We start from the raw sequence: 72,089 nt of genomic DNA, 5'->3' as shown, positions 1-72,089 counted from the left end.
GAAAAGGGAACGTCACCATCTAAAAGCGGATAATTTACAATATGAAATGAAAAGTCGTCTCATATATCATACCTTTTGATTTTAAGCTTCCCGTTAAAGATAAACATGTATACATCAATACCAACTGTTGTTAATCACGGAACAAAGGCGTTCACGACTACAACCATTACTGTTTAAATGAGTTTGTTCTGCTTAAAAACATGATAGTTCTGGGAATTATTTAAAGCCACTTACACCCCTTTTGAAATTATAGATTTATTCTCAGATGTATTTTATGCAATCTTATACTCTATTACGTAATGTATAAGAGAATTTTGATCAGTTTGTAAACGTCATATGTGTTCACGATTTGTAATAATATAGTTAAAATTGCTTCTAATGTTGAAAAAAAACCTTGCGCGTGTTATCAGTTCAACCAACAATACAGGTTTTGAAAAAAAAAATCAAGACTACATGTATTTATTAAACAAATTAATTCAAAGAAAGAAAGCGTAAATATATTACCATTTGACTCTACTTTAATATTTTTCAACTTGTTCGAATCGCTGGTGTATGTAACAACGCAAGAGAGTCAAATGGTAATATATTTACTTCTTGTCCATTCATTTTTGATGCGTTTTGTTATTTGATTTTGCCATGTGATTATGGACTTTCCGAATTGATTTTCCTCTGAGTTCAGTATTTTTGTGATTTTACTTTTTACTACAACCAAGTCGATGTCAAGTTTCTTCACAGAAGAAACTTTACTGCTGGTGGATTATTCCCCGACGGCATCATTTACTTGGTAGCTTTATGCATGATGAATACAAATAATACGAAGAACAAACCGGCTAGGACGTCGTCCGGGTTACCAAGGTCCTCTTTTGCTGCACGGAACACTGTAGCATTTGATTTGTGTGTTCCACGAAATATCCTCCGGGATACCCCTGATTTGACATATGTTCAGCCAGAAGGTAATTACTATTTCAAAAATTCAGATACCTTTCATAAATTAAAGCCATGTTGTGTCAATATTTTTGACTGTTTAAAGACACCTGCTACAAGTGAATTAACACCTATTATTTCTTCTTGTAAACATAAAAAAGGAAAAAGGAGCACATGTAAGACATGTGATATGTTAATCACGACTCCTGATTTCACTAGTAATTTAACATCTAAAACATATTATACTAAATCTTTCGAACCTCTGGACTGTTCCACGGACAATGTCGTGTACGGAATCGAATGTACTTTGTGTGGACTACTTTATGTTGGTAAAACTCGTCAAACTTTGCGTAAAAGAATGAATCAACACCGGTCTGATAATAAAGATCCTCAATTTCGAGTTCTTTATAACCATTTTAATCAACCGGACCATGATCCTTCTTTATCTATGAAAGTACGCATCATTGAGAAAATTTATCACCACACAAATAGCCCTGTACTAAGTACTCCTTTCCGCAAAGATAGAGAAAATTTCTGGATAAGGGAGTTAGGGACTGCAATGCCATATGGTTGCAATGACAATATTAAAGGAGTAGGAAATTTGTCAAGTCCTGCCTGCAGTGATATTAATGTAATGAGTTTATTTAATACAACCTTACGACAACAACGTAGTCATGGGCAAAAACATTACCATCGGCCTAATGTAAAAAAGTCTTCCAAATCTAGATCACTCTCTGGGAGCTTTGATGGCCTTCTTTCACATCTTCATCATCCACTAGGGTTACATTACATAAGAACTATTCTCTTTTCACTGCCAGTTAATTTTCTAAACCGTTTGAGAGATTATGAACTTGACAAAGGAGGCACCAATACATTTTCTGCAATATACAGACTAGTCAGTATTATTTGTGATGTAGCTCTTTTCCGTCTTTTCAAACCAGTAAGATCGGAACCTTTACATGAGGAAAAGAGGAAATTCCTTCCTGTTGATTTTGCCAATAGAGGAATTGATGCAATCAATATCGGCAACGTTCTACATCACAAGGAGGTAACATCTAAAATTCCTATTTATTTTCAAAATCAATCTGTTCCTATTGTATCCTACAGTTACACCAAAACCATTGCACCTAAAATATTTAACTATAAACAAGCATTGCAGGACCTTGACTTAGAACAATACTTACAAAACCCTCCGACATGTGACTGTTCCCACTCGCCTTATAATTACAGCCACCCTGGTCATGTTATAACTGGAGATCTAAACATAATTCAACATGAAAATCTCCGAAAGGTGATTTCTCATGGTCCTAAGTTTAGAGAACCCCAACACATCAATTGGAACCATAACTTCAAAATAATTATGGATTCCATTGAGGACTACGCCAGAGCATGGGCTAAGCGAGAAGAAGTTGAACTGGACACTTTGTCAGAATGGGTTAAAACTAACAGGTCGCTGATAAAACGTCGCATTCACAAGTTGAAAAACTGTGTGAACGATCGACCAAAGTCCGTTTTCAGAGACAAAGAGGCCATGAAATGTCTATCATCTCTTCATGATAAGTATGTTGTTGTTCCTGCGGACAAAGCTTCAAATAATATTGTCTTTGTATGTAAATCGTATTACTTCGAATGTCTTGTAAAAGAATTGGGTATAAATGAGCACTCAGGTAATCCCACATACAAAGACATATCATTTGACAAGGATGAGATTTTAGCAAATCATAAGTCCTTCATGGCTTCAATAAACATTACATTGAACACCAAATCGGAGGACTTACCTTGTTTGTATTGGATACCAAAGCTTCATAAAATTCCGTACAAACAACGGTATATTGCTGGCTCATCTTCATGTTCCACTAAAGAATTGTCCATTAGATTGACTAAAATTTTATCCGCAGTGAAAGAGGGTCTTCAGAAATACTGTGAAACTGTTTACTCGCGTAGTGGTATTAACCATATGTGGATTCTGAAAAATTCTAAAGAACTTCTAGACAATTTTAAATCTCGGTCTATTTCTGAAATTAGTTCTATCAAAACTTTTGATTTTTCAACCCTGTATACCACCATTCCCCATGTGAAATTGAAAAATCGCCTAAAAGAAATTATCCACAATGCCTTTCAACATAAAAATGGTAGCATACGCTATAAATTTATTACTTTGGGATTTCATAAGGCATATTTCGTTAATAGTGACAAACTAAAAGGTAAAACATGCTACACAAAAGAACAAGTGGTCAGTATGCTGGAGTTTCTTATCGACAACATATTTGTTGAGTTTGGAGGTAGACTTTTTCAACAAATTGTCGGCATTCCTATGGGAACGAACTGCGCGCCTCTCCTTGCTGACCTCTTCTTGTTTTCATATGAACCTATGTTCCTTCAGACACTTGTCAAAAACAAGAAGATCAAAGAAGCCAGGTTATTTAATTTCACTTTCAGATATATTGATGATGTTCTTTCCATTTACAATCCGAACTTTTCTGATTGGGTTCCATTAATATATCCACCAGAACTAGAAATTAAAGAGACAACAGACACGGCTTTCTCCGCCTCATTTTTAGACTTATACTTCGAATTTGACATACACAGTCATCTTAGTACCAGAGTCTATGACAAACGAGACGATTTTGATTTTGAAATTATCAATTTCCCCCACCTTAGTTCCAATATACCAACTTCACCTGCATATGGAATATACATTTCCCAACTTATTCGGTATTCTAGAGCTTGCAGCTCCTACTCAGACTTTGTAAAACGTCACCAGTGTCTGAGCAGAAAGTTGATGAACCAGGGGTATGTCAAAGAACGTCTCGTCCTTTTTCTAAAAAAGTTCATCGGAAGGTACCCAGAACTTGTTGATAAATATTCCGTATCAACTTCACAAATAATACACGATGGTCTTGAAGTATAGATTTTGCGTACTGACGTTGTTTATCATCTTAATAACGTGTTATATTATTCTTTTATTTGTCTTTATTAATATAACTTTTACTGTTAAGTCTGTTTTTTTAGACATCCTTTTGACGTAACTCTGTGCTGATGTATCCCATCATACTTTGAACGACAAAATTATTTCATGATGTGACTCTGTACCTATGTATCTTGTCATACCTTGAATGACAAAATTATTTTATTTATTAATATTACTTTTACTGTTAACCCACTGTTTTTGTAGTATACATTTGACGTGCCTCTGTACTTATGTATCCCGTCATACTTTGAACCGCACTTTTATTTTGTAATTTTGTAATTGGTACCGTTAATTTAATTAACTATACTTTCTAAGTGGAGAATAAGGTGTACAAATTACAGGTATATCAATTATTAAAATTGACCAAACTTTGAACTTGAGATATTGATAAAAAAAAAAAAAAGCCAACAAACACCATGGTAGCATTTATGTCTTTGGTTTTTGGGTCATCTTACAATTGAGTCTCATCCTATTGGTTCTTTTGCTTCAATAGACATAAGACGTTTAAAATGTGTTTCTTGCAAAAAGCGTCAATGATATATTTCGGAGATGGCAAACGCGCCGGTAATTCACTACGTATGTACCAATATTGGTCTTTCCATTAAGTATAAGCGTTGTTTCATTGAAATAGGATTATGACAAACTGCTTTACTAACAAAAGGATAAATCACAAAAATACTGAAGTAGGAGTAAAATACAAACGGAAAGTCCCTAATCAAATGGCAAAATCAAAAGTTCAAACACAAGCGAAAAGGACAACACCTGCCATATTCCTGACTTAGTAGAAATTGTAGATGAACAAAGGGATAACTAGTATACTGCTGTTCAAAAGTCATACATCGATTGAGAGATAAAAAGGCAAATAACGAAACTATAGAAAAGAGAGAGAGTTCTTAATCATGGTTGACTAAAGGAAAAAATGTATTCCTGTATTCTAATTCCGCACTTAACTTGTGTATCCTAAACAGTTTCTTCTTCACTAAAAAGTAAAATCACAAAAATACTGAACTCAGAGGAAAATCAATTCGGAAAGTCCATAATCACATGGCAAAATCAAATAACAAAACGCATCAAAAATGAATGGACAAGAACTGTCATATTCCTGACTTGGTACAGGCATTTTCAAATGTAGAAAATGGTGGATTGAACCTGGTTTTATAGCTAGCTAAACCTCTCACTTGTATGACAGTCGCATCAAATTCCATTATATTGTAACCGATGCGTGAACAAAACAAACAGACACAATAGGTAAATAGGTAAAAATGTCAAAAATAGGGGTACAGCAGTCAACATTGTGTTATCATCTTAATCACTATAAAAACAACAAATGTAACGAAGAAGCACAAAAAGGCATACATCAAATTAACATCCTCATTTTGATTATATTATACGATTTTATTTGTCTATGTAAAATGCACCCATCAAGGAAGGAGGGTTTTGAGTACTGGTGAAAATTGCGCGTTTGAAATTCGCACAGGTAGACATGAAATAATGTTGTCGTTCAAAGTATGACGGGATGCATAAATACAGTCACGCAAAATAGATATAACAAAAACTGGCTTAACAGTTAAAGTAATAATAATAAATAAAATAATAGTGCGGTTCAAATTATGACGGGATACATAAGTACAGAGGCACGTCAAATGTATACTACAAAAACAGTGGGTTAACAGTAAAAGTAATATTAATAAATAAAATAATTTTGTCATTCAAGGTATGACAAGATACATAGGTACAGAGTCACATCATGAAATAATTTTGTCGTTCAAAGTATGATGGGATACATCAGCACAGAGTTACGTCAAAAGGATATCTAAAAAAACAGACTTAACAGTAAAAGTTATATTAATAAAGACAAATAAAAGAATAATATAACACGTTATTAAGATGACAAACAACGTCAGTACGCAAAATCTATACTTCAAGACCATCGTGTATTATTTGTGAAGTTGATACGGAATATTTATCAACAAGTTCTGGGTACCTTCCGATGAACTTTTTTAGAAAAAGGACGAGACGTTCTTTGACATACCCCTGGTTCATCAACTTTCTGCTCAGACACTGGTGACGTTTTACAAAGTCTGAGTAGGAGCTGCAAGCTCTAGAATACCGAATAAGTTGGGAAATGTATATTCCATATGCAGGTGAAGTTGGTATATTGGAACTAAGGTGGGGGAAATTGATAATTTCAAAATCAAAATCGTCTCGTTTGTCATAGACTCTGGTACTAAGATGACTGTGTATGTCAAATTCGAGGTATAAGTCTAAAAATGAGGCGGAGGAAGCCGTGTCTGTTGTCTCTTTAATTTCTAGTTCTGGTGGATATATTAATGGAACCCAATCAGAAAAGTTCGGATTGTTAATGGAAAGAACATCATCAATATATCTGAAAGTGAAATTAAATAACCTGGCTTCTTTGATCTTCTTGTTTTTGACAAGTGTCTGAAGGAACATAGGTTCATATGAAAACAAGAAGAGGTCAGCAAGGAGAGGCGCGCAGTTCGTTCCCATAGGAATGCCGACAATTTGTTGAAAAAGTCTACCTCCAAACTCAACAAATATGTTGTCGATAAGAAACTCCAGCATACTGACCACTTGTTCTTTTGTGTAGCATGTTTTACCTTTTAGTTTGTCACTATTAACGAAATATGCCTTATGAAATCCCAAAGTAATAAATTTATAGCGTATGGTACCATTTTTATGTTGAAAGGCATTGTGGATAATTTCTTTTAGGCGATTTTTCAATTTCACATGGGGAATGGTGGTATACAGGGTTGAAAAATCAAAAGTTTTGATAGAACTAATTTCAGAAATAGACCGAGATTTAAAATTGTCTAGAAGTTCTTTAGAATTTTTCAGAATCCACATATGGTTAATACCACTACGCGAGTAAACAGTTTCACAGTATTTCTGAAGACCCTCTTTCACTGCGGATAAAATTTTAGTCAATCTAATGGACAATTCTTTAGTGGAACATGAAGATGAGCCAGCAATATACCGTTGTTTGTACGGAATTTTATGAAGCTTTGGTATCCAATACAAACAAGGTAAGTCCTCCGATTTGGTGTTCAATGTAATGTTTATTGAAGCCATGAAGGACTTATGATTTGCTAAAATCTCATCCTTGTCAAATGATATGTCTTTGTATGTGGGATTACCTGAGTGCTCATTTATACCCAATTCTTTTACAAGACATTCGAAGTAATACGATTTACATACAAAGACAATATTATTTGAAGCTTTGTCCGCAGGAACAACAACATACTTATCATGAAGAGATGATAGACATTTCATGGCCTCTTTGTCTCTGAAAACGGACTTTGGTCGATCGTTCACACAGTTTTTCAACTTGTGAATGCGACGTTTTATCAGCGACCTGATAGTTTTAACCCATTCTGACAAAGTGTCCAGTTCAACTTCCTCTCGCTTAGCCCATGCTCTGGCGTAGTCCTCAATGGAATCCATAATTATTTTGAAGTTATGGTTCCAATTGATGTGTTGGGGTTCTCTAAACTTAGGACCATGAGAAATCACCTTTCGGAGATTTTCATGTTGAATTATGTTTAGATCTCCAGTTATAACATGACCAGGGTGGCTGTAATTATAAGGCGAGTGGGAACAGTCACATGTCGGAGGGTTTTGTAAGTATTGTTCTAAGTCAAGGTCCTGCAATGCTTGTTTATAGTTAAATATTTTAGGTGCAATGGTTTTGGTGTAACTGTAGGATACAATAGGAACAGATTGATTTTGAAAATAAATAGGAATTTTAGATGTTACCTCCTTGTGATGTAGAACGTTGCCGATATTGATTGCATCAATTCCTCTATTGGCAAAATCAACAGGAAGGAATTTCCTCTTTTCCTCATGTAAAGGTTCCGATCTTACTGGTTTGAAAAGACGGAAAAGAGCTACATCACAAATAATACTGACTAGTCTGTATATTGCAGAAAATGTATTGGTGCCTCCTTTGTCAAGTGCATAATCTCTCAAACGGTTTAGAAAATTAACTGGCAGTGAAAAGAGAATAGTTCTTATGTAATGTAACCCTAGTGGATGATGAAGATGTGAAAGAAGGTCATCAAAGCTCCCAGAGAGTGATCTAGATTTGGAAGACTTTTTTACATTAGGCCGATGGTAATGTTTTTGCCCATGACTACGTTGTTGTCGTAAGGTTGTATTAAATAAACTCATTACATTAATATCACTGCAGGCAGGACTTGACAAATTTCCTACTCCTTTAATATTGTCATTGCAACCATATGGCATTGCAGTCCCTAACTCCCTTATCCAGAAATTTTCTCTATCTTTGCGGAAAGGAGTACTTAGTACAGGGCTATTTGTGTGGTGATAAATTTTCTCAATGATGCGTACTTTCATAGATAAAGAAGGATCATGGTCCGGTTGATTAAAATGGTTATAAAGAACTCGAAATTGAGGATCTTTATTATCAGACCGGTGTTGATTCATTCTTTTACGCAAAGTTTGACGAGTTTTACCAACATAAAGTAGTCCACACAAAGTACATTCGATTCCGTACACGACATTGTCCGTGGAACAGTCCAGAGGTTCGAAAGATTTAGTATAATATGTTTTAGATGTTAAATTACTAGTGAAATCAGGAGTCGTGATTAACATATCACATGTCTTACATGTGCTCCTTTTTCCTTTTTTATGTTTACAAGAAGAAATAATAGGTGTTAATTCACTTGTAGCAGGTGTCTTTAAACAGTCAAAAATATTGACACAACATGGCTTTAATTTATGAAAGGTATCTGAATTTTTGAAATAGTAATTACCTTCTGGCTGAACATATGTCAAATCAGGGGTATCCCGGAGGATATTTCGTGGAACACACAAATCAAATGCTACAGTGTTCCGTGCAGCAAAAGAGGACCTTGGTAACCCGGACGACGTCCTAGCCGGTTTGTTCTTCGTATTATTTGTATTCATCATGCATAAAGCTACCAAGTAAATGATGCCCTCGGGGAATAATCCACCAGCAGTAAAGTTTCTTCTGTGAAGAAACTTGACATCGACTTGGTTGTAGTAAAAAGTAAAATCACAAAAATACTGAACTCAGAGGAAAATCAATTCGGAAAGTCCATAATCACATGGCAAAATCAAATAACAAAACGCATCAAAAATGAATGGACAAGAAGTAAATATATTACCATTTGACTCTCTTGCGTTGTTACATACACCAGCGATTCGAACAAGTTGAAAAATATTAAAGTAGAGTCAAATGGTAATATATTTACGCTTTCTTTCTTTGAATTAATTTGTTTAATAAATACATGTAGTCTTGATTTTTTTTTCAAAACCTGTATTGTTGGTTGAACTGATAACACACGCAAGGTTTTTTTTTCAACATTAGAAGCAATTTTAACTATATTATTACAAATCGTGAACACATATGACGTTTACAAACTGATCAAAATTCTCTTACACATTACGTAATAGAGTATAAGATTGCATAAAATACATCTGAGAATAAATCTGTAATTTCAAAAGGGGTGTAAGTGGCTTTAAATAATTCCCAGAACTATCATGTTTTAAGCAGAACAAACTCATTTAAACAGTAATGGTTGTAGTCGTGAACGCCTTTGTTCCGTGATTAACAACAGTTGGTATTGATGTATACATGTTTATCTTTAACGGGAAGCTTAAAATCAAAAGGTATGATATATGAGACGACTTTTCATTTCATATTGTAAATTATCCGCTTTTAGATGGTGACGTTCCCTTTTCACAATATTATGGTGTTAATATTTTTCAACTTGTTCGAATCGCTGGTGTATGTAACAACGCAAGAGATTTAAACGAAAGGAATTTCTGTAGTAATGAAAAATTATTACACAAGTGTTTTCGATATCAAAGACTAGTCAAAACATTTACTAAATTTTATCATTGGTGCAAGGATGTCGTTCTTAATTATAAATCAACATGCAGACGTCTCGTACGATCAGATATTTTACATCAAATCTATTATCATGGTAAAAAATACAAAGCACAAATGTGTCGACGTTTACCTCAAAAGCTAATCAAACTTTTAAACAGACTTATTCAGAATGGATATAGTTACGATACTGATACATATATATTCTAAAACCAGTTGTTGGCATGATACGGGCAATGTTCGTCTCATTCAATTGTTGATGGTCTGATACTCTTATGGGAGAGATTGTCTAGATTTTCATATTATGAAGACTTAATCTTTTCACGAATATGACCTACCAAATAAGACTATTTACCGGATTTGTAAAAACACAAGCAACATGACGGGTGCCATATGTATAGCAGGATCTACTTACGCTTCCGGAGCACATGAGATCACCCGAGTTCTAGTTGGTTCGTGTTGCTTAGTCTTAAGTGTTCTATGTTGTGTCTTCTGTACTATTATTTGTCTGTTTGTCTTTTACAGTTTTAGCCATGGCGTTGTAAATAAACATAGGAAGATGTGGTGTGAGTGCCAATGAAACAACTCTCCATCCAAATAACAATTTAAAAAAGTTTATTTTCAATCTATAAGTTTGACTCTCCCTCTGGTATCTTTCGTCCCTCTTTTTCAATAAACCCGATTGCGTTTCTTTTTTAGCCTGATCTGAAATTTTACTCGAACGTTTTTTAAACTGAGATTTAACTGTGCGTATTGATGTGTGTTTCTTTGTTTTACATTGGCGAGAGGTCTTCGGTAGGATTGAAGTATATTTTTGAGAAATGTATAACTAACCGTTACTGACAACAAAAGTTGCTGCTGCCGTTAAGCTCATCAAACCGACAATCAAGGTTACTATTCCTGCTAAAAACATCCCAGTATTTTCGTTCGTAATTGGACATTTCACTTGTGCTAAATTTGCTAAAAAAAATGTCGATTATTAATACAGTATATCCTCTTACAGGGGCACTAGTTGTCAAATTCATGTTAACCGATTATAATTAAATTCTCATATTTTATTTATAACAATGTAAAACATTTATCCAAATTATTAAAAGTCTAAAATAAAAAATAAACAGGGCACGAGCATGACAATACGTAGCTTCGTTTCAAGTGTATTTTAGTCCAGACGCCATCTTATTAATTATCGAGTTGACCTCTAAAGTCATGCAATGACCATATAAACGATGTATTCATAGATATACATATAAATAGAATAAGAAAACTTGTGCTGTTGGAATATTCTAGGTCTATTTAATTTCATATTATAAATGAAAAATAAATGTTTATCATCGTTTTTACCTATATAAGAATGATTTTTTCTAGGTCGAATCAGTCAATCCATTGATTTATCTTTGTTTCACTTTCAATGTTGACATTCTTTTCCTTTAAATAACTTGATACATGCAATTTACGTTTATCCATCTCAAGCTAAGAGATTAAATTGAAGTTCACATGAATACGGATTCAATGAGCTCCAATTAATCACTTACAAGCGTTTTTGAGCTTATTTTGACAAAATTGAACCATACTGGCTGATAAAAGCTAATTATTTTTTCACTATTTGCATTTCATTATCGATTGATCAAAACAAAAAGATATTAGATTTTTAATACATCTTGTAGCTAGTGTCCCTTTAAGGCTATTAATATCGATAATGTATTTTATGCTCTAATCGGCTATTAAACTTATCAGATAAATCTATGTAATATAGAATCAGTTTTAAATCCGGAAAACCTAAATTGGTCTGTAAACCACGCCGTGTCTATGGCAATTATATTCGAAACAAATCTATGATGCATCAATAATGTTCGCCCTCACCGCTCAATGATTTTCGACACTGTCTAAACAAGTTCATTGTCAAAGAATAATAACTCATAATATAGACATTACTCAATGATTAGGAATATTTCGATTCATTTTCTGATGAGTATGTGAAGTATATGAAAGTAATCATTGAACATTCTCCAATGCCAAACTTGCAATGACATAATATTTAATGAAATAATGTGATTTGATTTCTTTTCTCTATATAACTTTATCTTTTCTTGATGCGTAACCGATAACATCATAAGTTCATAAAGAATGAAAACCAACAACATTTGTTCACATATAGCGTTGCAGCGTTTACTAGCGTATACATTTCAGAAAACCTTTTTTTTGTTCGTTTGTATTCAATAATGTCATACAAACAATATGCAAACAGGCCTTCGAAATTTAAGAAAACAAGTTCAGTGATACTAATGAAGAACTTTTGTATACAAGTTTGAAATTTTAAAAATTAGGATAACAATGCAAAATATTTTATGTGTAGTTATTTTACCTTCAGAAATATAAAAGGAACAGTCATATACAAGTCAAAATACTTTTTAGAAGTTTGTAATACTTTTATATTAAGTATTGTTTCATAATTTTAGTGCATGTCAAAAGTGAACGTGTGAAAAATTAATAAATCCGCGTTAACTTGTGACTAAACGGAAACATAGAACACGTACGATTACTTAAGGGGGTTCGCGGGTCTAAATCATTTATATAGGATTTCTCTATATTTTTCTATAAATGAACTTTATCTTATAGTTAATAGAAAAATAAAATTAAAAAATGGGGTCACCGTTCATTTGCGCTCACAATCTGCCTTCGAAAGAAGCATACATCTTTGTAAAAGCGTTTGTTTTTTCTGTTGAACAAATAGGAGAAATAAAGGTATTTATAATATCGAAATAAAAAAAGAAATTTATTACAGAAATCGCGCAAATTTTACAATAGTTTAGTTTAAGTACAGCATATATCGAAATTATATAAAAAAAATATAGGTCACCGATGAGTTAAAAGAGATATTTCAATTTTAAAGCCAAAAAATGGCATTTTTCCACCAAAGGGAGATAATTTGGAGCTTTTTCAATGATGTTAACATTTTAAAAGTCATCTGGGGCCAACACGAATTAATTGTTTTGAATGTTTTTTGTACCATATGATAAAGTAACAACATTACTACAAAACGTAATAAATAAAATTTGTAATGAAAAACAAATGTTTAATTTTTTTCTGAAATTTTTATACCCTCGAGCCTCCTTAAATATACTTTTATAATGAATTTCTATTTTGCTGTGTATACGCAAATGCAAACGCAGAAGCAGAAAGTAACTAAACACATATGCATACATCCGTTCACCTATAACTAGTCGTACTATATTGCCATATAAGTTGTTTTTAATTTTTTTAGATATGAAATAAAAAAGGCCCTTGCAAATAAGTTAGACTAATCATCAAGGTCATGGATTCACAGCATGGTAATAAATTAAAATAATTGTATGATTTCAAATTGCTATACTATCAGTGAAATAAGCTTTAGAAATTTTGAAATCAAACTCACCCTCTTTCATGACAACAAATCTGGGAAAAAAGGTTCCAACTGTATTATTAGCTGAAAAAGTATACTCGCCGAAGATGTGTTCATCATCAATCAGAACGGATGATGAAGTAAGGAACCTATTGGTTGTTGTGTTAGAGACTATTGTTATAAAATTGCATGAATCCCAGTCCGCCTGTGTCCTGAATTTCCATTCTATAGTTGGTGTTGGGTTAGCATTCACTGTTAGTTGTAAGTGAAGAGAGATGTTTTCGGCTGCACTAACATAAGGTGGAGAATATGGTCTGCTTTGGTCAAGAAAAGGTTTAACTGAATAAAGAAAAAGCCTTACATATTTGAAACTCTTGGTAAACTATAATTGCAAAAAGCACAGCGTTAACGGGATTAATAATAGGGTTTTTGTCACTATATAAGTTTCATTTGCTTCAATTGTATTCCATTTCAGAAACTATGAGACTGCATTTGTAATCACTTATATCAAAATCAATAATTGCCTTTTGTGATGTGTAACCAAAATTATTGTGTATGTTTTGATGTATCACCCAACTAAAAATCATTTCAAACCCTAGATATAGTAAGGAATAATTCCTTTTCTATCTCGTGAAAATAAGGATTATCAATAAGATCGAGTGTCGTCTCTATTTAGGATTTTTTTGTAAAAATATATTTATTTCTAAGATGAATGTCAAATCATTCAAATGTGACGCGCCTAAAATAACAGTTATGATTAGTCTTAATGCCCTTAAGCTTGTATTTGTATTTTTATCCATCTGATGAGTTAAACCTTTTTCAACTGATTTTTATAATTCGTTCCTATATTGTACTGTTACACTACTATCCCAGGTTAAGGGAAGGATTGGTATCCCGCTAACATGTTTAACCCCGCCACACTCTGTGTGTATGTGTCTGTCCCAGTCAGGAGCCTGTAATTCAGTGGTTGTCGTTTGTTAACGTGTTACATATTTTTGTTAGTTCATTTTTATACATAGATTAGGCTGTTAGTTTAATTTACTCGTATGAATTGTTTTACATTGTTAATTCGGTGCTTTTTATAGCTGACTATGAGGTATGAGCTTTGCTCATTTTTAAGGCCATACGGTGACCTATAGTTATTAATTTCTGTGTCATTTGGTCTCTTGTGGAGAGTTGTGTCATTGGTAATTATACCGCATCTTCCTTTTTACATATATTATAATGTCGTATATGGTTTTTATATCATATATCTGTACTTGTATTGCTGTCATTTATAGCAGAAATATTTTCAATTGAAAAGTTTATATTAAAATGGTATAACATGATTTTTTTACCAATACTTACAATTAACTGTTACAGCCAGACTTTTATTATGACTTCCATCAATAGCATTTGATGCTGAGCAAATAAAGTCTCCATGATCAGCAATAGACAATACCGCCAAAACCAATTGTCCACCATCTATAGTTGCTGTATTTGGTTTAGTCCATGTGTATTGACAAGGAGGATTACATGTTGCAGCACAATTAATTGGACCAAGTTGTTCCCCGTTAGTCTTTGTTAATGAAATGGCACTGGGTTCAAATTTAAGACTTGATCCTGGACCAACTGTTATATGAAAATTAGCATTTGATTAGTCCTCATTTGAAGCAAACATTATAGATCGGCCGTTTACATCAAAGTCATCGGCAAAATAATAATCAACACATTTAATGATCTTTCAAACTCTAGGATGTTTTCGGTCATATACCAGTTCAAGGTGTTCGTGTTTCGATGAGATTGCAGCTGAATAGGCTCCACTCGTTTTAAAAGAAACTCACGGATAATCTATTACTGTAAACCAACTTATTTTCGCGGATACTTTATTTCGCGTTTTACTCTTTCTAAGCCGTTTAGCGGCTATTTAATTTTGCGATTTCTAATTAACTTGATATAGTTTAATAAGAAAAGATCCAAGTTTTTCATAGTCGCGACGATTTATATTGGCGTTATTTTTCTAATCGCGAAATTCGCGAAAATAAATCGCTCGCGAAAATAAGTTGCTTTACAGTAATCATTTATAGATTTATAAATCAGATTTTGACATGAGGTGTCATGTCAGTACATGTAGCACAATCGAAGACAAACGACACGATTTGAATTTAGAAACTATATTTGTTTTACCAAACAGCAAGATGCAAACTTCACTAAGGGTTTACATTTTTTAATTTATCAGCTGGTATTCAAGAGCTTGCAGTTAACTTTTGTTTTAATCAATTATAAAAATCAGAATGTAAATAACATCTGCAGTTCCTGAGCAAAAAGTTGATGAACTAGGGTCATGTCAAAGAGCGTCTCGTCTTTTTTGTAAATAAATGTTTATCGGAAGAGACTATCGGAAGAGACTAAGCCCTGATGTAAATATTCCGTATCAACTTCAGAATTAATACATGATGATCTTTAAGTTTAGATTCTAGGTACTGACATCTTTATAACGTGTTATATTTTTCTTTTTAATTGTGTTGGTTTATGTTTAACTTATATAGTTCATTCTTTTGTTGGTAATGTCAGTTTTTACCTAGCTTGATACATCCAGCAGGATTCTTATTGTGTTTTTGTAATTTTGTATTTGTATTATAAAGTGGCAGTACTAGTGTTAAAGTTATTGCACACGATTATAATTAACACGATGATGACTGCTGTACTCCAATGTTTCACATTTTAACTTATTATGGCTGTTTGTATGCTCACACATTTCTTGTCAATATAATGGAACTCTAAGCGTCTGTCATAAAAGTGAGAGGTTCAACTAGATGTAACAGAAGGTCTAAATTACTTTGTTCAACAAACGGAAATGTCTGTATCTAGTCAAAAAACATGACAGTTGTTTACCATTCGTGTGATGTGTTTGAGCTTTAGATTTTGCCATTTGATAAGGATCTTTCCGTTTTGAATTTTATTGGAGTTATTTTACTTATTTCATAGTGTGATGATTATATCTCAGAATAATGAAACGAATATAAGAAAGTTTCTATATTCAAATAAATCGTAAAAATAATAAAGGGTACACAAAAACAATTTATTTATTTCAGAGGTCAACGTTTTATCTTGAAAATTTTAATACACACAGTCGTAAACCCTCTTGAAATTAAAGAAAACAAACGAAACTTTTTGTTACAGAAGGTAATACCCTAGTCCCACTAGGCCACGATCGCACTACGATCTGTGAAAAAAATGCAAATTTTGATGATCGTAGTGCGATCGTGTAGATCGCAGTAAGGTCGTATCACGGTCGTGGTGAGGTCTTCAAGATCGTGAAGAGCGTGGCCAACTTTGAACATGTTCAAAACAATCGTGGTGCGGTCGTGGCGAAATCAGGTCGTAGTAGAAGCGTAGTGAGAGCGCACTAAGATCGTAGTAAGATCGCCAAGGTCGCTGTACAATCGTAGCGAGAGCGTAGCGAAAGCGTGATTCTATTCGGAGAGACTGCGCTACGATCGCACAGCGACGTGATCACGACCTCACTACGACCATCACGTTCTCACTGCGACCCAACTACGCTTCCACTACGACTATACCACGCTGTTCACGACGAGTCTAGCACGCCCTTGCCGTCCTCATCACGCTCTTCTTACGACCTGACTACAAAGATCCCGCAACGATTATACCACGTTCTCACCGCGCTTATTCTGCGACCTCACTACGCTTATCAAGATCTTTCTACGCTCTTCACGTTCTCACTACGACCATACCACGAGTTATCCGATTGCAACACGATCTTACTGCGATTATTACACGTTCTTACCACGATTATACTACGTGCATAGCGCGATCTTACTACGTTCTCAGCAATAACGTCAACATCGTGTTCCATATCAATACAGTTCAATTCCTTCTATTTCTGATTAAATCGTAGATTTCTCGGAAACAATACAGTCATGCCACCAAAATCTACCAGAACACGTGGGCATAGTGGTAGGAGTTGATGTAGAGGCAGAGGGAGCAAAGTAACGAATCCTGATCAAGCAGAGATGTCGGACCGACCAATCCAACCTAAATTACAACCTATTGCTGGTCCATGAAGCTCAATGACGATATTTTAGTGAACGATAGCAGAGATGACATAGATGTATCAATATATATAGGTAGATGTGGTATGAGAGCCAATGAGACAACTCTCCATCCAAGTAACAATTTATAAAAGTAAACCATTATAGGCCAAGGTACGGCCTTCAACACGGAGCCTTGGCTCACATCAATCAGAACGTTATAAAGGACCCAAAATATTACCAGTGTTAAACCATTTAAACGGGAAAACCAACGGTCTAATCTATATAAAAACGAGAATCATGGTTGAGCCGTTAGAGCAAATGGATAATTACATTCAAACAAACAAAATCTAGGGAGCTTTTTTTTTATATATTTTATGTGAAAATGACAATGAGAATGATGGTCGTAGTGTGAACGTAGTCAGGTCGTAAGAAGAGCGTGATGAGGACGGCAAGGGCGTGCTAGAATCGTACTATGGTCTTGAAAAGCGTGGTATAGTCGTAGTGGAAGCGTAGTTGGGTCGCAGTGAGAACGTGATGGTCGTAGTGAGGTCGTGATCACGTCGCTGTGCGATCGTAGCGCAGTCTCTCCGAATAGAATCACGCTTTCGCTACGCTCTCGCTACGATTGTACAGCGACCTTTGCGATCTTACTACGATCTTAGTGCGCTCTCACTACGCTTCTACTACGACCTGATTTCGCCACGACCGCACCACGATTGTTTTGAACATGTTCAAAGTTGGCCACGCTCTTCACGATCTTGAAGACCTCACCACGACCCTGATACGACCTTACTGCGATCTACACGATCGCACTACGATCATCAAAATTTGCATTTTTTTCACAGATCGTAGTGCGATCGTGGCCTAGTGGGACTAGGGTATAAAAAGAGGCGAATTTGTAATAAAGTTGAGTTGTTTACATCCGTTTCAATGGGCTTTAGAAGTTTAATGAATGTACCTTATTTGTAATTATATGCATCGTACGTATGTTTTTTTTTATTTAAATAATTGAATTTAGCTTCGAGATATTTTTAAACTTTTAAATTAAAGACAAATTTTCACAAAACAGTCGATTGAAGTAGGTGTAATTTCTCGAGGATTTTTTTTTTTGTGCATCAGCATAAATTCCACCTAAAAAAATTCCAAATAAAGATAATAGATTTATCTTCTTCTAACGCAGTCCCACTAGGCCACGATTGCACTACGATCTGTGAAAAAATTGCACATTTAGATGATCGTAGTACGATCGTGTAGATCGCAGTAAGATCGTATCACGGTCGTGGTGAGGTCTTCAAGATCGTGATTAGCGTGGCCAACTTTGAACATGTTCAAAAACAATCGTGGTGCGGTCGTGGCGTAATCAGGTCGTAGTAGAAGCGTAGTGAGAGCGTACTAAGGTCGTAGTAAGATCGCAAAGGTCGCTGTACCATCGTAGCGAGAACGTATCGAAAGCGTGATTCTATTCGGAGAGACTGCACTACGATCTCACAACGACGTTATTACGACCTCACTACGACCATCACGTTCTCACCGCGACCCAACTACGCTTCCACTACGACTATTCCACGTTCACACATCGCTGTTCAAGACCATAGTACGATTCTAGCACGCCCTTGCCGTCCTCATCACGCTCTTCTTACGACCCGACTACGTTCATACAACGACCATCATTCTCATTGTCATTTTCACATAAAATATATTACATATCTCCAGGTTTTGTTTGTCTGTATGTAGTTATTGTCCATTTTCTCCAACGGCTCAACCATGCTTCTCGTTTGTATGGTTTTACACTAGTAATTTTTGGGGTCCTTTATACCTTGCTGTTCGGTGTGAGCCAAGGCTCCGTGTTGAAGGCCGTACCTTGGCCTATAATGGTCTCTTTTATAAATTGTTACTTGGATGGACAGTTGTCTCATTCGCACTCCTACCAAATATTCCTATATCTTTTGAAACATCTGTGTCATCTCTGCTATCGTTCACTAAAATATCGGCATTGAGCTTTATGCACCAGCAAAAGGTTGTAATTTAGGTTGGATTGGTCGGTCCGAAATCTCTGTTTGATCAGGATTCGTTACTACCAGAGCTCCTTGTGCCTCTGCATCAACCCCTACCACCAGGCCCACGTGTTCTAGAAAATTTTGTGGTATGACTGTATTGTTTCCGAGAAATATATATGTATTAACCAGAAAAAGAAGGAATACAATTGTATTGATATGGAACACGATGTTGATGTTATTACTGATAACGCAGTAAGATCGCGGTATGAACGTAGATTAATCGTTGTAAGAACGTACTATAATCGCAGTAAAAGCGTGGTAAGATCGTGTTGCAATCGGATAACTGGTGGTATGGTCGTAGTGAGAACGTGATGAGCGTAGAAAGATCTTGATAAGCGTATTGATGTCGCAGAATAAGCGCAGTGAGAACGTGGTATAATCGTAGCGGGATCGTTGTAGAAGCGTAACGAGGACCTAGTAGCATCGTGAAAGCAACGAAATTCAAATTTTCATTCCGCTCATACCGCGACCTCACCATGATCTGAATTTATTTTAGATCGCGGTGAACGTATTGCGATCGTGGTCTAGTGGGACTGGAGCTTTAATGCACCAATTTGCATCTTTGCCCCCGGTGACTTTAAAATTTAAAATCTTTTGTAACAACCTACACCCATAATATATAAAAATGATAGAATCTGAATTTACAGTTCTAAAAGACGAGTTACATGTGTCAAGTGAAACACCTTAGTCATAAAAACAGAGTAGGCGTGTTCGTGCAAAAATTTTTGTTTTACTTATAGAACTTTCTGCTGGATCTTAAAACTGCATTAGGGAGCTACCATTTGATTTTTAGGGGGGGGCTAGGGTGAAAAATTTTGTCCTGCATTTATTTTTAGCTGTAATCTCTGTCCTGCCTTTTTATTTTTCACTCTGTTCGGTCCTGCCTTTTTTTTTTAGTTTATCCTGACTTTTTTTTTTGCAAGTGTCTCATCCTGACTTTTTTTTTACTCAAAACTCCTGTCCGGCCTATTTTTTTTCAAATTTCATCCTAGCCCCCCCCCCCCCCCCCCCCATAAAAATCAAATGGTAGCTCCCTTACATTTAATAAAAACTTCAGTTTTTTCTGTATGTGTTGCAGGGTAGCACTTCTTCAACCTCCGATTCTTTATTCTGCTCTCCAACGAATTATTTAGTAAGAAATGTTTTTAAATCTTTTTGAACTTTCGAAAATTCCCAATGACAACCGATCAGACAATATATAGTTTTGAGTTGACAATTGGATAAATTAACAGTTTTCAAGAGCTATATTGACAGCGCGTCATCACTACTGTGGATTATAATAATAAAGTGGCGCAATGAGGAGATAATTTTGAGGAGTTAGAACCCTGGCTGATCATAACTAATGTGTATCGGTCCTTGTAACACTTATCAATTCAAAGTTTTAAAAAGTTTTTAAATTTTAGATTTTTGGAATTTTGATCAAAGTTTAAAATATCAAAATTTCAAATTGTGTAAAAGTTTTGAAATTTTGAAATTTTCACCAAATAATAAATTTATTAAATTCTAAATATCGTTTTTAAATTTGATAGTTTAGAAATTTGATCAAACTTTAAAAATACTAAACCTAACGTGCAATTTTGATTATTTCACTTTTTGAAAGTTTGATTTTTAAATTTTTGATTAAGATATCAAAAATAGAAAGGGGGCGAAAAGAGGGATACCTGTAAATACGGCTCTGACTATAACCATTCTTAGTAAGGAATAAATAGCACGAAATATATATCAAATCATTTTTAATTACAAAATAACTGAATAATTAAAAGAAGAGGATGGTGAAGGGTTATTTTCGTGCAATGTGTTATGCCATTTTTATTTCACGTGCAGCCAAAAAGGTTCGTTATTCACCGTGTTTCGTGAAATCAGTTAAAAGATCAACGTGCAAGACGTTTTTGATTGTTCGTTCATCATGAAATGGCAATAACAGACTCTATTTTAAAAGAGTAAAATCCATTTTATTCCTTTTTATAATCTTTTTCAATGTTTACTATAAATGAATGCAGATTTCATAAAGAAACACACATTTTTTACAACATTCCATGTTTTTATTCTTATAATTGATAAAATTTACATTTATTGTTCGGGAAATTTCCCAAAATATATGAAAGTTTCAAAATATTGGTGGTAAAAATGTATCTATGACAACTATTTATTCGGGAAATGTCCCGAAATCATTTTCAACATTAAATTTTATGACATATATATTGGCAAAGTGTTTGAACAAACAGATCTGAAACACATTTCGGGAAATATCCCGACAAAAATAAACTAATTACAAAATGTATAACACAGATGTCTTTAAATATTTTCGGGATTTATCCCGAAAAAATCAAATGTATATGCTAGGTCTCAAGACTAATAATTTCTTTCAACATTTCGGGAAAAATCCCGAAATCATTTTCAACATTAAATTTTATGACATATATGTTGGCAAAGCGTTTGAACAAACAGATCTGAAACACATTTCGGGAAATATCCTGAAAAAAATAAACTAATTACAAAATGCATAACACAGATGTCTTCAAATATTTTCGGGATTTATCCCGAAAAATCAAATGTATATGCTAGGTCTCATGACTAATAATTTCTTTCACATTTCGGGAAAAATCCCGAAATATAAATCTAATGTCAGGCACACACTTGAATTGGTGCATAGCTTTTTTTTACCCATTTCAGAAAAAATCCTGAAATAAAATCTACAAGCAAAAATTAAGCATTTTGATTTATTAAACATATTGAGAAAAATCCTGAAAAAAAAAATCTTTGAGATTTTACAACACAGAATTTTAATACATAAGAAATTTTTTATGTAAACTTGTTTCTAACATTTATTGAAATATTCATAAAACATATGTCTCACTTAAAATTTTTTTTTTTGGATATTATGTATAACCATACTTTTCATTACAGTTCAGAAAAAGCATTTTCTAAGAAATATAAAGGTTGCTCTCTATTGCATCACATTTGCAACATGCTAAATTTGACAAAGTGCATATAACAGGTTAAACATACAAAATAAAATTCCATTAGTCTGATTAGAATAACTTGTTTTAAAAATTATTTCTGAATTAAAAAGACTAAGATTGCATATATATGCAATTACTATGCTCTAGTTTATAACTAATAAGCTCACATATAGAACAACAATCATGACAATGTTTACTAAATAGTGGTTGCATTTAAGGAGCTAAAAGGCACCAACAAGATTTACAGGATGTATACCTATACAAATAAAATGATATTGCAATATTACATTTATACCATGTATACCAAAAGAACAGTTTGAAAGATATCAGGAAGTCTGCAGTCCTTTAAACTATGTTTGTCATTCTTTTTCTTTCATTTATCTTCAAATCTGTGTTTTTTAAGACTCGCACCAATTTGCAAAATATCCTACAAAGAAAAGTCAATTCAAGTTCAATATTCTAAAGTCCTTCAGGCATATTAACATTCTTATAATTATGATGGCAGTTGTTTCCTTAGCAATTGTACTGCATCTTTTTTTTCTAATCTGGTGTTTTCATTTTTTGATATATATATGTGTGTGTGTTACTTTACCAATTCTTACCTACAAACAAATGGGGCATTAATCGGCTCTGACAACCAAACAATTAAAAAATTGATGTTTAACAAAAAATTAAATGGGGAATGTATCAATGGATCACAGATGATGCCCACGCTTGCATATCATATAAAGTTATAAAAGGACATAACTGAAGAACAGTAAAAGTGACTCTACCGAAAACACTTGATCTGATTTAGTGGTAATAGGTATTGTGTATAAGTTTCATAAAATTTAGTTTATGCAAACTTAATTTAGAGAAAGGAAACACAAATGCAGCAATTTTTCCATTTTCAAAGGGACGTAACTCTAAAAAAATTAGTGACAACCTCAAAAGTCAAACTTGATCTGTATTTTGTGGTAATAAATATTGTGTACAATTATTCATACATGTCATAGCATTTGGTTGAGGTAAGCTAATTAAAGTAAGTGAATGGAAATTAAAATTTCAGCAATCATTCAATTTGTGAAGGGGCATAATTCTAGAACGGTTAAAGTGACCCCCTTAAAATTCAAACTTGATCTGTATTTTGTGGTAACAAGCATTGTGTATAAGTTTAATTGCATTCAGTTGAGGCAAGTTAAAGTTAGAGAACGGAAACTAGAAATATAAGCATATTTTTCATTTGTAAAGGGGCATAACTACAGAACAGTTAATTGACACCACCCCCTTAATACATACTTGATCTGTATTTTGTGGTAATAAGCATTGCTGTGTATTGATTTCATAGCATTTGGTTCAGAGGCAAACTTATAAAAGTAAGAAAATGGAAACAAAATTCAGCACTTTTGTTTGTTTGTAAAGGGGCATAACTCTAGAACAGTTAAAGTACATGGTGCCACCAAATCATCCCATTATTGCACAAATGTAGTTATTTGTGAACATGGATGCTAATAAACAATTGGCCAGCTAATGAGTGATTGCAATACGTATATAATATATATATATAAATGCAACATTCAAATGTCATATAAAAAAGATGTGGTATAATTCATTATTGCCAATGAGACATTTACTCTCCACAAGAGTCCAAATGACACATAAATTAACAACTAACCCTGCTTTACTTATGATTGAAAATTTGCCGCTTTTTTTTTTAATAATATCACATAAACTTGATCCATGAAAATGAAGGCACGGTCAGTTTAACCAGTCAAGCAAATACAGCTTACAATCATTTCATATACCAATATAGTGGCCTTATTGCTACATAAGTGTCTAAGAGACAGAAGATTTTATTTGTGAAACAGCACATTTTGTTAAAAATAACATATTTTTGCACAATTACAAACTTTCAAACTTACCGTTCACATCTTCCCATTATAATTTAGACTAAAAAAGACCTTGAACTTCACAGAGAACTCAAAATCAAAGACCTTTCTCCTCCTATTTGTCTAGGCTAACTGCATGTCCTACAGAAATGTCAATCTGAAATAAGAACAGAATGTTATAAACCTTCGATCATGCTGAAAATGTTCAATGTGGATTCATTATTATTCATGGGATATCAATTTTTGTGGTTTTCATTGAAACAGCTGAATCACGAATTTAAATGTTAAACAAATTATAAATTTGCCATCGGGTTGTATACAGACTATGAAAAAACCAAACAAAACAAATACAAAATTTCTTTAATCCACGAAAATTGATACATGTGACCACAAAATTTAAATGAATCCACAGCATTATCCTTAGCATTTTTTTTTTTTACACATGAACTACTTGAAGGCACATTTATTTAATTTAAAATTGTGATATGCACTAATGGATAGATAGATATTAGACTAATTTCTATGAAATTCTGTCTATGAAATCAGGACAGAGTTAGGATTTTCACCTAAATAGGTGGATATTGGATCAATTTCTATGAATTTATGTCTAGAAAAAGACAAAGTTGAAAATAGATAAAATATATCATTCATTACGAATAATCAATCGAATTCTTAAGCAGAAAACTTCAAACAATATTCAGGAAATACTGGAATCTTATCAAAATAGATTCTACAATAGGTGAAAAATTCAATGAAAAACTATCAATAGGATTCAAAAGAAATAGAAACATTGGTGAATTAGTTAAACAGCTATAAAAGAATTTATGTGAACTAAAGAGTTCCTTCTAACATTTAACTGTGCAGAACTAATTAATGACATTAATGTAAACAACACATGTAAACTGTAATTCTGATGAAGACACTTCTTTACTATGAAAAACTTAAATTAGCAGGGGCCCAATCGCCAATGGCCCCTATAATTGGTGTAAGCTACTTAAATTTCTGCTTTTCTATATTCAACCATTGGAAGAAAAATGAAATATAATACTTCCATGAAAAAAAATCAAAAATCAAAAAACCGAAGAAAAACATATTTGGTAATTATTCTTTCAAGGGCAATAACAGCTTTGAAGGATCAATTGGCAATTTAAATAATACAAGTCCTATTCCCAGATCTTACTTTGCTGAACATATTTATCACTTAAAAAAAAATTAAAATTCCTTCTTTCTATTATTATCTGCAAAAAAACATAACTTTTGGTAAAATAATTTCTTAAGGACAAAAAATCCTATAAAAAAAAGATAAATTAACTATTTTGGTCATGATGTAAGCTTATTCGCAGATCTTAAACTTAGCTGAACATAAATAAATGTCTCTACATCTATCATACTTCCTGCATGAAACTTGAAATTCTGCTAAAATTTTGTCTTTCAAGGGCAATAACTCATATAAGGATCCACACTACTATTTTGCTGTTTTAAATTTATCTTTATGATATCTATAATTGTTTTCAATATGACAATCATTGTTAACAAGACCATATATATATAACATGTATAAATTGTGGGAACTTGCTATTTCAGGAGCAATAACTTCAAATAGCCAAGGGTTTTCAAGATTGGTCTTAATTTTAAAGGCAGATTACTCTTGAAATGCTACGTTAAATATTAAAGTTATTGTTTTTTTTTCCAAACTATGCAGTGTTTCTTAATTAAAGGACAAGATAACAAGAGGCTCTCAAGAGCCTGAATCGCTCATCTGTATTTCAGAGAAGATTTTTAAATGTTATATATAATTAGCAAACTTGATCAACAAATTGTGTAAAATTGACTTTAAAGGGCAATAACTCCTTAAGGGGCCAATTATCAAACCTGCATTTGACCAGTATGTTCTATTTTTAGCCATGGCGTCCATGTTTGTCAATGGATCAAAACTTCGGATACAATTTATAAACTAGATACCCTTAGGAACATTTAGTTAAAGTTTGAAGGTACATGTATTTGGCCCAGTAGTTTCAGAGGAGAAGATTTTTTAAATAGTTTACGACGACAGACGACATAGGACGCCAAGTGATGGCATAAGCTCACATCGGGCCCTTCGGGCCTCACTGAGCTAAAAATTACAAAATATATACTTAGATAGGATCATTTAGCCAAAGTTTGGTTAAAATTAATTAATTACAGTAGTTTCAGAAGAGAAGATCTATGAAAAAGTGTACACCAGACATTAATGGATGATTCAACAATTAATGCCAAGGGATGGCAAAAGCTCACATGGCCTCTTAGGTGAGCTAAATAGAAAATAAAACTTTTGACAAACAAACAAAAAATCATAAGTCAGGGGCATTATTTAAACAAGTAACATTTAAAACTGCCTATATAAGTTATGTTGAAAACCAGGCTATTTTCAATACTACTTATATATTAGGTAACTTTTCTAAATATTATTTTTATAGGTGTCCAAAAATGCAGATTTTACTAGCTTTAACAAATTTTCACAGTCATCTGGTTATTTTCCCCATGAAATATAAATTTCTTCTGAAACACTAATTAACTTCTTGATGCACTTAATTATCACTTCCCTTACAGAACTGAAATGTTTGCAGCAGATCTGCTGCAAACTTGCTGCAGGTCTGCTGCAAACAAAATGCTTGCAGGAACCCTTTGAATAATGTTTGCAGATGTTCGCAGCTAGCTGCAAACCTCCTGCAAACATTGCAGCTTTTTGATGCAAGCTTGCGGCAAGCTTGCAGAAACAAATATGTTTGCAGTAAGATTGCAGGAAAAAGTAGAATATAAGGGATGTTCGCAGCTAGATTGCAGGAATCTTTGACAATTTTATACGTTTGCAAGAGCATTGCAAGAAACTACATAAAACGACTGAGCATGCCTATTGGTAACTTCCTGGAAGATAAAGATTTGAAATTTGAAAATGTTGGTGATGTTTGTGTCATGATATATATTAGTGTTCAGGGAGGCATTATAGTTTGGCAAGTAACAGATAAGGTTTTAAAGACATTATTTGTAAGTACATATTCATCGTAGAATGTTAACTTATGAAATTCATTCCTTCCACAGATATCTGCATGAGGTTTAAAATACATTTTCAAATATGTAACCATGCAATATACAGTACTCCCTCATATGCTTAGAGATTATTACTTACAAAATATATGTAAGTCTAGTTGAATTTTGTGACAATTTTAGTTTAACTATAGCTGTATATAATCATATACATGAGCAAAGAAATTTTCAAATAAATCTTTTCAACTTTAGATTCATGCATGTAATTCATTTGAGAACGTACTCGGAATTAATTTAACTTATTAAACATGTTAAAGGGTATAAACTTATGCTATGACAATTTTTCAAATGATAAAGTAATTGAATTATTTTATGAATGAATGGATGTAACATAACTTTTTAAGAATTTGCTGTGTAATATAGATAAAATGATGTGTACACAACATGCATGACATGACATTGGTTAATTGTATAACAGATTGATTTGAATAAAAATGTTTGCAGCGGGTCTGCAGCAAACACGCAGGAGAAAGATTAATTTGCATAAATATGTTTGCAGCAGGTCTGCGGCAAACACTCATTTGCATATAAATGTTTGCAGCAGGTCTGCAGCAAACAGGCAGGAGAAATATTAATTTGCATAAAAATGTTTGCAGCAGGTCTGCAGCAAACAGGCAGGAGAAATATTAATTTGCATAAAAATGTTTGCAGCAGGTCTGCAGCAAACACTTATTTGCATATAAATGTTTGCAGCAGGTCTGCGGCAAACACTCATTTACATGGTAAATTGTTTGCAGCAGACCTGCAGCGTATTTGCAGCAAACACGCTGCAAACACGAACTCTATGTTCGCTGCAAGTCTGCAGCAAGTTCGCAGCAGACTTGCAGCAAATGTTTGCAGGAGGCTGATTTTTTCAGTAAGGGTTATCTTTCATATGGATACTCATCTGGGTAAATTTAGATTGGTCTCTTCAGGGACTATTAAATTATCATTTTCCTCCAAAATCTTGAAGGTAGACTGGTATAAATAGAAAGTTAACATACTTGTGAATTAATTAAGATTTCAAGTTATTTATAAAGTTCTGCTAACCCAAATCAACTACATGTGTTTCTTAAATAAGTGTTATTACTAAAAAACTAGAGGCTCTCAAGAGCCTGTGTCGCTCACCTGTTACTGTATTTACTGATGTCGGCCATCTTGGTTGGTAGGTGGGGTCATTAGACACTTTTTTTTTAAATAGATACCCTAGTAATGATTGTGGCCAAGTTTGGTTAACTTTGGCCCATAGTTTTAGAAAAGAAGATTTTTGTACAAGTTACAAAAATGATGAAAAGTTGTTCAATATTGACTATAAAGGGCAATAACTCCTTAAGGGGTCCTCTAACAATTTTGATCATGCATTGACTTATTTGTAGAACTTACTTTGCTGAACATTGTTGCTGTTTACAGTTTATCTCTATCTATAATAGTATTCAAGATAATAACCAAAAACTGCAAAATTTCCTTAAAATTACCAATTTTAGGGCAGCAACCCAACAACGGGTTGTCCGCTTCATCTGAAAATTTGTGAGGAGATAGATCTGATTCTGATGGACATTTAAATCTTGAAAGATTTACCCTAAATGTCTTAGTTTCAAACATATAAAGCAAAAACTGCATTTTACCACTATGTTCTAATTTTAGCCATGTCGGCCATTTTGTTCGGTAGGGGGGGTCATCGGACACATTTTTTAAACTACATACCACAATGATAATTGTGGCAAAGTTTGGTTAAATTTGGCTAAGTAGTTTCAGAGAAGAAGATTTTTGTACAAGTTACAAAAAATGACGAAAAGTTGTTAAAAATTGACTATAAAGGGCAATTACTCCTTAAGGGGTTGACTGACAATTTTGGTGATGTTGACTTATTTGTAGGTCTTACATTGCTGAACATTATTGCTGTTTACAGTTTATTTCTATCTATAATAGTATCCAAGATAATAACCAAAAACTGCAAAATTTCCTTAAAATAACCAATTCAGGGGCAGCAACCCAGCAACAGGTTGTCCGATTCGTCTGAAAATTTCAGGGCAGATAGATCTTGACTTGATCAACAATTTTACCCAATGTCAGATTTGCTCTAAATGCTTTGGTTTCAAAGATATAAGCCAAAATATACATTTTACCCCTGTGTTCTATTTTTAGCCATGGTGGCCATCTTGGTTGAATGGCCAGGTCATCGGACACATTTTTTAAACTAGATACCCCAAGGATGATTGTGGCCAAGTTTGGTTAGATTTAGCCCAGTCGTTTCAGAGGAGAAGATTTTTGTAAAAGTTTACAGACGACGGACAATGGACGACGGACGCCAAGTGATGAGAAAAACTCACTTGACATTTCAGGTCAGGTGAGCTAAAAAAATAATGTATAAAATAACTTATTCAAGTAATGTTTTTGTCATTATAAACCTTTATCTCCATACTCTCCAATCTAATAAATTCTTTATTTTATCATATAAAATTATATAAAAGCTCATTCAAACTACATTTAATCTATGCTTCTATTCAAATTTAAAATAACTCTATTAACATGATTAAGTAATCTTATTATTTTCAAAAACAAAAATTACTTATATATATAAGTAACGTGAAAAAACTACTTGTTTAAGTAACGCCACTGACTGTTTATAATTTTTCAATTTCAGGTTCTAAGTTTTGTATTTTATGTATGAATCATAGATATATGCATGTCTTTCTCAGTTTTTCTCTTGATTATCAAAGTTTTTAATTTTGTAAATTATTTGGCCTTTCATTTTTTTTTTGGAGATCGAGTTACTTATGAATCTTTTGCAGACAAACTCCTGTCTGACCTTATCACAATTATCAGAGTATTTGTCATTTATGTTTATATGGCTTGATTTATTAAGGTCTAGATAGGGGTTCTGTATACATGTATCTTTATTCTTTAAGACATGTATATTAAAATGTTTTTCTTTGATCTCTATTTTTATATTTTTATATTTCATTTCAGCACCCTGTTAAATTTTCTAATATTTATTTAGTTTTAGTTTTCTTTCTTTTCCCTATTTTTTTTTTTACCTTAATTCTGTACATTTTGCCTGATAATTCTCTAATTTGTAAACCCCATCTAAACTCTCATCCATGTCAAATATACTTTCAAGTGGTACATACTTGTACAAAATTCTTGAATTTTAAATTGTAGGGAATTATAAAATTTTATCAAAAAGGGAATGCCCGGGCCCATTTGCCCCATCCCCCTTAATCCTCCTCAAAATAAAACTTTAAGGAGACCATACACAAAACAAAAAAAATATACAATTATCATAATTATAATTCGCATTATTATAGTATGAAATTATTACTTACAATAAAATTTTCAAAATTTTATTCCTGTATGTCATCATGGTCATTGTGAAATACAATACTAACATCCTTCTAATTATTTCACTTTTATTTACACTAATAGACATATTCCCATTATACTTAATTAAGTCCATTGAATCAATGACATTGAATGCGGTGAGAGTATATATACATGATATATATGTATAACATTTACTGGTGTTTTTATATTTAAGTACAATACACACAACATGTACAAGTAAATGTGGCCTGTTTTTATCCAAAGATCTAGGAAGACATAAAATGAATTTCTCTTTTATTTCATTGGTTACTATATTAGTTAAGCAGCTTACCACACAAATCATGCAAATGGTGATACAAGCATGAAACTTTGTAAGAACATGCCTTTAGGTGTATGTAATCATATTAGGGGGGTAGCCACGAAAAAAAATCATCCGATCATGGCGGCCATCTTGGATTTTCGAAATGACGTCTTCACAGGGAACAGACATCATATGTATGGCCCGTTTTGCTTGTATTGTATCCAAAATGTTACAAAATGGAGTAAATCATTGTTATATAAGATTAAGTATCACTTTCGGTCAAATATCGGTCGATAACCCACTCCTGGTTTTATGAATATCCCGAATATGACTGTTTTATAACCCAAATAATGTCGGTCGTTATATTCCTAAAATCTTCGACTAATCTTCGATTGCTACATTAGGTTTAATAGGTTATGGACCGATAGAGGGAGTAATTTTATTCTAGTTAACCTTTTTGATAGTGTGTGTTCTCATTGTTATAAAACGTGGCTCAGTACTTGTCTATCCCAAATGCATGCATTTGGTTTTGATCTTATATTTGTTATTCTCATAGGATTTTGTCTAATGCTTAGTTCGTTTCTGTGTGTGTGTGTTACATTTTAATGTTGTGTCGTTGTTCTCCTCTTATATTTAATGCGTTTCCCTCAGTTTTAGTTTGTTATCCCGATCTTGTTTTTTGTCCATGGATTTATGAGTTTTGAACAGCGGTATACTACTGTTGCCTTTATCTATCCACCGTTCATATTTTTAGTTACGAAGTTTTATTTGCAATTCTGATGGGATATTGATTTGAAGGAATTCTATCCCTATTACTAACACAGTTCTATAATAATACTATTGTTAATACATCAATTAATGAATTAAATGCCCTCCCCATCCCTCTTAATATTCGGCGATTAAACCACGGAGAGGATATTGAAAGCACAATGAAAAAAGAAAATGCCAAGTACCATAATTTGTGTAGGATAAAATTCAATAATACTAGACTTGACAGAGACCAGAAACGCAATATGTCACCGATACCATCTAGAAGTTATAGTGATGTTACGTCTCCTCAACTTTTTAGGCGTACTCCTCGTTCTATTAAAGATCAACAACAAAATCCAGTTGAAAATGTGCATAAATGTTTCATTTGTGATAAAGAGTGACCTTTATCTGTCTTATGAGAGGCAATGACAATGAAAATAAACCGACGACTAGTGGATTGTGCAACAGCTCTTCCGGATAAACAACTGTTGGCAAAGCTGAGTAGTGGTGATGTTATAGCACAAGAGATGAAGTATCACCTGTCTTGTCTCACAGCTGTATATAGCAAAGAGAGATCAAAGAGACAAACAGAGATCGAAAGCAGTTGCTTACAGGAGGAAACTATAATGAAAGAAACTGCATTAGCTGAGCTGGTCACATACATTTTTGAAACTCAAAGAAACTCTGAAGAGTCGGTTGTGTTTCGATTAGCAGACCTGGCAAACCTGTACGAGGAAAGATTGGCACAGCTTGTTTCTTCTTCTGCACAGGTACATTCTACTCGACTGAAGGACAAGCTATTGCAAAAGATGCCAGAATTGGAAGCACACCTAAAGGGCAGAGATGTACTTTTGATGTTTGAAAAAGATATAGGACCAGCTATAGCGTTTGCTTGTGATTATAATGATACCATGCATATGGCAAAGACGGCCGAAATGATTCGCTGCCAATTAGCTACAACGAAGACAACATTTTCTGGATCCTTGGTCTCTGAAGATATCAATGATAGCATACCCCACCTTTGTTACAGTTGGTGAAAATGATAGAACATGGACCTGATATCAAATCACAGTTAGACAACGTTTCTACAAAGTCTGACTTAGCTGTGGCCCAACTTTTAATGTTTAATTATTACCCAAACAGCCAAAAGGTTACAGTACAACAAAGACATTCAGCTGATCGTGAGATACCATTTTGTGTGTATCTTGGACTGTTACTCTTTGCAAAAACCAGGAAAAGACATCTTATAGATACATTATTTCAACATGGGTTATGTATCTCTTACGATCGGGTACGGGAAATTTCAACTCAACTAGGTGAAGCTGTTGTTGAACGTAATATAAATGAAGGTGTGGTATGCCCGCCTTTATTAAAGGGCATATGTTTACCACAGCTGCAGTCGACAACATAGATCACAACCCAAGCTCAACAACATCAAAATCATCTTTTCATGGTACCGGAATCTCTATTTTTCAACATCCAATTAAAGATAATATCGGTGTTAGAAGGGATGAGTTAATATTACCTACACATAAATCAAAATCTAAAAAGGTACCTGAACTCCCTGCTGCTTATATGAATATAAAACCTGCATATCTTAAAACAAAACCAGAACCTCTCATTCTGCCTATCTATTCATGAGTTTGCAAATTTAGTATGAGTGATATAATTAAATACAGTGAAGATATTACGTCCGAAAATATTTCATGGTCATCATTTCATTCTTCACAGAGACGCGGACCAACTGTTGAAATGAATCTTAGCTCAATGCCATTATTTCAAGAACAAGCTCACTCAGTTGCTACCATAAAACATTCGATGGATAAGCTCAGAGATGTTGTGTCGTTTCTTAATCCTGGTCAAACTACAATGATTACAGCAGACCAACCGCTATTTGTTTTGGCAAAGCAAATTCAATGGGAATGGCCAAACAAATTCGTTGTTACGTTCGGCAAATGTTCGGTGGATTACATATTGAGATGGCATGACGTGGGTAATATTTAATGATGTAACCGAGGTTTTTGAACGATCAAGTAAGAAACCTGTATTGGTCAGTGACGCTGATATGGAGTTGATAGAGGCATTTGTTGTGGTTATGTACGACAGAACTACAACAACATTTGACATCAACGAATCCAGACTTGAACTATTTGCACGCAAGCAAAGACAGTATGACACCATTCGACCCACTAGAGCTGCACTGCTTGATCATACCAAACTAGCCACATACCAAGGTGGCCATATATGGGGACAGGCAGTGCCACATGATCAACATCTACCTAGTCCTGGTGATTGGGAATGGGTTAAGGAGAACGCAGATGCAATGTGGATTCCTCATTGGACACAATTAGCAGCAATTGCTGCATCTTGCCAGGAGTTACACAAATGTGGCTGCAAGAAAACTTGTTCTGGTAATTGTAAGTGTTACAAAGCTGGCTTGACCTGTACAACATTGTGTTCATCTGTTAAAACGGAATACATCGGAAAATATTGTAGATTATTACACTAATCATTCATCCATCATGTCTAACATAATTACCGATATATCAAACGGAAATTTTTTATCGTATATCTATACCACTATTATTTCACTCAAGTGTACGAACTTTTTCGACCTAAACCGGAAGTGGTGATTTTTTTTACAATTGGTGTCTGTTTGGCATATTTTCATATCATTTTATTGTATATCAAATAGTTTTCATGACATATATAGCGTTGAAAATGATAAGAACAGTTTTTCAATCTCCACGATTGAGCAAAAAGATGTCAATTTTGAATTCAAGATGGCCGTCGTGAAAAAAATCGAAAACATGTTGGCTACCCCTCTAATATGATAAAGTACTTCCTAATGAACGTCTATGCCAAATCCCTTGCTTGTATCACCATTTGCATGATTTTGTCCAATTTCGGTACTAAGCCGCCCCACTATATGGATTCATATTGATGTCATGACCTCATTACTTGGACATCATAAAATGTGTAGAGCAAAATAAAATGTAGTTTGAAATTCATCAAGAATATACACATCTTATAAATATCTTCAATTTATTACAATATTGTTTTTGTGGTGATTTTGTGAAGAACCATGCAGTGAAAGAAAACCGTTCAAAGAAGAAAATGGCAAGTTATTTTAAAAATTACACTTTGAAGTTTAGATACAGTAATATAATATAAAAAGATAATGTCAACAATTCTCTTAATCAAATATTTCTTTAAAAGTTCAACAACAGTGGGTTTGAAGTTTAACAGTAACACATCATTCCCTAATTGGAAGATTAGTTTATTGTAACTAACTGTCAGTTTACCCTCTTTAAATAAAGAATTTATTAATTAATGCATATTATGACTATATACAAATGTAAATTAATGTCTTGAAATAACTGGCTCAGGATAGTTTGAAGTGAATATTTTGACATATATATGTACATGTACAAATCTTAATTAAAAACTATGTTCAAACCTATGATTGCATTGGATTAAAACAGCAATTTATACGTGTGCATGTAAAACAAATTTCGTTGAAGAAGGGTCTAAATACAGCACAAACAACGTTTTCCAAAAGACCAAACTAGAGGCTCTAAAGAGCCTGTGTCGCTCACCTTGGTCTATGTGAATATTAAACAATGGACACAGATGGATTCATGACAAAATTGTGTTTTGGTGATGGTGATGTGTATGTACATCTTACTTTATTGAACATTCTTGCGGCTAACAATTATTTCTATCTATATTGAACTTGGCCCAGAAGTTTCAGTGGAAAATGTTAGTAAAAATTTAGAAGTTTTATGAAAATTGTTAAAAATTGACTATAAAGGGCAATAACTCCTAAAGGGGTCAACTGACCATTTCGGTCATGGTGACTTATTTGTAAATCTTACTATGCTGAACATTATTGCAGTTTACAGTTTATCTCTATCTATAATAATATTCAAGGTAATAAACAAAAACAGCAAAATTTCCTGAAAATTACCAATTCAGGGGCAGCAACCCAACAACGGGTTGTCCGATTCATCTGACAATTTCAGGGCAGATAGATCTTGACCTGATAAACAATTTTACTACATGTCAGATTTGCTCTAAATGCTTTGGTTTTTGAGTTATAAGCCAAAAACTGCATTTAACCCCTATGTTCTATTTTTAGCCATGGCGGCCATCTTGGTTGGTTGGCCGGGTCACGCCACACAAATTTTAAACTAGATACCCCAAAGATGACTGTGGCCAAGTTTGGATTAATTTGGCCCAGTAGTTTCAGAGGAGAAGATTTTTGTAAAAGATTACTAAGATTTACGAAAAATGGTTAAAAATTGACTATAAAGGGCAATAACTCATAAAGGGGTCAACTGACCATTTCGGTCATGTTGACTTATATGTAAATCTTACTTTGCTGAACATTATTGCAGTTTACAGTTTATCTCTATCTTTAATAGTATTCAAGATAATAACCAAAAACAGCAAAATTTCCAATTCAGGGGCAGCAACCCAACAAGGGGTTGTCCGATTCATCTGAAAATTTCAGGGCAGATAGATCTTGACCTGATAAACAATTGTACCCCATGTCAGATTTGCTCTAAATGCTTTGGTTTTTGAGTAATAAGCCAAAAACTGCATTTTACCCCTATGGTCTATTTTTAGCCATGGCGGCCATCTTGGTTGGTTGGCCGGGTCAAGCCACACATTTTTTAAACTAGATACCCCAATGATGATTGTGGCCAAGTTTGGATTAATTTGGCCTAGTAGTTTCAGAGGAGAAGATTTTTGTAAAAGTTAACGACGACGGACGCAGGACGACGACAGACGCAGGACGACGACGGACGCAAAGTGATGGGAAAAGCTCACTTGGCCCTTCGGGCCAGGTGAACTAAAAAGTGAAAAAGTATATTTTAACAAAACGCATTTGACTAATAGGTCGTATATATATATACAGTCCATGTTCATGCCTTATATATATCATGTACTGTATTACAACGTTAAATAAAAACTCAGGAGGAAAGGTAACAGGGAGACCCGGCCGGTGAAAGCTTCATTTTTGTGAAGCCCAGATGGTCAAGTGATGTTATAAGCCCGTCCGATAAAGTGCAGGCGATTTGGTGTTACAATATCTCAGTAGCATGAGTTTGAATTTCTCTGAGAGCTAAAAAAAACAATTTGCGAAAGCAAATTAACAGATCTAACATTGTTGGGTTGATGTTTAGAAAAGTTTATATATACATGTGCTTGATTTATATATATATATATATATACATGTGCATGATTTAAATTATATTGTGTATGTTTTTTTAATACATCGTGTTCTTTACTAAAAAAAAATATTGTATCGTACGTAACTATATTGCTGATCAATGAAGTCTGTTTAGTTTCTCTCTATCTTTATGATCTTATTTAGCTCTTGCTTCAAGTTCACACACAAAAGAGTATTTTTCTGATCATTTTTGCATTTCAAAGTTTCTCTCTATCTATTATTATAGTTTTCAAGATAAAAAGCAAAATTGGACGAAAAAAAATGACCTTTATTGCCCCTACTCCTTTGAATCTATTTCATATATATTCCATGTACATGTATTTGGACCAGTAGTTTCAGATTACAAAAATTTACAAAAAATTCTTTAAATAAAATATATCTCCTTCAGGGGTCAATTGACCATTTTGGTCATGTTGCCCTAATTGTAGATCTTACTTTGCTGAACCATATTGCTGTTTATAATTTATCTCTATCCATAATAATATTCAAGGTAATCAATGTTATTTTAGTAAATCAGCTGATTATGTGCTTACCAGCTGCACATGGTCAATCAATTAAAAGCAATACATTTCTTCAGTTTAAGTGACCACAAATAATTGTTTCCAATCAAGCATTAAATTTCTCTGACCCTAAAATGTTGTGGAACAGTATCATTATATTAATCACAGCTTTATTCTGTTAAGCTCCTGTACATTTAGCATGTCAGTTAATACATCAGATTGAATTATGCTGGCTGAAATTGAAGTTATCAGAATAAACATAATGTTGGAAGAAAATATTTTAGAATATTTAGGAACTTTTCTACAAAATCTCCACAGATCGATACATGACAAAAACTATAAAAAAAATCCCTTGAAAACACATAGAGAAAATATAATAAAAATGTGTCAAAAACTAGTGCAAAGAATAAATAAGGTAGCTTTGTTACTCTAATAATAGTTGTTTCCAGATTATTAGGGTTGGTGATATGATGATATATTTCACTCCATTCATTTAATTTTTTATAATATTAATTTTTATGTTTGTATATATATATGTCAATAACAGATTTTGATACATGTTTGTCAAAAATTAACCCCTAGGGTCGAAATACATATAGGGGCCAGTTAGTCCTAACTAGACTGTATTGAGTATACTCATATATATATATTGGTCGGACCGTACACATATGGTCCCACCACACGAATATAGGTGTACGGTTCAAATACTCATATGGTCTGGAATATATACAAGAGAGTTTGGATGGGGTTAAATGATTAAAGAATAATGCCCTTAAAAAATTAAGATTAGAGAATAAAGGGCAAAAAAAATGAAAATTAGAGAAAAAAGGGGTTAATTTTTTGAAGATTAGGCAGCAACCATTTGATTTTCTGGGGGGGGCTATGGTTTTTTTTTCTGGACAAATTGCCTGCGGCGAAAAACAATCTATTTTTTTTCGCGACAAGTCGAAAACAATTTTTTTCTTTCAATTTTAGCATTACATAAAGTGGCAGCTGAGGGTGAAACAAACAATTTTTTTTTCTCAGAATCAAAAACAAGTTATTTTTTTCTCCAAAAACTGGAAACAAACTTTTTTTTCCAAAAAAAACCATAGCCCCCCCCCCCCCCCCCCCCCCCCCCCCCCGAAAATCAAATGGTTGCTGCCTTAGAGAAAAAAGGGGTGAAAATTAAATGTTTACAGAATAACAGACCCCCCCCATCCAGACCCTCATACAATATGAAGTTTTTGATATAGACTGAGGTTTTAGTAATAATAACATTATACAACTACATGTAGACTATAATATGAAAAAATCAGGATGAAATTTGAAAAAGGCCAGGACAGGAGTTTGGAGAATTAACAATAATGATTAAAATAGGGGATGAGACACTTTGCCAAAAAAAAGGCAGGATGACGGACTATTAAGATCTATTTATATGTATGTAAAAAAGGGCAGGATAAACTAATGAACTAGATAGTTCACTATAGTACACTCTTCTGGTAGGGTTGCTGTCTTTTTTACACATTCCCCATTTCCATTCTCAATTTTAATTAAAAAAAAAGGCAGAGTGAAAAATACATAACAACTTATAGAATGCAGGACAAAATTTTTCATCCTACCCACTTTCCCCCCCTTAAAAACCAAACGGTAGGTCCGTTATCTATACCTTTCACCTTGCAACCTGTGTTTTTATTTTACTTTCAACATGTTTTAACTTTTTAATTTGACGTTCAGCGGTGGCGAATCTAGAAATTTTCATAAGAGGGGGCCCACTGTCTGCCTAAAAGGGGGGGGGGGGATTCCGTCACGCTTCAGTGATTCCCTATATAACCAACCAAATATTTTCTGAAAAAGGCCCCCCTAAATCCGCCTCTGTTCAGTCTTACAAGACTCAGGTATCTTGGCAATGTATTCTGCTAATTTAAATTGATGTGCATCGTGATTTTCAAATGCTTATTTTTCGTGCTCAGTATTTTTCAAATAAAATTCAAACACTTAAATTGGCAGGGATCGTCAAGAAATACTTTTTTAAAAGCTGTAAACCAATTATATCATAAATGTGTATACTAAATCGGAAATATCAAGTGTCACAATGTAAAACATAAAGTTAATATATACAAGAAGCAGGGGCGGATCCAGCCATTTTGAAAGGGGGGGGGTCCCAACCCAGGACATAGGTGGGAGGATGTTCCAACTATATGTCCCCATTCAAATGCATTGATCGGCAAAAAAAATGGGGGTTCCAACCCCTGGAATAGTATCCGCCAATGAGAAGACTGTGACTCAGTCAGAAAAAGGTTCACAACAAAGTATTTATTTTTTGTGCAACGTTCATGAAATAATGTCTTATTTCACGTTTTTTACGTGCAAGCACCCCCTTACCACCCACTGCACACTTAGTGACCAACCCTTATCCTAGTCCAAATAATTATGACGTCTTGAAAGGCAAAATAATTTTTTTTCTTTGACACCTTACTTAAAGGCGTCAAAGAAAAACATTATGATAGCCTTTCAGTAAGACGTCAAAGAAAAAAAGTATAAAAGCCTTTCACGACGTCATAATTATTTGGACTACCCTTATCTTATCCCATCCCATCCCATCCCCCCCCCCAAAAAAAAAAAGAAAAGGACAAAACGAAACACCCAGTCCTTCTTTAAATGTAAATAATGCTCTCACACTTGTTTAAACTAAATGTTTACCATATAGGACCATATATTGAAATCACTTCAACAACAGGCTGCTGTCGTACCGACAAGCAAAGCTCTGCATCTTCAAGTTCAAGGTCTTACCTGAACTGGTTCCCATATTGCATAGTTACATTGGATAACAGACGTTCTTCTGTCTGGAATGTTGTAGAAGTTGAACTTTACCAGTTTGAAGGTGAGGATGTTTGTTCTATCCACAGACCTGTTACCCGTCATTTATTCTGTAAATTCCACCTTTTTCAGACGGACCACTTCGGTTTTGGGAATCCTCAGGTTACCTGACAGTGACAGGTATGGGGGAAATCTGAATTCATCATTCAGAATATTTTTTTGTCATTTGTTTGACCACAATAATGTCAACTGGTCAATGCTTATTAGATAGAGCAATTATTTATCTTACACAGTTTTAAAAAAATTTAAAATTCAGAAATAAAGTTATTCATTTATAAATCAATCTACCAAATACATGAAATATATAGACCCATTCAAGTGCACCTTTGGCTTTGGGTCCAGGGTGTTCTTGACTTTTGATTGTATTAAAATTAAAGTTGTGCAGGACTCTTTGTAAGCAACAAATGATTATGCTGGCATGAACATATCATACTTGTATTAGTGACTTAATCACAATGAAAATCTGTAATAGATCAAAGTAAGTAAAAGTCTCTATTTTTTTTTTACATAAATCTAAGCTTTACTTGCATACAATCCCTATTTTCTATTCGTCCAGATCAGGCCATTCAAAAATGATTGTTGGTTTCCCCATTCCCTACCTGGAATGAAGATGTTACAAAAAGGAAGAATTGTTATAGGACTAAATTTAAAGAAGACATTATCTGATTATTGGTTAATAAACTGAATGTGACTTTTTTCCTTTGTAATACTGGATATTTCAAGCATTTCTGTTAAGTTTTGTCATAACCAGAGTTCAATAGTTTGAGAAAAATCTAGCATAATGAAAGACGACATCTACAGCGATTCGAGCAAAATTTCTTCGACAAATCCAAACCATAGCCAGAAATTAGTAGTGGTTTTGCTAATTAATATTCATAATATGTAAATGAGAATTGTACCACGTGGTAGTACTTTGAACTGGACTGGCTTGTTAGCAGTGGTTAGGCTTGATATCATTAAAATCTTTAAAACACGGATATTATAAGTTGCCCGTCACAGAGTCCTTATTTACAATCACTTTGATATTTCCGTAAAGTTGTCAGGCGGTCAAAATCAAAACAATGAACTCGAATTTAGTGAATTTTTCGTGCTTTCGTGAGTTTATTCTTCTTGAAATAGTGACATTTTAATTTTACGTGGGAACCTAGAGTTCAACGACTACACATACAAGGTTTGGACTTGCTTATTCTTTGGAAATTCAAGTTTCATATTCCACCCCGGCAACCTGTTTTTGTAGTGACCTTGTAAGCCAATTTTCAACACGAAGTTTGCAAATTTGACGTTTCAGCCATTTTAGCCTGTATTTTACACTGCAATGTTAAAGGCCTCTCGCTTCGATTTTTAAAATAGCTCAGGAACCTGTATTTTTGCAACAACAGTCTGATGTTTCGTTTAAGTGGTGTATATTGTTGTGTATATTCATTTTCTGCCCCGGCAACCTGTCTATCACTTCAATTAAAATTAAAACAGACATTTTTTCAAAATTCCCTATCATTTTATTGTAATTTCCGTGACCCGTATCCGATTTCTTTAGTATAATATTCAAATAAGCAAAGTGGCGTTGATTTCTGGATATGCCAAGCCACATCAAGATAAAATATAGTGTGGACCAATAAATGATCAAATATTTATCTTATCTGCCTACAAACAGTTCAATATGATACTTAAGATGATTTTAGGAAGATTAATAGCACTTATGGACCTCATTGTCTCCTTTATAAGGTCTCTTTTGGTCAATTTATACCTCTAATTTCCTTAAAATTTTAACTTTTCATGTCAATAAGTAAAAATAATGGGGTAACTTTCACTCATTTATGATAGAAATGTTATCAGAAATGAGTAACTGAAGTAAAGCAGAATGAACAATCCATATATAAGTTAACTGTCTCCAAGGAGGTTTCAATAAGTCCTTACTTCAAAATTAAATTTACGCAGCATTCCAGAGAGGGACATAAAAGGCTTCTCTTTTAAAGAATAATTTGTCGTTACAGCATTAAAAATAATTTCATTAACTTATAAACATATATTTATTTAAGTATTTCCTAGGAAAATGTTCTATCATAGCAGAATATATAAGAAATAAGGAGAAAAAGCACCCCCCTCCAGCCCCCCCCCCCCCAAAAAAAAAACCCAACAAACAAAAAACAAAATCAATTTCAAGTAAAATAATTCTCATAAAATGTGTTTTGGAGACTCAATCCACTCAGATGTTTCATTTTTTGTTATGCTGATCTATAATACTTATTATAAAAATAACGAGGTCCAATTTGTCAGCCGGCATGGGATAAAAACGACAAATCAAAGAATTCAACTTTATATATAGCTAATATAGGACAATGGTGTTGATTAAAAGTTACACCACTCCAGACCCTTTTGTTTTCCACATAATTAATATTGTAAATAATTAACAAGTTCCAATACCAATACCAATAGTATATTCACCTTTTACCTATACCTTATCTGTACGTTCTGCATCTGACAGGCACACCACCAAACGGTGTATTTAGGATTTGCTATATATACAAGGGTCATAATCACAAGGTTGACAATACTAAATTCTATCACATTGTTTCCTATTGTAGTATTTTAATCAACTGTATGACTTTAAAAGATGATAATATGAATACTATAAAAATCTAGACTTAAAATAAGGCGTATAGGTTCAGTTTACAATTTGTTAGCCGGCATGACGCAAAACAGCAAAACCAAGAATTCGACTTTATTTATAATTAATATTGGACAATGCTGTTGATAAAAATTACTCCATTCCAGGCTCTTTTGTTTTTCAAATAGTTAATATTACCAATAATTGATAAGTTCCAGGTCGACGGTTTCTAACAGAAAGATTTTGAAAGTAGAGAAAACTGTGCATCTTATAATCAGCATGACTTTATCAGATAACTAAATATCCAGGCTAAAATAAGGCTTACACATAGTTATATACTTTATTTTAGTCAGGGACCAGTGATTTCACGGGTGTGTTCTAGTCTTATGTAAAATTTAACACAAATGGACACAAAAGATACTATACTATATTTGACCTTCGTTCTAATAAAAATAATCAAATATAAATTTTGATCTCGACTTTCTGCATTTTCGCCGATCTGCATATCATTTTTTTTATTATTTCACATGCGTATTTGTCTTGTATTTGTGCCAATCGGCATTTCTTTTTTTATCTTTCACTTGCGTAGATTTTGTCTTTCATTTTCTCCAATTGTGTACATGTTAATTAGATAGGTGAAAGTTCTTTTTCAGCACCATTTATGAACATTATGTTTTCTGGTCTGTGCGTCCGTTCCTCCGTCTGTCCCGCTTTAGGTTGAAGTTTTTGGTCAAGGCAGTTTTTTATGAAATTGAAGTCCTATCAACTTAAAACTTAATACACAATGTTCCTTATGATATGATCCTTCTAATTTTATGTCACAATTTTCAAAAATTGAGTATTCAGATAAACAATTATTCCTAGATGTTTTGACATACTGGCAACGTATGCATGGAACTAATGTCTGAATGATTCTCGTAAAATAATGTCCGATCTTGCAATGAAGTTAAAATTTATTTATAAAGCTTATTTCACAAAATCTTATAGTAAAAATAAAATTATGACAAAGGGTCATTGTCGTTTGTCATTTGTTTCATTTCAACTTGTCTAAAGGAGAAATGACAAACATTTTCCCTGATCTCACTGAAGCTAATTACCTAATTTATGTATATCAACACTTTGGTTAGCTTGCTTTCTTTGTTTGTATATTTTGTCTAATTATTTTTTGATAATGTCCAATTGAATTTAAATATCATATATACAGGTTTACATACCTATATATGAAGATGTCAATCTTAATTACAAAGCTTGAATAAACATTTAAACAAACAAAGCAAGGAGGCCAACCAAAGTTTTACCCTACATGCATTAGGAAATTAGCTGTAAGGCAAAACATAATAATGAAATTAATACTCAGCGAATGTGAAATAAAATCAAAATTGTCGGTGGTAAAAACTAAATAGTTGTAAATTTAACTTAAGACAAAAAGAATTGCTCCAAGAATAATATCCAACATTAAATCTCTCCCTTTCATTTAGCTTCAACTATGACCAGAAATATTGAAAACAAATTTTGATTTTTAATACCTGCAACAACCTTTGTTTAAATTTCCAAAATGAGCAATTTAGATTTATAATATTTTATCCTGTTGGAGAAATCTTACTTTGTAGTTTTCAACGGAAAATTATTTCTAAAATAATTTTTGAATTAAAAACTTTTTTGTATTTTATATTTACTGTCTCGTTTATTCAAAACACTTGAGATAGTAATAACAGGGATTGTATTTTATGATAGATTTATAACATTTTAGAATAAAAAACTTTAATTCATATATTATACTATAATTTGAATTTCCTTATATATCTTAAACAGTCAGGGGACTAAATACTGAAATAAGTGATTTTTAAATCACTTATTTGAGTAGCAAATTTGAAGTTTTGTCACAAATTGTGATTTTGAAGTTTTACCAAAATTTTAAACTGTGACATAGGTTTAAATAATATCATTTCATTAATAAACTTGGAAAAAATGAACTTTTTGCTTCTTTTATGTAGCAAGGTTATGCCTTTGATGCTATCATTTATCTGCAAATTCTATTTTAGTTGAAAAAATGCTATAATAATGGCTTTACATAATGAACTGATACTTTCTTAACAGATTTTTCCCAGCAATGGGAGTATTTTTCCTGTGAAGTTAGGGACAGTTGAAATTAGTGGGGGTTATTAAAATAATGATACTTAAATAAGTGATTTTTGGGAAGGAAATTGAGGTATGATACTTAAACAAGTGATCTTAATGTCATTATCCTAGATTCAGTACAAGGTCATCACCTGAAATGACCTGGTCATCCTAGACAAAACAGATGTTGGTTCTGATAATTTTAGAAACATGATATAGTCCCTGGATCATTAGTATTCTATATTTAAAGCTATAATAAAATTAAATCACTTCTTTTAGTGATTAATTTGTACTACTTAAATAGGTGATTATTAAAGAAAGACAACTCTTACTTCCAATCTTTATGGAAATAATATTACTTTAATCAGTGATTTAGAAAATCACTCATTTAAGGAAGTCCCCTGACTGTTAAATATTCAGAAATAATGAATCACAAACTTGATACAATAATTAAGTTTGTCTGAGTCAGGAAAAATAATGGTATAAAGACGTTCGTTCATGATTTTGTGTGTCCGTCTGTCAACAGTAGCGAATAAGTTCATTATGGCAGACTTCTAAAATTGACATGAAAAAAAAACCACACTTCTAGTCTGATATAGTCAAATACTCTGTAAGTTAGCCAGTGCCATCTTTCATTTTTTTTTTTTCAATAATTATGCTAATGAGGGACAAAAAAAAAACACACTTCTAGTCTGATATAGTCAAATACTCTGTAAGTTAGCCAGTGCCATCTTTCATTTTTTGTATTTTCAATAATTATGCTAATGAGGGACAGAGGACAAATAAAGGCAACAGTAGTATACCGCTGTTCAAAACTCATAAATCCATGGACAAAAAACAAAATCGGGGTAACAAACTAAAACCGAGGGAAACGCATTAAATATAAGAGGAGAACAACGACACAACACCGAAACGCAACACACACAGAAACAGACCAAGCAACAGACAAAACACCACGAGAATAACAAATATAACATCAAAACCAAATACAAGAATTTGGGATAGATAAGTACCGTGCCACGTCTTATCTAAAAAAATAAGAGAAAACACAAACGACTCAACGTTAAAATGCAACACACACAGAAACGAACAATATTATAACAATGGCCATCTTCCTGACTTGGTACAGGACACTTTTAAAGGGGAATAAAAGTGGTGGGTTGAACCTGGTTTTATGGCATGCCAAACCTCGCACTTTAATGACAAAGTTAAATATAACATTGAAATGACAACATAATATTACAGGACTACAATACAAACAAAAAGGAGACCATATTAGACAAAGAAAAGCATGATTAATAGACAACAAAAGCATCAAGTTTAAAATTCAATACGCCAAAAACGCGTCTTGTCCACACAAGACTCAATAGTGACGCCCAGATATAAAAGATCGAAAGTGAAAAAAGTACAAAGTTGTACAGCACTGAAGATCAAAAGTTGAAAAGGTTTTGCCAAATACGGCATTGTTTGTATGCCCGGGATAAGAACATTCTTATTATATAGAACAATTCATGCTATTGCAAACAGTAAATTTTATCAAATGAATATGAAAGAGATATACATAATCATGATAATGAAACTGAAGTATTAACTAATTACAGAAAACTAAACCCGAATACATAACGCCCAGATATAAAAGATCGAAAGTGAAAAAAGTACAAAGTTGTACAGCACTGAAGATCAAAAGTTGAAAAGGTTTTGCCAAATACGGCATTGTTTTTATGCCCGGGATAAGAACACTTTTATATAGAACGATTCATGCTATTGCAAACAGTAAATTTTAACAAATGAATGTGAAAGATATATTCATAATGAAACTGAAGTATTAACTTATTACAGAAAACTAAACCCGAATGCATGATGCAGCATAGACACATGAAAAACAGATTTTCATAACAAAAGTGGCGGGAAAGGTTATTTCAAACAATTTTTCATTCCAACAGATGGTGTTTCTGAAGGTAAATATTATGCGGCAACAGCATCATAAGATCTGATACTGATACATGCATTTAATCTCTTGTATTACCGGATGATAAAGTAGGTGAATATATTTGCTATTCTTGGAAATTTAAATGTGAGTTTCAAAAGTCCAATTTGCGATTTTTTTCAAATAGTGGGCCAGCAAGAAAATTTTGTACTATGACATCAGATGCAATGTTCTAAAGAAAGACAACTCTTTTCTTCAAAACAAAGGAGAAAAAAAAACATGAAAATTACTCATAACTTTTTTGAAAGGTCGGTGACACACACTTTTTTTTGCTTTATTTTGAAGATTACATACACATGGCACTTTCCTTCTTGAAATTTTGTATGGATAAATCACTGGCAGAAATTTTTTAATACTGGAAACGTTTTTCATTTTTCATTTTTATTTTTGGCGGGGATGAAATAAATCATATTTTTAAAGATCAAAACAATACGAGTTTTAAATTTTTTAACCTGTTTTGATAGATACAAATCTACTGTTTAACGTGAAACAAGAACTATGCTTGTAGGTTTGATATAAAGGATTTTTTTGAGAGTTTAGATAACAAGCAAATATTATGTTAATATTCAGGAAACCCGAAACTGAGGTTGCTATAGTGACAAAAATAAGTCGGTGACCCGGCCCCATGCAATTTGTTTCATCACATTTTATTCCTCAAATCATGAAATACCTTCACACAAAATTTTAAGGAAAAATCACTGGTAGAAATGAATAGGTTGTTTGGTCTTTAAGTAACAATACCCAATTTGTTTACTATCAACCACCTTGACACTTTTTTACAGAAAATGTAAATATTTTAATTTGTCAGATGCTGTGAAAAAGTGTCCTTCAATTGGACATTCTTTTATGACAAAGTACTATTAAATTCTGTCCTACAAGGTTGACATTCAATAAGAGGACTTTTTCACAGTGAAAGCTAAGTGTCCTTTAAAGGGAGATAATAAAAAAGTCACTTATCTTTAATTCTGCTAAGTTTTTTTTTACCTATTCTGCATCAAGCAAATGAAAGATCTAGTCGATGAATCATGACTTATTGGGAGCTGTCAACAAGCACCAAATCTAAAGAAACTTCTGACACGAGCAAAATTCAGTACACAGAACAAAGGTGGCAGAAATACAAAAATGGGGGGATCCCAAAAGTGGAACATGCTAAATGCTAGAAGTAAAACTCTGAAATCAGGCACAGCAATTAAACCGAAAAATATTATTTATTGTGCAACCTGTCCCACTTGTAATCAAAACTACATAGGTCAAACCATTTGATAGACGAAGAGTTCACAAACAGCTGTCTGGACAAAGGTCCCTTCAATTAGAAACTCTCCATGTTCTGAACACTTTGACCAATGTGGAAAGGGAAAATTTAAACTATATCCCTTTCAGGTCAGGTGAGCTTTTCTTATCACTTGGCGTCCGTTGTCCATTGTCGTGCTGCCCCTGAATTGGACATTTTAGCGAAATTTTGCCGTTTTTGGTTATTATCTTCAATATTATTATGGAAATAGATAAACTGTAAACAGCAATAATGTTCAGCAAAGTAGGATCTACTAAAAAGTCAACATGACCAAAATGGTCAGTTGACCCCTTAATGAGTTATTGCCCTTTATAGTCAATTTTTGTCAATTTTTTTTTTACAAAAATCTTCTCTGAAACTACTAAGACAAATTTAACCAAACTTGTCCTCAATTATCATTAGGGTATCTAGTTTAAAAAATGTGTTAAATGATGCTATCCGGCGAACCAAGATGGCCAACATGGCAAAAAATTGTAACTAGGGTAAAATGCAGTTTTTTGCTAAAATCTCAGAAACAAAAGCATTTTAAGCAAATCTGACGCAGTTAAATTTGTTTCGTTAGGTCTAGGTCTATCTGCCCCGAAATTTCCGTAACAAACATGCAAAATGTTGTTGGGTTGCTGCCCCTGAATTGGTAATTTTAAGGAAATGTTGCAGCTTTTGGTTATTATCCTGAATATTATTATAAATAGAGATAAACTGTAAACAGCAATAATGTAGAGCTAAGTTAGACCTACAAATAAGTCAACTTGATGAAAATGGTCAATAAACCCCCTTAAGGAGTTATTGCCCTTTATAGTCAATTTTTTACAATTTTCATAAATTTTGTAAATTTTACAAAATAGTTTAACTACTGGGATAGATTCATAGGTTCATTAGATAGAGATACTTGTAAGCACTAAGAATGTTCAGTAAAGTAAGATCTACAAACACATCACCAGCATCAAAACACAATTTTGTCATGAATCCATCACTCTGCTGTGTCCTTTGTTTATGATATGCACATAGACCAAGGTGAGCAACACAGGCTCTTTAGAGCCTCTAGTTTCAGATGTGGACCTAAGATAAAATTCCACTTGAAGCCAAGGAACGCTATTTTATTTAACTGTATAAGCCGACTTTTAATACTAGGAAGTGAAATTCGGTCTGTGAATAAGATTCCGTAATATATACAAACTACCACATGGTAACATCACAAGTTGTTACTAGTAACGATAACAATTCTGTCTGATGAACTGCAAGGGATGCAGTGAAAGCGCTAACAGAAACAGTGTTCGATTTATAATGTGATTTTTTTTGTGTTTTTTATTTTTATGTTCTATGAAAATTTCTTCATACATTGTTGGTCATCAAAAATGTGTGTCATTAATATTTACATGTACTTGGGACCTTTTGAATGTTCAAAACTGTTCTATTTTCTTAAAAGTAATCTGAAGCAATTTCTAGACAAGCTTCGATCATCAGGGTAAAAAGCCTTGTGACCTAAATATTGATTAATCAGTTAAGCTAATTCTTTTTTTTTTCATTAATAAAAAAATTCTACAGATGATTAAGTATATATAACTTATATTTATTTCAAGCATTAACTATAAGAATGTTTATAAAATTAAAAAAAATCACAGAATCTTAATAAAAAAAAAATTTGCATTATTTGTTAAACATGTTAAAGGGACAGTATGGACTCAGTTCATCATTATGATTGGAGCACATGTCATGTGCATGCGGTGTATATTGTATAATAGATTTATTATGTCTTGTCTATCTTAAGTTTGGTTAAACTGCCTACTGGGAAAACATTATCACATGTTTACATTCCCAATCACTACTATAAGTCAAATATATGTGTGAAAAATTTCAATTTCATGGGTTTTAATCTCTGTTTTAATCCCCCAGGATGTGAAACATTAGAATTTGTGTATATAAATGAAGAGATATGAAAATTTTATCCTCAGTACTGTACGTCCCAGTTACTTAATTTAAAGACAATAGAAATATTAAATTAGGGTAATAAATATCACCCCCCCCCCCCCAAAAAAAAAAATGAACATTGAGAAGTTCTCACTCTGATACATATTTCAATGATCAATTTAATCATCTTTTATAAATTAGATGTGGACATGCATGGATAGTTTTAAAACTCTTTCTTAACTTGGAAAAAGCACACAACATTTCAGGGGGAGGATGCAGAGCCTTTATATATTTACTCTTCTCCTGGATACTGATTTGTGAACATGTAAAAATAAGGCAGCTAATGCACTCATGTAACCTCAACAGCGAAAATGACAAATGTATAATTTTATTTACTTTTTTCAATTTCTCATTGATGTGTTGTAAATTTTCTGTTAAAAACTCACAAGACTCTCTATCTAAACTAGTGTGACAGTAACACAAGACTGTTTTATCTTAATTTTGCATATTTTTTTTCTAGGTGTACAACTGTGCAAGTATTGAACATCAGCTTGAAATGCAATGTGACCTAAAAGACAGTATAATAATGGACAGATGTAAGTAATGATAAAATAGTCAATGATATGGGAAATGTATGAAATTGTAAGAAAAAGTTGACAGGCATATTGTTTTACACCTGTCCCTCCGTCGGTCAGTTAACTATATATATAGGTCAAAGTACAGCCTTCAGCAATGATCATACTGCATAGTCATATATAAAAAAGGCCCTGAAATTACAATTGTAAAATAATTCCAAACTAATGACCTTAATATTAATATACAAATAAAATAACTAAAAACAAATATGCAACACAGCAACAAACAACAACCACTGATTGTCCAGGTTCCTGACTTGGGACAGGCACAGAAGATAGCAGGATTAAACATGTTAGTGGGATCCAAGCCCTAATACAATCATATTTTAGTTATTCTCCTCAAGAAAATCTAATATAATGTAATTAACATCAACCATTGTCAACACTTTTAAATGTTGTACTTAACTTTATATATAAAGAAGATGTGGTATGATTGTCAAAGAGACAACTTTCCACAAGAGACCAAATGACACAGAAATTAAAAACTAAAGGTCACTGTACCCTCTTCAACCATGAGCATACCCCAATACTGCATAGTCAGCTATAAAAGGCCCCAAAATGACAAATGTAAAACAAGAAAACTAACGGCCTAATTTATGTACAAAAAAATGAAGAAAAAAAATATGTAACACTTCAACAAATGACAACCACTGCATTACAGGCTCCTGACTTGGAACAGGCACATACATTACATTGTAGCTTAATATTTTAATTCGCATATTGGTATACAATCTATTGTATGTTTTTTTCTTTTTTTCTTTAAGAAGTTATATGCAAGTGGGGACATAATTTGTGTCCCATGGACCCAATCATGACATTTATTTATTCCGAGAATTTTGAAAGGAATAAATAATAAATAATTTTTCATAATTTTTTTTCATCTTTTAAAAAAGTCGTCTCCTGAAACAACTGAGACAAATCTACCTAAATTTGGCCACACTCATCATTAGGGTATGTATATATAGTTTTAAATGTGTTTGATGACCCTGCCAACCTACATGGCAGACATGGCTAAAAATAGAAAATAGGAGGAAAATGCAGTGTTTACTTATATCTCTGAAACTAAAGCAAAAGTATAACAGTTGCATTATTTCATGCATCAATTGTAAATGAGAATATCAGGTGAGCGATAAAGACCCATTGGAGCCTCAACTTTCTATAGCCATTATTGTTATAGCTGGTCAGTGCATGGTCATAAACCTATGAAAATAAGTCAATTATTTAACCTCAGAGCACTACCAACAGATTCTTATCCAGTGTATTTGATCATGTTGATGAATAAATTTTATTACAACTCGTTAACAGGGCAAGATATGGAAATTTATTTTTCTTCTGATTTTATAATATTAAGAAAAAACAAAGGAAAATGATATTTTGATAAACATTAAACATGTTGTTGTCGTGGTTTTGTGCTCTCTTGAACCATCAGATTATTACTGTACTGCAATAAAAAAAAAACATTAAAGAATATCAGGGATTTACGGGAACTTGAAGTAATTGAAAACTTGTTCAAATCCCAAACTGCACTTTAACTTTACTTTGCATCAACCATTAAGTGTTGTGAAATGTTTACACAATGCTTCTTAACACCAAACACTGATCAAGTCACTTTCGTCATTCTCATATTATCATGAATATGTTACTTTTTTAATAGGAAAAAGGATATATATTAGAGATATATTTACAAGCAGGGACATCTGTGTCCCATGGACACATTCTTGTTTTATTTATTACATATTTTAGTGTATTAAAGTAATTATACTGCTTCCACCTTTCAATATTCTAACAAAGCTCTATCTCATTAATGAATAAATAAATGATACTAGTCAAGACCTCAACAGATAATTTTTTTTCAGGTTCTCTGGTCGTAAGAACCTGTTGGCCACACACATAAAGATTTTCATTGATCCTGCTTTCAGCTAAATATCAGAAAAATTAAGAACAAAGGAAAATATGCTGAAACTGTACAGTCACCGGTCAGGATTATTTCAGAAGTGAAATTATAATACCATTTATTTTACTGGTTAATTCCTTTGATTTGTAATTTTAAACAACACACAGAGGCTTTGCATTATTGTTTTACAAGAGAGACACCAAAAGATGCGGTCAACATTTATCATTTTTATCAAAATACGCCCAGGACAAACCATGGATACACTTAACTTGAAATATGGTGCTTTCATGCCAAAATTGCCTGGAAGTAAAAGAAATAAAGAACCATTCATGTCAGCAATCAGGGGATAAGATGAAAGAATGCAGAATAAGGTACTGTAATATTCAGTCTTAATAAGAGTCCTGCTTCTCTATATACATATGCTTTTTGTTATGCCCCGTCGTAGTGGAGGGGGCATTAAGTTTTATCCTTGTATGTTTGTACATAATATTAGATAAAGGAAGATGTGGTATGACTTCCACCATCCAAGTCACAATTTGTAAAAGAAAAACAATTATAGGTCAAAGTACAGTCTTCAACACAGAGCGTTGGATCACACCAAACAGTAAGCTATTATTAATTTAAGGACCCAAAAAATTACTATTGTGAAACCAGCTGTCAAACATGAAAACCAACGTTCTAATCTATATAAAAAAAGAGAAAAGACAAACACTTATAGTGCATGATTTTCTCACTGTGTTGAAGACCCATTGGTGGACTTCGGTTGTTGTCTGCACTTTGGTCAGGTTGTTGACGTATTTCCCCCAATTCCATTCTCAATTTTATGAAGAAGTTATTGAACTTTATTCTTGAAAAAGAGACAGAGGTATCTTGAAAAAGAGACAGAGGTATCATGTTCACATGGCGCATCTGTTTATTTGTTTTAGTTAACTATAAACTTAAGTTTGCTTAACCAAATGTACTGAAACTTAAACACAATGCTTATTACCACAAAAATCAGATCAAGTACTCATTTGGGTACTGTGTGTCACTTTTACCATTCTTGATTTATGACCCTTTAAAATGTTATATGCAAGCAGGGGCATAATCTGTGTCCCATGGACCCATTCATCATTTATTTATTCAGAAAACTCTAAAAGGAATAAATAATCCATAATGTTCATACAGATAAAACATATTGTTTTAAGGATTTTAATCTGTTTATTAAGTCACATGCAAACTCAATATTGCTCCCCTTTTAAATCTCGATCAGTGTTTGTAAAAAGAAAAAAGTAACATAAAAGAATGCAGGTTGCCAGGAACATTCAAATTGGAGAAAGGGAAAAAAACACAACTCTACGCTAAATAATTTTGAAAACTTATTGGATATACTATCTTTATAAAATTTATAAAAATGTCAAAAACATTATGTACATTATGATCATGTTGATTGTGTGAAACGTCACACAAGGCAAGGGGGGGGGGGGGGGGGGTGGGGGGGGTTGAAGAAGTTTTATTATAAATGTCAAATGGTTATAGTCTCAACCTATCAACATAATCAAAATTGTTGATTTCACAGTTAATATTTACTTTTAGCATGTTCAGCAGAATAGAACGTTTTTGTTATATTTTATTAAATGTTAATTTACTTTGGTCTTATAGGCAGGAGTGAAAGGAATAGAAAGCTAGGCATCAGTAAAGAAACAGATCAATTTATAATATGTAATAATTCCATCTGAATATAACAAACATTGCACATGCTATGAAGATTTATTCACATGTATACTATGATTTGTAGTTATATTTTATTGTATGTATTTGAAATATTAAAAGTACATGTATTTTACTTTAGAACAGTATTTTAATTTTTATATTTTGCTGTGGAGAATATCAAAGAAATTTAGAAAAACATAATTAAAGATAGTTTCTTCCATATTTTCTGTGACAAAAAAAAATGTGCAAATTACGAAAATTAAATGGGGCTACATTAGTGAATATTTTTGAGTTTGAGTTTTTTTTCATTCCTATTTTAAAATTTCATTGGCATTTGAAATAATGAGTTGAAACTAGTTTTTATCAATTATTTTGTTTTCAAGATGTACAACAGTAGAGAAGGTTAAGGTTTTGTGTACAATAGTTTACTATGATGTAATGGTCAAATAAACTTGAAACTTTGTACTTTCAAGTGTTCATTTAAGTCAGTGTTTTTTAAACAATTACAAATAAGTTACTGAACATAGAAATCTGATTGTGGAAGCAGAGTATAATGTGTTATGGACACATATATATATATCTCAATCCCATAGAGCATCGCCCTCCTCACCAGCCTCTCAGTAATGGCATATTGACTTTGAAAATTTCCTTTGTTTACACTGAAATATTTGTGATAAGTCCACATTTAAGGAGAACCACTAAAAGTAGGTCAGGGATAATTTATATGCAGTTGAATATGCTTTTGGACAATGCATGTGCTTAGGGATTTTAATAATCCTGAATCCTAAATCATGGTTTTATAACTTACAATCTTTTGCAGTTTTCTGTTTATATGTTAAAGTTTATGCTTAGGCCAGTTTAATATCGACCACTTATAAATAGGATTTAGAGGATGTATAGGCCCCCCTTTTTGTGGGACAAATTTGGTTGATATTATATTTAGGGAATTACTGAAGCATGACAAAAGGGATGCAGTATAGAGTAACCTTAACTTATTATTTCTAAGAAATTACTTTTTTTTTTTTTTTAAATGAAAAGTATGGTTATAAACATATTTTTTATGAATTAAAATTTTAACAAATGTTGGAAACAAATTTATGTAAAAACTTTTTTTATAATGTATCAAAATTATTTTTTCTTGTAGATTTTATTTCGGGATTTTTCCCGAAATGGGTAAAAAAAATATATGTAACAAGTGTGTGTCTGATATTAGATTTATATTTTCGGGATTTTTCCCGAAATGTGAAAAGAAATTATTAGTCATGAGGTCTAGCATATACATTTGAATTTTCGGGATAAATCCCGAAATATTTGAAGACATCTGTGTTATACATGTTGTACTTAGTTTATTTTTGTCGGGATATTTCCCGAAATGCGTTTCAGATCTGTTTGCAATTGTTAAAATGCTCTGCCAACATATATGTAATAAATAATAATGTTGAGAATGATTTCGGGACATTTCCCGAATAAATAGTCGCATAGATACATTTTTACCACCAATATTTTGAAACTTTCATATATTTTGGGAAATTTCCCGAACAATAAATGTAAATTTTATCAATTATAAGAATAAAAACATGGAATGTTGTAAAAAATGTGCGTTTCTTTATGAAATCGGCATTCATTTATAGTAAACATTGAAAAAGATTATAAAAAGGAATAAAATGGATTTTACTCTTTTAAAATAGAGTCTGTTCAATGTTATTTCGCGTTCTTCCGTGCAGATACCCCCCCCCCCCCCCACCTGTTACGCCCCACAAAGAACAAGTCGTTTTTTTTATAAAACATATTAGACATCATATGGGATAATTTAAACCTTCAAATGAGTTGATATAAGTTTAGCGTTTAAGATAAATAATTCAGAGCTATTTGGTGTCCCCAGTGGCCAACATTTAGAAGTAACAGTCAAAACTGACCAACTAGCAGTAGGCCAAATAGTATTATTATACCTTACGTATATTTCAAACAATTCTATTGGGTGAAACGTAATCACGTGACATGGAATAACTCAGTTACTTTTCATTCAATTGAAGGAAGGACAAATAACCCTAAAGAATTTACACCAGCGGTGAATAACCCTATTATTCACCGGTACTATTATTCACCGGTGAATAACTGTAACGAAGTAAGTTCTTTGGGAATTGTCAGGTGGCCAATGTCATACAAAACCAAATTAAAATATAAATTTAATTAACAAAACAAAATAAAGTAAATTCAACAAAAAATGTAATATGAAATGAGAACACAAATGTAACTAAATAAACACACACGGAACAAAACAAAATGTCATGAAATAAACATAAATCAAACAAATTTCGGCCTGCACACTTTCCGCACACTGCCCGGATACGTTCCTCGTTGTACGTACTGTAGATGTAAATGATGAACTGGGTTGTTCCCCTTTAAATTTCTCTTTATAATTAAACGGACGAATTAACTAATTTTCACATATATCTGGTTGCTTCTAAATTGATTGAAGAGAACACTAAATTTGTATGAATAAATATAATGCTGAATAACAAACTATAACTGCTTTAAACTGCATAAATACTGCACGGACTTCTCGATTTCTCAACTAAAAATGTATATAATTTTACGGACTTTTTGCTCCAAATAAATAGAAACGGACTATAAATTTATCACCGCCTCCATGCGTTGTAACTCCAACCAATATATCACCGAGTTGTTACCATTTTTAACCCCGACACCATTAATTCATCGACACCATTATCTCCGACCAGTCGACAATTAGCAACGTGCCAACGCACACTAAAACCGGGCCTAAAAACCCCTGCAAAATAATAATTGAACCCAAAAATTACTTACGTTATCTATAAATATGAATAATATGGCAATTATCCGTACATTTGGACCGCGAGCAAGAAATATCATCTCGACAGCAAATTGACCTCAATGTACCATAAAATATAAGTAAAATAACTTACCTGAGTGTTGTTTCAATTAGCCTTTGGACATCCATGTCCTGTCCTGACAATTATAATGTCCAAATTGCTATCTAAACCACAAACCCAACTGCACAAACGTGTGCTACTCTCAATGATCATGTGCCGACTGCTTTGAGACTCACCTGTTAAATTTCAATAGGTGCGTAATCACGTGATAAACAAGGTCTGCTTGACTAGATTACCGGTGTTAGTGAAAATAAGAGATAACATAAAATATAGTCCTAGGTGTAAAATAAATCATATAAATAATTAACTGAAGTTTGTTACAAACGTCCCTTTCCAGGAGACTAAAGAACATTTAGTCCGACCAGAAACAACAAACTTCAAAATCTAATCTGAAATTAAGCTATATCAGTAAAAAAAAAAAAAAAAAAAAAATATGTACACATCAAACATAAAAAAATTCAGTCCTGTAACACTAAAATAAAACCAAAATTAACACAATAACGCTGTAATAACGTCACACTCAGGGGTTATCTAAATATCGCCACATCTAGACAAAACATCTGCAACAATGTTTGTCTTGCCTGCAATGTAAAAAACTGTATAATTAAATTCCTGAAGTATCAAACTCCAACGGAGTAACCGTTGGTTACTGGTTTTCATCCTCTGTAACCACTGTAAAGGAGCATGATCAGTATTAATAGCAAACTCTTTACCCTCTAGATAGTTTCTCAAAGTTTTAACCGCCCACACTATGGCAAAGCACTCCTTTTCTACCACTGCGTAGTTGCATTCCGCTCCAGAGAGTTTCTTGCTGATAAACATAATTGGACGCCTTCCGTCATCAAATTCTTGCTCTAGTACAGCACCTAGACCCTTACCGGACGCATCAGTCTGCAAAATAAACTTTTTAGAAAAATCTGGACTCCGTAATACAGAGTCACTACAAATACATTCTTTAAGCTTGTCAAAAGATTTTTGTGTTGTGTCTGACCATTCAACTTTATTTGGTTCGTTTTTCTTTGTAAGGTCAGTCAAAGGTACGGATATGTCGGAGAACTGTGGTATAAACTTCCTGTAGAAACCTATCAGACCGAGAAATGATCTCACCTGTTTCTTCGTGACAGGCACTGGAAATTCATGTATAGCAGATACCTTGTCCTGAACAGGCTTAATCTTGCCACCGCCGGCAATATGTCCTAAAAACTCAAGCTCATCGTAGCCAAATAAACACTTACTCGGTTTTGCAACGAGGTTTGCCTGTCTCAGTGAATCGAATACTGCCCTTAAATGCTCAATATGGTACTCCCATGTATCGCTAAATATACCAATATCATCAATGAACGAGTCAGCAAATTCCTCGTATCCTGCCAGAACTTTATCCATCATACGAACAAAAGTAGCACCTGAGTTCATCATACCAAATGGAGTAACAGTAAACTGATAATGTCCGAACGGCGTTATAAATGCGCTCTTCTGTCGGCTATCTTTATCAAGTGGTACCTGCCAATAGCCCTTAGTTAAATCAAGTTTACTGATATATCGTGCTCTGCTGACTTTATTCAGTACCTCATCCATGCGTGGCATAAAAATCGGGTCAAAGATAGTCTGTTTGTTCAAGGAACGATAATCGGCACAAAATCTAAGTGTGTTGTCTTTTTTCTTGATCAGTACTATCGGAGCTGCATACGGACTGTCAGACGGCTCAACTATACCTGCAGCTAACATATTGTCAATCTCTTCTCTGACCTTATCTCTAAGTGCGTATGGTAGTGGGTACGGACGTTGGTAAATCGGTTCATCTGTTTTTGTAACTACTCTATGTTCTATAATATTTGTTACCTTAGGTACGTCACTAAAGATGTCTTCATATTCTGATAGTAATTCTTTAAGCTGCTGTTTTTCGACAGTTGTCAATTCTGGTGAGATCGTAACGTCATCTACATTTTCTTTGCTTTTCAACACTGGAGTTATATCTGTAGTCATCTCACTATCATCTGTGCCTTCATCTGTGTTAAGACCTGAAATTACATTTAAGCACGCAGCAATATCTGTTGTGACATTATTATCAAGATCATTATCTACCCGCTCATGCCATAACTTCAACATATTTACATGAAATACTTTGTCTTTTCCTCTAACCTTGACCTTATAGTCAACAGGACTAACTTTATCAGTCACTATAAATGGTCCTTTCCAACTCGCTAACAGCTTTGATGTATGTGTAGGCAATAATATAAGCACCTTTTGACCAACTTCAATCTTTCTGTCTCTAGCTTTTCTATCATAATAAAACTTCTGTCTTTGTTTCGCTTTTGTTTCATTTTCAATGGCGTACTCAGCCATTGTTCTCAACTTTTCTCTAGTGTCTAATAAATAACTCAACACAGAGTTTTGACATGTACTAGGCTCTTCCCACTCTTCTTTAAGTACTGCTAGAGGTCCTCTAATGTGCCTGCCATATAACAATTCAAACGGTGAGAAACCAGTACTCTCATTTGGTACCTCCCGATATGCAAATAATAAGTAAGGGATATATGCATCCCATGTTTTTGGTGTCTGTCGTGCATATGCCTTCAACATTTTCTTCAGTACACCGTTAAACTTTTCACAGAGTCCATTACACATAGCATGATAAGGACTAGTGCGTAACTTACTTATCTTTAATAGTCTACATACCTCAACCATCAGCTCTGACATAAAGTTACTGCCTTGGTCTGTCAACAGCTCCCTGGGTATGCCAACTCTAGAAAATAAACTTATAAGAGCATTAGCGACTGTAGAAGCTTCTTGATCTTTTAAAGGAATTGCTTCTGGATATTTAGTGGAATAATCGACGCAAACAAGTACATAACGGTTTTTGTCATCAGTCATAGGCAAAGGGCCAACAAAATCAATAGCAATGCGCTGAAATGGCTCATCCATAGGTGGTATGCTAATCAATGGAGCACGTGGTACTCTACCCTTCGATGTACCTATCTGACAATCTGGACAAGGCCTACAGTATTCGGCAATATCATTAAATATACCTGGCCAGAAAAAGTGCTGCATGATTCTGTCTCTTGTTTTCTTATTCCCAAGGTGACCTGCCAACGGAATATCATGTCCCAACGAAAGAACTGTTCCTCTCAACTTGCTTGGTAATACAATTTGCTGAATAACTTCACCACTTGGCTTAGTATACACTCTATATAGTAAATCTGAATTATATATAAAATAAGATGCTGGGTTATCATGCACATCACTTACATAAGATTTTACCTTATCCAAAGTCTCATCTGTCTTCTGTAACTCAATCAACTGCTTCCTATCACAAATCTTAAAATCATGGCATACGTCTGAAAAATCTATAGAATGAGATATAGGTATATCGCTACTACGCTGAACATTCGTCTGATCAATCATACTATCTGCTTCATCCTGCTTCTTCTTTCGAGATCGAGTCTCAACTGCATGACATGGGACTGAGTCACCTGAAACAAAAATATCTTCTCCACTAGTCACTGATAAACCATCGACACTATGTGGTACTGATGTGTTCACATAGTTTCCAACAATCAGATCTGCAAACGGTGTATCTAAGATCAATGCAATAATATCACCTGAAATATAAGGAGTAGAAATATTAATACATACTTCTGGACACTGCTTCACTGAACCATCTGCTAAACATATGTCTCTAGTCTGACCTGTAAGACAATCTGGGTTAGTAAACCTACTATGAACAAATACAGTAGAACAACCTGTATCTCTCAAAACTGAGATTTTATCACTATCGATCTTACCTTCTACTATATCAAGTCCATGTACCTGTACCTTGTCGCCATTACATGAAACACCAGGCAACTTAACAGTCACACCACTAATATAATCATCTACTCTATACTCCTGTCTACTCTGTATGCACAAACCAAACTTACCTGGCTTAAAATTATCCTCCTTTGACCGGTTCGTCCTTGTAGGACAGTGCGTAGCTATATGACCAATGTTCTTACAAATAAAACAAGTCCTAGTGTCAGGTTGTCTTCCTTTTGATTGGTTATATCTACCTTGTTGTTTAGATTGGTCGGTGTCAATTCTCCCAACTGATTTAGAACTTACCTGTTCATCTTTATGTGCTTGCTGAAAAGCCTCAGCTTTGTCTACCAACTCATCAATTGTTTTCGGTTTCTGTTCCTTGATCCAAAGTTTGAGCTCTTTATTACAACTTACCATTAACTGTTCTCTAGTAACTAAATCAACAAATCTATCAAAATCAGTGCCTATCAACTCACGCTCCAACCAATGTCTAAGAAAACCTACTAGTCTGACTGAAAATTCCTTAAATGACTCATCCGAAGACTGGCGTTCACTTCTGAACTTCTCCCTGTATGCCTCGGCAGTAAGCTCGTATCTACATAAAATAGCAGATTTAATTTTATCATAATTTTTACTGTCCTCTTCAGACAATCTAGAAAATGCCTCTAAAGCTTTCCCACAAAGTAAAGGGACTAATCTAAGGGCCCACTCAGACTTGGGTATTTTATGCAAAACCACCAATTTCTCAAAGGACCTTAAAAATACATCTGGGTCTTCACCTTCCTTAAATTTAGGAAGTTTCGACTTCAAACTTGAATGTGTCTGTGGTGGTGCAACACCTTGAGCCATTTCTTTCTCTCTAAGCTCTAACTCTTTTAAACGTACCTCTTTTTCCATCTCTATCTTTCTCATCTCTCTCTCTTCCATTCTAGCTTCTCTCTCAGTAGACTGCATGTTTTTCAACATTTCTAAACATGTCTCCAAAGTTTCACCCTTCTCTAACATCTCCGGAACCCAAGCGGGTAATACACTTCCTGCCATACTGTACAATACAAATAATAATAAAATGATAATGTAAACAAATAATAAAACATAAAAGTTCAAACAAAATATATAACAAAAAAAAAATCCCTGTTGTCTATCTGACAATATTTTCTAATATAACAATTGGCACAGTGACAATCCCACCGCTGCCACCATTGTAACGAAGTAAGTTCTTTGGGAATTGTCAGGTGGCCAATGTCATACAAAACCAAATTAAAATATAAATTTAATTAACAAAACAAAATAAAGTAAATTCAACAAAAAATGTAATATGAAATGAGAACACAAATGTAACTAAATAAACACACACGGAACCAAACAAAATGTCATGAAATAAACATAAATCAAACAAATTTCGGCCTGCACACTTTCCGCACACTGCCCGGATACGTTCCTCGTTGTACGTACTGTAGATGTAAATGATGAACTGGGTTGTTCCCCTTTAAATTTCTCTTTATAATTAAACGGACGAATTAACTAATTTTCACATATATCTGGTTGCTTCTAAATTGATTGAAGAGAACACTAAATTTGTATGAATAAATATAATGCTGAATAACAAACTATAACTGCTTTAAACTGCATAAATACTGCACGGACTTCTCGATTTCTCAACTAAAAATGTATATAATTTTACGGACTTTTTGCTCCAAATAAATAGAAACGGACTATAAATTTATCACCGCCTCCATGCGTTGTAACTCCAACCAATATATCACCGAGTTGTTACCATTTTTAACCCCGACACCATTAATTCATCGACACCATTATCTCCGACCAGTCGACAATTAGCAACGTGCCAACGCACACTAAAACCGGGCCTAAAAACCCCTGCAAAATAATAATTGAACCCAAAAATTACTTACGTTATCTATAAATATGAATAATATGGCAATTATCCGTACATTTGGACCGCGAGCAAGAAATATCATCTCGACAGCAAATTGACCTCAATGTACCATAAAATATAAGTAAAATAACTTACCTGAGTGTTGTTTCAATTAGCCTTTGGACATCCATGTCCTGTCCTGACAATTATAATGTCCAAATTGCTATCTAAACCACAAACCCAACTGCACAAACGTGTGCTACTCTCAATGATCATGTGCCGACTGCTTTGAGACTCACCTGTTAAATTTCAATAGGTGCGTAATCACGTGATAAACAAGGTCTGCTTGACTAGATTACCGGTGTTAGTGAAAATAAGAGATAACATAAAATATAGTCCTAGGTGTAAAATAAATCATATAAATAATTAACTGAAGTTTGTTACAATAACCTTTTGTGTTTGTTTATTTGTACTTGAGTTACCTCCCATAAAAAGACGTCACAAACGTAAATAAACAAAATGGCAGCGTTCACGTTACACTGGAGGCCCATCGAGAGACGAGGAAATACGGCATTGGACATAAATAGAGCTGAGAGTGGCAGCAGCCGATGATGTCTCTTATAAACGGTCCTTTTCAGGGCCATCAATATTTTACAAAAAGATTCTACTTTTTGTTGTATATTCGAGAAAATCGAACACAAATGTATTTTCAAACGTCAGTCTGTGTTCGAAATGCACTTTCACTGTTAGTTCGGTGATATAGATACAATGGATAAGCGTTGATTCTTGAAAAAGAAACCATGAGCCCAAAGGAAACAATAGAATATAATCTGGTGAGTCCATTTCAGCGACGGATTTAGGAAGCGTAGATTCTAGAAAAAGAATCCACGGTAAATGAATAGGCTGACGTCACCACAATGGTTTAAGTATAATAAAACAATTGTGGCCCCTTAGAATCGATGAATATCCAAAATTGTCAACCCTCAAAAGTTATTTCACTTCGGGCTGCGCCCTCAATGAAATAACCTTCTCGTGTTGACAATTTTGGATATTCACCTCTTCAACGGGCCATAATTGTATATTATTCGCCTTTTTGACGTTCCTGATGAAGGTAGATCTGGAAAAAACGCTTTGGTCGCTTGAAACTAAAAACGTTTTGATTTCTTTTTTATCTGTTGCATGACGATAATACATTATATTGCCTCAGATGATTAATTTCAGTTCCAAGTTATGATACGGAAGGAATACTTAATTTATGGTGTCGCAATGAACGTTGTGCTAAGCGTGCCCACAACTGACCCGAGACAAAAAGTGTACTGGTTTAGTGATGGTTCATTGATGGTTCATTTATGGTTCAGTGATAATGGACGTTATACTAAACTCCGAATTATACACAAGAAACTAAATAAAAAATCATACAAGACTAACAAAGGCCAGAGGCTCCTAAAATGGGACACTCCCCGTATACCTCTAACCAATGTAGAATAAACAGATACACAGCAATACGCACAGTAAAAACAGCCAAGTCCTATGTCAGAATAGGAAACAAAAGAAACTAATCAAAATGACAATGATAATAAATTAACAAAGGACTACTATATATGAAGCTAGCAGTTACTGACATATGCTAGCTCCAGACCTCAATTAAACTAATTGAAAGATTATATTTTCATCATAAGAATAACAAGCACAATTCCTCCCTGTTGTATTTATTGCTAACTTTTTCATGAACATTCATGAAATATTTGTCACTGGCAACCAAAAATCGATAATTTTAAATACATGTAGGTTGCTTACATACAAATTACAAAGAAACTTAGGATTCAACTCACTCCGGCAAAGTAGCCCTTAGAGATGGATTTTGATATGTTTAACTTCACTTTGGCCAAACACCTCTTCAATTGTTTCGATTCTTATATTTTCTTGACTTTCAAATATTCAGTTTTCAGCGTTCCGTAGGTGAATGCTTTACTTAAAATTCAGCGTTTTACATTGTACTTGTTTTTCGAGAGCAACATTGGTGTATCGCCAAAAATAGAAAAAAAAACCATCATGCAGCTGACAGCGTGGCGCTCTCTTTACACGTCACAATCTGGCTGGACGTACCAGCTGTGTTCTTTTACTTTGCTCAAAATTGATTGTCGTACGATAACTTAAAAATGCACAAATAACAAATACGGAACAATGATATACCTTAATGCAAAAAAAATTCCCTTTTCCTTTTATTTGCTATTTATAAACAGTGGTTGATTGAGGGCCCCTAATGGAGTTACGTTTATCATATGGATAAATGCATATACTTTTTACAAGAATCAGTCCAAACGTTGTATAAGGGAGCAACCATGCATATAGCTTTAAAAGTGGAGATATGGTTGTTTTGTCGAAGTGAAAATAAAATCGCGCTAAGCGCTAACAATTTTATTAAATTTTTCATCGCTATTAATCAAACTTTTTGGTTGAAAATTTAACACTATAAGGGCATGAGGAAATTCTGGATTCTGAATATTGTTTTTGGTCTTCTGCTTGCGGAGAATATTTTTTCTCCATCAAATAGGGGATCAGAATAGTTTTATGTACCATTATTGAAGCCCCTCGTAGAAGTGTCCAAGTAAAAAAAGTTTCACCTTAGCAACAATATTTATAAATCGGATCCACAAAAAGATTACCATTTAGGCAGCAACCATATGGCGAAAAACAATCTATTTTTTTCGCAACAAGTTGAAAACAATTTTTTTCTTTCAATTTTAGCATTACATATAGTGGCAGCTGAGGGTGAAACAAACAATTTTTTTTTCTCAGAATCAAAAACAAATTATTTTTTTTCTCCAAAAACTAGAAACAAACTTTTTTTTCCAAAAAAAACCATAGCCACCCCCCCCCAGAAAATCAAATGGTTGCTGCCTTATCGTTGCTATAAGCATGATAAACTTTTGAAAACAATTTTCAATCAAAATGCCAACACCTACAACTCTATTTTACTGACATTTGAGAATGAACAAAGCAGTATTACTTACACTGAATATTTATATTCACATCGTCTGATTTAAAAACACCAGCGTCGTTATATGCTGTGACGTTACGCGCGATGTTCGTATATTTAGACAATATACGTATAGTGTCTTGAAATATGAAAATTATTTGTATGAGGCTTAGAAACGGGGGAAATGCGAGGTTCTACCGAGCTTTTCCCCTGTTTCGTCAAAATTACGTCAAAAATAAAAAAAATATGTAACAAATTTTGTTAAAAAAAAGTGTTTGGAATTTCAGGGAACAGGGAACATGAACTTAATTAATAACATTTAATAAACATGGAATATAAATTACCAATTTGAAGACATAGCAAGTTTAAATTCATAAAAGTTTGACCATTGTTACTACACGTTGTCATGGTTGTGACGTGACGTTGTTGATAAAATACAGTAGTTCCGGTAAGTAGGCGGGGCTTAAAGGTTAGTTGAGGTCATTGACGTATAAAGCTTACGTTTATACGTATAGCTTTATCTGTATAGCAAAATAGCTGATTGCAGTATAAGTTTGCGTAACACAACGTTGAGAATATTTCGTTACGTTCAAACCAAAACTTTGACTGAAACGTTCTTTTTAAGCAAGTGCGACATTCTTGTAAGACTCCGCAAAATCGACGATGATTTTTAACTACTGATTGAAAATTGATGTATTTTTAGATTTTTGAAAATTTAAGAAAAATAACATTTAAAAAAATCATAAAATTCTATCATTATAAGAGCACTGATAGGCAAACAATTGACGTAAATTTGAGTTGAGTTCGTTTTTACGTCAAAAAATGGCGGTACGACAACCTTGTAAGCCTTTAAAAAATCGTCCATAAATTACCATATATCATTTCCCAGGATATTTGTCTTTAAATTCATAAAATTAAGCAATTTAAAATTGATGTAGTAAAATACAAATACTAACCTTTTTCCATTTTAGACAAATGTTTTTTGATTCTCAAATCTGTAATCCCATTTTTTTTCCCCGTGGGACAGATTTGCCCTTGTAGTATGGAACGCTTTTTTTCTATGATGTCATTATAACGTCATAAAAAAATGCATTACGACTGAATGAACCTTTCTGTTAAATTAATGAAAAAAAGTTTTAAATATTAAATAGTTTAGACGAAAATGATAGTTAAGTGGTTACAATAAAGGAAATATGTTACGCGGGACAGCCAAAAAATAGCCGGTTTTTTAAATGAAGCTTGTCGAATTCAGCATAAAACATAGTTTCAACAATTCCTTTTTTCGTTTTTATTTTAAAAAACATTATTTTTTTAAAATACGTACAATAGCAATGAATGTGATATCACAAAATTATTTATTTTGGACTTGCATCTTGCCAACTACGCCGATTTTCCAATGAGGTACGAACATCGCGCGTAACGTCTCTACAGTTAAAAACTCCTCTTTGGTTTTTCTGTATATTCTGAAGACTGAGTACGTTAGTTGTGCCAGCTGGAACGTTGGGACCAGACCATATAAATTTACAAACAGGTCTACAGTCTACACTGCAATTGATTAGTTATATATTGTTTCCTTCTGTTACACTATAGTGTGTATCATATGGAAACAGTGTAACAGACTCTGGACTGTCTGTAAAACAAATGATGTAACGGTTCAAAATTCCGCATTAGCAATGAACAAGACATGATTCCTTGAAAAGCAGTAATTTATTTCGCATAGTTATTTTTTTAGATGTGTATGCATTTTGTAATCGTTATCATTCGTTTATAATACCGATTAATAAAATCTGAAATAAAAAAACAACATGACAACTTCATGATCTATGTTAATTATTGAATAAGAAAATCAATGTTAATCCAAATGTACAAGCATATTCGCATAGCGTACAGTTGTTATCTATTCGGTTGATGTGTTTGAGCTTTTCATTTTACCATTTGATTTGTTTTCTGAGGCTCTGTAATTTTGATATTTAAATTTGCTTTTTTCGTACAATCTTATTTTAATACTGATAAAAAAGGAGTGGGTAATAATCATTTTATTACCCATGTCAAAATTCTCATTTCAATTGATAAGTGTGTCCTTCTATGTTGAGATTTTACCCTATTGTTTCAGGTTAAGGTGAAGGTTGATACATATTACAACGTTTAAAGACGCCGTATTTTTTTTCAGGAATCTGATGTTCAGTGGTTGTCGTTTGCTGATGTGGTTCATAAGTGTTTCTCTTTCCTTGTTTATTTCATATAGATTAGACCATTGGTTATCCCGTTTGAATTTTTTTACACTAGTCATTTAATTTTGTAAGGCCCTTTATAGCTTGCTATCCAGTGTGTGTCAAGGCTCCGTGTTGATGACCATACTTCGACCTATAATGGTTTACTTTTACAAATTGTGACTTTGATGGATAGTTGTCTCATTGGCAATCATACCACACCACATCTTATTATATCTATTAGCCCGATCTTCGTATGTAATACTAAAATGGTAACATTCATAAATTACAATATTTTCTGGTCAATGCTAATTAAATGTTTAGAAATATGTGGCATGATCCCAAAATAGGCAAGTATACACCAGTTCCCAGTTAGCCTATATGACAACTTATAGTCTTAAAAGAGACTGTCAGATTGACAACAAACCGAGTCTTCTTGAATGCAACTAATAATTGCAAATCTGGACTGCTACACGTAAATCAGAAATCAAATCATAACAACTGAATTTATGTGGGGTTTAGAAATGGAAAGATCAATTTTCACAAATGACCAGACTATAACTCCAAAACGAAAAAAAAGCTCAAATTTTGAGTATCAAATGACACCTTTATTTAATCACAGGAAAATCATATCTTACTATGTTAAAACGTTTTTTGCTTATTGCACAGCATTTTCAACGTTCTCTACTTAAAGGTCTACATATACATTCAACACCGATAAAAACCGGCGTGACTTTTTACCCCAATATACCCCAATATACCTCAAAAAACAGTTTTAACATATTATTATTGAATAATGATATCATTTCAGGCATTTTCATGTTATTTTAACACCAATACAACTTTATTTTATGAATATATTTAATTTTAAATCACTTTTTCATCGTAACTTGTCCAATTCATGTCAGCCGCTTACAATCACATAATGACTTTTTACCCCAATATACCCAAATATACTCGAATAAACAGTTTCAATACAATTGCAATGATAAGGAATTATATAACATGCAGATATGTGAAAATGTAACACAACCGTTTACATTTTTTGTGCATTTAGAGGCTTTTAAAACGTTCGTTATTCATGTATTGACGAAGGTTTCACTAAAAACCAGAGCGAACGAACCTAAAAATATACCGAGTTAATTTTTGCAATTTCTTTTTCTCTCCCTTAAAATGTGGAGATAGAAAATGCATTTTGTGTTTTGTTTTCTCTTTACAGTAAGATATGATGTAATTTTTTTTAAATGTAACTCGAATTTTTTTTTTCTCAAATTTTGAAAAAAAATCTCAAATATTTTTTTTAAGTAATAATATAAGTTATATGGTTCGTTACTGACCCCCTACGGAGGAGGAACATGCTTTTGATGCTCCGTTAAAAATAAGGAGAAAGTTTAAGATATCAAGGGGACTCCACTTAAAGGATTTGAGGGACTTGTTTTTCCAATTTTTATTCATATAAATTTACATACTCTTTAAATAATTAGTTTCTACTATTGAAACAGTGTACTTTTCGGGTTTCCTATCAGAGAACAAAATGTATTCTCATTATATAGAGAAACACTAAAGGAGGTTAATTTCACTATCTATCTATATGTAAAAAATATTTGTACTTACACATTATTTTAATTCCGATATATATACAGCAGAAAACCAAACGAAACTCAAGTAAGTACGTGGTTTACAGCTATATACAAATATTTCAATGTTTTAAACGAAAAAGCAATTTACTGTAGTCTTTGATACATTATGATATAATTGATCATATGTTATCTGTTCTGTTTGTTGCTGTTGTTAATCGTATAAATATTTTAAAAAAAAAAGTGTGGTAGGGTTGCCAATGCGACAACTCTTCACAAGAGACCAAATGACAAAGGAATTAACAACTATAGGTACGGCATTCAACAGTGAGCAAAGTCCATACCGCTATTATAAAGTATGTTTCTTTTTATCAGAATTGCAATTATGGTATTTTACATTCTTGCATACTATTTAGACGTTAACCAAGTGTCTTGTTTTAAATTCTGATAGGTCGAGTTATCACCAGACTTCAATGTTGAATAAGTTGACGCCGTATACTGCTAATTGATTTTTTTTTAAAACTCTTTGATGTGCAATTTGATAAGGTATTCAACAGATTACACTCGTGTCACAGGATTATGATGTATATCCTAGGGGGTGCGTCTAAACACTGCTAAGGACTCCTTAGTGCACTAAGGACTTATAACATGCCACTAAGGACTAGATGGGGTGCTGTTACATGTAATTTCTTTTCATATTATGGTAGAGATTGATATTTAATGCATAAATTTCAAATTTTATAGAAAAATAATCATAGATAAATAAGATATTCAACTGTTGTCTGTTGTGTTGAATCGACAAGATTGGTAAAGTTGGATACAAATAAATGAATTGTTTCTGAAATTTTATTAATGTTTATTTTTTTTTGACGAAGTATTTTCTCAAGTGTATGTTGTGTTTCTTGAAAATAATAAATTGTTCCACCAGAGCAGTATATCTAATGTCGGGGTTTTTATTTGATGTTTGACTGAAATATATATATTTTTTAAATATTCTAATTCATATATATATTATACAGTTATTTAAATTACATTTCATAGATCAGACATACCGTGTAATGTTAAAAATCGCGTCTGTGTTCGAGCAACCATTGGTCTTTTTGTTTGACATGGTTTCTTGGCAAGTCTCTGAGGTAATGGCATGGTAAAGTCAAACAGAGTACTTGTCACTGTTTTTGCTTTTATTGAAGTCAAACTAGACTTGTCACAGTCTTTCATTAGCTTTTTGAAAAAGGCGATATTTTTGATCAGATGTTTGTGTAAGCCAGCATTGATACAACAATTGGTAGCGCTTAAAGTATCCAAACAGCAGGTAATTTCCTTGGCTGTACAGTGCTTGTCTTAAGTCAGCAAACTCCAGCTTGACTAGTTCGTGGAGCGTTTTCACAAGTTCTGGTATACTTTGCGGTTTCCAGTTAATCGCTTGTTTGGACAGAGATGATCTTATGCGGTTGCTATGGTTCATTTTCAAAAATTATATCATATGAAGAAAAAGTTTTGCCAATATATTTCAGGACAAAAACGAATTCCATATGATAAAAAATATTTACTACGTGTTACCAAACTTATTTACTGCAGCATGTAAACAGACGTATTTGGACAGAGTTTATATCTTTTGCGTTTGCTATGGTTCATTTTCTAAATTTATTATCACATGAAGAACACGTTTGAGCAATTAATAATATATCTATTGACAAAACGAGTTCAATATAATAAATTTTTACTACATGCAACCAATATAAATAAGAAGATGTGGTATGATTGGCGATATGAGACAACTCTTCACAAGAGACAAAATGACACAGAAATAAATAACCATAAGCCACCCTACGGCCTTCAACAGTGAGTATAGCACATACCACATAGTTATTATTTAATAAATTATTTCATGCAATAAACAAAAATATGTTAAACAGACAATTCGGTAAAAAAAATATTTGACTCATTTATTTTTTGGAAAATGAAACTTAATCTGACTTAAGTTCGTTAAATAATTTTAAACCTTCTTTTTCCTTTAGAAAAAAAAAAAACAATGTCGAACAATTACAAACAAATAAGTACCATATGAGGCCGTTGTAAACAGATATCAAACTGGTTGAAAACTAGTCGTTTTGATAAATCCCAAGGACGCCACATGATTTTTTTTTCAATTCAATCGTAATTCGTACTCTGTATAATTAAATTAAATATTTATTTTATTTATTTATTTATAATATAAAGCATTAATTAAAAAGTGGAAAAGCAATCATCATGATTTATAGTTTTTTTACTCATATTTTTAGTGCAACCATTTGTATAAAATAATAAAAATTATTTTATTTAAATAATAAAAATTATTTTATTATTGTGTCACATACTCGCATCTTTGTCTGAATTTAAATAAAAACAAAACACTTATAGATATATTTATTCCTTTTTTGTCCTCGTGTCTCTTACATAAACATTTTAACAAACTGACCACACTCTAACGTATTAGTCATTTAG

At 33.2% G+C, this 72,089-nt stretch overlaps 1 protein-coding gene and 1 long non-coding RNA gene across 4 annotated transcripts; one reads left to right on the top strand and one right to left on the bottom strand.

Annotated features, from left to right (window-relative positions):
• The first annotated feature begins 40,063 nt into the window (after positions 1-40,063).
• LOC139524471 (uncharacterized) lies at positions 40,064-55,895 on the top strand. Of its 2 annotated transcripts, XR_011664802.1 has the most exons (4): positions 40,064-40,132; positions 50,558-50,633; positions 52,529-52,937; positions 54,208-55,895. It is a non-coding gene; the product is annotated as an uncharacterized lncRNA (long non-coding RNA). The 2 variants fall into 2 exon arrangements; XR_011664803.1 differs by lacking the exons at positions 40,064-40,132; positions 50,558-50,633 and adding an exon at positions 51,552-51,623.
• Positions 55,896-56,431: 536 nt separating this feature from the next.
• On the bottom strand, positions 56,432-63,276 carry LOC139524470 (uncharacterized). Of its 2 annotated transcripts, XM_071319260.1 has the most exons (4): positions 62,995-63,272; positions 59,010-62,840; positions 57,204-58,061; positions 56,432-57,049 (listed from the first exon to the last, which is right to left on the bottom strand). In XM_071319260.1, the coding sequence occupies exons 2-3, from the start codon at positions 62,004-62,006 to the stop codon at positions 57,702-57,704; spliced, it is 3,357 nt and encodes a 1,118-aa protein (XP_071175361.1). In that variant the 5' UTR covers positions 62,007-62,840; positions 62,995-63,272; the 3' UTR covers positions 56,432-57,049; positions 57,204-57,701. The 2 variants fall into 2 exon arrangements, with proteins under 2 accessions (XP_071175361.1, XP_071175360.1); XM_071319259.1 differs by having other exon boundaries at positions 57,204-62,840; positions 62,995-63,276.
• Positions 63,277-72,089: the final 8,813 nt, after the last annotated feature.

The sequence above is a fragment of the Mytilus edulis genome, chromosome 5 (assembly GCF_963676685.1).
Source record: "Mytilus edulis chromosome 5, xbMytEdul2.2, whole genome shotgun sequence".
Taxonomy (NCBI): Eukaryota; Metazoa; Mollusca; class Bivalvia; order Mytilida; family Mytilidae; genus Mytilus; species Mytilus edulis.
The sequence above is the reverse complement of the archived record's forward strand: the minus strand, read 5'-3'. Positions and strand labels throughout refer to the sequence as shown.

Coding starts and splice junctions, on each gene's coding strand:
- LOC139524470 (XM_071319259.1), bottom strand. CDS start 62,006: ATGGCAGGAAGTGTATTACCCGCTTGGGTTCCGGAGATGTTAGAGAAG.